The sequence below is a fragment of the Pararge aegeria genome, chromosome 9 (genome assembly GCF_905163445.1).
Source record: "Pararge aegeria chromosome 9, ilParAegt1.1, whole genome shotgun sequence".
Taxonomy (NCBI): Eukaryota; Metazoa; Arthropoda; class Insecta; order Lepidoptera; family Nymphalidae; genus Pararge; species Pararge aegeria.
The window spans coordinates 1240031-1312119 of NC_053188.1; the positions used below are offsets into that span (position 1 = coordinate 1240031).

Consider the following 72089-nt stretch of genomic DNA (forward strand, 5'->3'; position numbering starts at 1 on the left):
AAAATTCCAAATAGAAAATAGTGTGTAATATATAAATAAATAATAAAAAACATTAATTTTGACCGACTTGGATCTTGGATAAATTGTTAGTAAAATACAAAGTTACATTATTAATATTAGTAAACTTAGCCTATAGAAATAGTTCATATTAAACACTTCTGGCATGCCCGATTGGAAAGCACATGTAGCATGCAGCAATGGCACAGATACTGACAATCGAAAATGCCAGCAAGTGCCATCAGAACCCGCGCACCAAGGATGTACACCGTTTTCACATGATCGTGTAGAAACAAGCCATATGCGCTTCGGCAAACATCCCTGAGGCGCTGCGAGGCCGAGGAAGTCCTATCAGTAATACCAAGGGGGACGACAAATTCCACGGAGATGAAGTCGCTGGTAACAGCAAGGAAAGCTTAAATATTTTATTAGGCATTTATGACGTGTAACAAGCGATACAAAAGTATATTTTCTTTTGCTTAACTTATTAGGCTATTGATATATTGTTTCATTTTCTACTAGTTTTATCTTCAACTATAAAAAATGTGCTGCTGTGATAGCGCAGTGAGTAGGAGCTCGACTTTACTTTCGGGGGGCCGAGTTCGAATTCCAGCACACATCTCTAACTTTTCTAAGTTACGTGCGATTTAAAAATATCATTCTTCAACGGTGAATGAAAACATCGTGAGGAAACCTGCATCCCTTAGAATTCTACATAATGTACTCAAAGGTATATGAAGTCCATCAAACCGCACTGGGCCAGCAGCGTGGTGGACAATGGCCTCTTTGTGGGAGGAGACCCGTACCCAGTAAAGGGTGGATATGATGAACAAACTGTGTAGAAAACTTTATTGTTTCTTTAATATTCTGGACATTGTGCGAGTATCTCATGAGTCAGTTTTAAAGTCTACTTAAAAGGGAACTCGCATTTTAAAGCGAGGCAATAAATATATTCGCATAAAAGTAAACTTTATCTCAGTTCCCTTTGAAGTACGGTCCGAGAAAACAAACAGAGCAATAAAGAAGGGCTTTATCGGAGCTTCGAGTCGACACGCGAGCTAATTTACAACACGGCCGCGGGTTTTATCTTCATTAACCCATCGATTCACAATTAAGACGAGGAATAAATCTCCGGTAATGCGCTCTGCGTCCGCGCGCCGGTAGATTCTACTTCAAACAGATGTTATGTATAAATAAAGCCGCACGGAGGCAACCACTCGATATATTCCTGTCCGCGGCAAACTTTACAGATCTATCAGCGGTCGCTACTCGACGACAACTGGATCTACCGAGCACAGAATTATCACCCCTAAAACCCGTACAAATAACTAATCGAAACTGTAAAGTTGAGACAAATAAACAAACTGTAGAAACTACAGGTGTTAATAATGAAGGAACAGGTATAGGTGATAATAGTGTAAAAGTAAGAGTGATATACGTCGTTGTTAATGAGCCAGCAGCGCAAACCTCATCTTATTTCCAGCGTAACGAGTCGATGCTCACATTCGATTATCTGGCCGCGGTATCCGAGGCATTACACTTGATGTACGACCGGCGACTGTGCTGGATTGTCGGCCATCACTTGATTTACTGTAGCCATTTCTTTCTGGCACTTCGTACGGGGATAGTGGATACCCATCTGTCGTTGGTGTGACGAATCGCCGCAATCGGAAAGCGTACAGGGGTCTCTAATGAATTGTCCCAAATAATTGGGATAGTATTTTATATAGGCGTCATTTGTTCCGCGATCGGTACATTTGTTATTCGGCGTTGATTTGTGCGATGTCTTAACCTCCGCGTTGGAACATTTATCTTCCTAATAAGATTAACGAGAGCCTTAAATCGCTGTTCACCTGCGAGAGATTTTGTACCCTGATATCAAGTTTGTGAGACGCGAGAGCGTCAAGTAAAACACGCTTTATATCAAATTAGACCACCGTGGAAACTGGAACAGAAATCTTGTAGCACATTAAGTGTTGGGCGACTTTAATGCTTACTTATTTATTGTTATTCACGGTATATTTGTAACTTAAACACAAACAATATGCTGACAAAATATTATTGCGATTTCTTGTGTTATTTTCTTGCTTGCTATAGGAATTCAAATTAGATGTTTGTACTGTCAAAGTGGCCAATCTAAATCGGGGTAGAGACACCTGGTATCACAGATACCTGTCCTAGAAATAATTATATAGTACAAAAGTAATATCATTAAAGCACTTACTTATAATTTTTTAAAAACAGTAACAGGGCTTATTTATCATTTTTTTGTCTGTATTTGTCATAAAGAAATAATTTACTTTGTTCTGAACTAATTCTCTACAACTATACTATTTTTAAATATACCTGATTAGTTTAAGATCAATCCAAAATCTTAAATCATCTTACGATCTGCAGTCAGAAAATTAGTCTCGATTATACTAATAAAAACTGGCGCGTATACGACCATCCCACGCGCGTCCCACGTTGGCAAAAACGCTGCCGCTTAAAGATTCCAGTTTCCAATAGGTAATTTGGTCATCATCCTAGTAGGTACTCATTACCTACATCAATCCCCAGTTTTTAAAATTTTAACTTCAAACAGATTTAAGGATGTGATAATATTATAATACCAGATATAATTTGGGACGGAATACGTGTTATTTTTAATCTACAAAAGTGTTATTTTTAGAACTATTTTTCTCGGGTCTATTTCAGGAACCGTTTCATCGAGACTGTAGCTTATAATTAAACTAAACTGATATAACTTAGTCAGTTAACAGTTTAGTCATATCATCTAAATAACTGATACACATAATAATTATTAAAAATAAACTGTAAATTTTAGTTACTCATATAAAAAACTGCGCTGTCAGCATCGTACAGGTGGAGAAGTAAAACTTCTTAAAATTCACGCGCCATGATCTTATTCTATCATACTATCTTTGCGTATGCCCTTCACTCACAATGTAAAGCTCTCTTTATATTTCTCTTAACGTTATAAAATCATCTCTATTTTAAATAAATTTCCCTTAACATGCCGCGTCCTTAAAATTAACTCACAGTGGCTTGATACTTTAAATATTGTCAATGAGGGGTTTCAGAAAGATGACATTCTAAAATAATACTGCTTTAAACGATGGTAGTAAGCCCGCAGACTGGATCTCAGCAGTGACGCCACCAGCGGGTTTGTTTACAGAATCGGAATCAGAAATCAACGCGAGCATTCGTGTCCACGCAAAGGAGCCGGGAGCCGATAGCGATGACTTTGATGCATGCCTCCACTCGTGACGGACGTGCACGGTGTAAGGCTGTGTTTACAATGAAACCCTAAGCCTTAGGGATTGTACCTGAACAGCGCTTTACTGCTTTACTGGCAAAGGCGAGAGCCCCGAATTCATGAACCCGAACGTCATCCGGTCATGAATCTTGTCCACGATCACAGGGGCATTCCAACTAAACTCTAGTGCAAAAAGCCACACTCATCCAGACTTCAACCTAAGACGAAGTAGAAGTCCTTATATGAGGCACCCTTTAGTTGACATCCTCCATTCCTATTATAATTTATATTAGAAAAGAGCGACTCTTGCTTGCTGAGTTTCTTGTTGGCTTCTTTCGGCAAGTCAAAGTCAAAGTCATAGTCAAAAATATCTATATTCAAGTGGGCCCGTAGGTGGCACAATTGATGCGCACATTACATGAGAATTACACGGTAGTGGCGATAGCCATATACTTATATTTAAAACTAAAGCTACGAGGGTTCCAAACGCGTCCTGGTCTAAGAAGAAGCCCACAACAAACTTAGCCGGATATTTTTTGTTTTTATCACCATCTCACATTGTCATTTAAAATTATTAGAAGAGCAACCTGGTTAGAACAATCATTCACACCCAAGTTTTTTTTATCGATTTATACTATAATACGACTTTTCTATATGCTTACGTTTAATACAAACTTTCAACTTTTTAAGAGACATTGCTAAGATGTCAATGGGAAGTTTATTGTAGAATTGTATGCAATTTCCTTTAAACGAAATATGAATTTTTTCTAACCTTGTATATTGCCCTGTAAGTTGTTTCCGTTATTTCCTCCCCAACTGGTAGTAGAATATGTACAAATAGACAGACTTAATGTTTCAAGAGTGTGGCCTACTTTAAGTTAATTATCATGGAATTTAATAAATGGTAAACCCTATTTTAAATAATTAACTTCCATTAGATAAGTATTACTTTACTACCCGTATTCTACCCTGCTTACTACTATATCTTTAAGCAGTACCTTTAAACAACCAGTACTACTAGTATTCATAAATGACAACGTAATCCTGACGTTTCTAATAAAAGGATTATAACAAGAACATAAACTATATTAAAATAATTTTGCTTTGATGAACGATGTAATCAGCCTAAAACCAGAAAATATTATAAAAGATGTGAATTATTATGTTTAATAATTTTATTAGACCGTTTATAAGATAAACATTCTGAACATAGCCTTACCAAGTCCGTCTGCCTTCTGTCGGCGCGTCAGTACCAAACTAGTTTTATATCTGAAAATGGCAGTAGCATTTTATGTTTCAAACTTCAAGATGATCGGATAAAGCTGTCAGTGATGAACGAGCGGTTTCGTTTATTACCTCCATCGCTCCGCTATTAATATTTGAAATTAAAATGAGATCAAAGCTCTTGTTGTGTTATACATTCCTAGTACCTAGCAAATACTAATATCAAACATACATTTATATGATTAGATTTATGCGTTTAGTTAATTTGTTACGCAATTAAATTTCAGACTCAGTAGTAAGTTTAGTTTTTTTATGTAACTTACCACTCATATTAAATTTTGCATAGGAATCCTTTGTTAAATCTTAGGTAAGTGACAAGAAGTTTGCGCAAAAAAAGGCCGACTGATTGTATATAAACGCAGACCAAAGACGACGACATTATTATAAAACATCGGTCATATTGTTCATTCGATTTATTTTTGTAGATTCCTAGCATCTTATCTGATGATAATGACTATTATTATAATACTTCCGTAAAGCATGCAAAATATTATTTGTTTTGAATAAAACAAATGACTACACAATGAGACATTGTTCAAAGTTAATAATTTCAATATCCTACTATAGAATATTTGATTTTGGATTCAACATTTCTATACTTCTAAACTAACGTTAAATTAAATTAAAATTGATATAAATAATCGTCTTAGGTACTAGACAAACTAGAATATGGACTTAAATTAGTGATTTCTGCATATTATAGTTAAGGAAAGTACATAAATCTAACATGGGTATTGATGTATTCTTTGATAAATCGATACCGATGGTAACAATAAATTTACCTCTTAAAGAATGTGAACACATTAACTAAATTGTGGTTACTACACAATTTATTTCTTAATGACAAGGTATTGGGTGCAGGCACCTCCACTTTTCTCTCTCACGAAATAGAAAAAAGTAATAAAAAAAAAAAAACACCGAGTTTCAATATGGTGTGTATTGTTATACTAGTCAAGCCCTTTCATTCAATACCCATATAAGGGAGTTCTAAAAAAATAGAGGGAGTTCTAATATAATTCACCATTTTTTGAAAGCGGCTTGGATTTTTAAATTTTCATTACAGTAAAGTATTTTAATATTTGATATCCATACATTTTTTGGAAGTTGTCCATTTTGCTTCGCGGCGGCCATCTTACACCGATTTTAGACTAATTCACCTTTAATAAAAATCGGTTTATCCGTTGGGGAAATACTATGCCACAGACACATACATACACACACAGACACGTCAAACTTATAACACCCCGTCGTTTTTGCATCGGGGGTTACAAAATCTTAGTTAAACTGTAAAATTGTGTGAAATAAAACATAATTTTACACCGCTGACTTACGCGGGAAAAACCCTGGTTTCTTCTCAGTGGAAACAGACAACACCTCGACTTCAAAGTGCTTATAAAGTAGGCCTAGTTGAAATACCTAAATTTTGACTTCGCAAAAGACTTATTAAACATTTAATTTGCATTTTAACGATATTTTCTGTATCATAAAGGGGAAGTAATAGTATTTACACTTCTAGTAACAAAATATAAGGTACCTACAAGTACGTGGCACATAATCCGAAGCGCATTTGTCTGTCAAGAGGGGCGCGTGATCCATCATATCGTCGGGAATTAAATCAGATCTAGTCCGTAGACCCGCCGGTTTTATCGATATTATAAATTATTACATTATGCATTAAGTAATGTGCTTTTCATTCAACCAAAATGGTATGTTAAGGGTATTGTGATCTAAATCAGTATTTGTATTAATGACCGAATTTGGAAGTTCGAGGGCCTTACCTAAGAAACCTAATTATCAGCGTTCGTTACGTAACTCTATCAAACTACAATGGAATAGCCTGCTGATTTATAGCATGTACTTTGTTCGAAATGAGAAGACTTATGAACACATTGATGATTAGTTTTAGTCAATAAATATTGTGATTTAGCAAACTCAATAACTTAACGGCATGGAAATTTTAAGAACAAATTCAGAACCGCTTTTTTTTGGTTAGGATATTAGTTGCAGATTTGGCGCATTTTGGTGTCTTTTTTATCTGCATTTATTTTATCTTATTTAGTTAACCGAACCATGATTGTCAGTAGCATATATGTATCCCTGAATCAAGGGATTAGCAAAGACAATTATTTAAAGTTTCGTAAAAAAATATATTTCATCATCGTCATCATCACTTCAACCGATTGAAGTCCACTGCTGGATATAGGTCTTTTGTTTTGTTCCAAAATCCACGGTCCTGGGCCGCTTGCGTCCAGCGGCTCCCAGCGACTCGTTTAATGTCGTAAATATATGGACTTGTTGGGGGCCGACCAACACTGCGTTTACCTGTGCGGGGTCGCCATTCCAATACCTTGGAACCACAATGTCCATCGGTTCTCCGAGCTATGTGCCCGCCCATTTCCACTTCAGCTTAGCAACTCGTTGAGCTATGTCGTTAACTCTGGTTCTTCTACGGATCTCCTCATTTCTGATTTGATCACGTAGAGATACTCCCAACATTGCTCTTTCCATCGCCCGCTGAGTGATTGAAAAAAAAAAATTTCAGTGAATATTTTTTGAAAGAGATCACTTTTAAAGAATATTTTAATTATTTTATTTTGTATAAAAAATAATGTTCCAAATGGCGAACCTGATAAATTTAAAGTTTAAAGTTCTGACTTACTTTAGATTTTTGCAAGTCTTTGCCATCATGGATTATTTAGGGACAAGTATTTTTTTATTATTACTGTGAAATATCATTGTCAAATATTTGGATTAAGTTCGCTACTTTTACTTTTTGGGATCTTTGATCCAGTGTTTGAACATAATAGTACTACTAACTAACAGGGGTTGGGGAGAGTAGGGATAAGCAAGAATACCCGGTTCGATTCCTGGCAAGGGCAATGCTGGAATACCGATAAAAAGTTGCCATCACAATTGATTTGGTATTTAAGTACGACTCTGCGTAGAAATTCATTAGGGGTAAGTTTTATATAACTGCCGAACCGCAAACAAGTTAGCAACACCAGGGGTTATAATCTCCCTTCTATTGGAATAAAATAAAGTCCCAAAAGAAGCTTCTCTTTGACAATAAATAATTGAATAAATAATCACATTTTATCGATATACATTGATAGAACATCACTAAACACCTCTGCCAAGCTTTGGTAATTAAAACTGATACATGGCGGATGAACCTCGATTATCTTTATTAAAAATTCATGCTTCATTTGCCTTATTAACGAGACAAGATCGTGTATTAAATATGAAATTATGATAGGGCTGTTCGTGGAGAGGTTTTAAAACGGTTCTGAATAGATAGATGTAAGGTTAAATTCTTCTTTTTATTTAAATTTGATTTTTGAATTGGTTTATTTGGATTGGATTTAATTTAGTTTTTTTTTTTTTTTAATTTATTTTTATTTACTTTTGACATGTATTTATTTTAATTCCATTTAATTTTATGTCGTAACTGATCTTAAATTTTATGGGTAAAGCCTGAAATAAATTATTATTATTATTATTATTATTATTATTAAAATCTTTTGCCAAATATACGCGTCCAACCTAAGTCCATCTTAACAAGATGCTTTTTGTGAGAAAGCTCTTCCTGGGAATTACTATCGCCACGCTTATTTCTGCTGCTACGCAGCATTACTATGCTTCAGTGTAAAGGGTGTGGTTGCCGGTGTCATTACAGGCACATGAGGTTTAACACCTACGCCTAAGATTGATGGACACAGTGCTGCACTTTATAGAATGTTGTCCTTGCATGCCCTGCAAACTGCTGCTCTGTTTATAGGCGATGGATGTCCTAACCACCAAGTCTGTCAATGTTATAACTATAAAAAATTGGTGCGTCTTTCGATCGTTTGTGGGGATCCTGTATGATTTTATAACGTTATAAAGCGAAGGATATATTAGATCTACCTTAACTTAAGTTTGAACAATATATTAAAACGCAGTTAATCAATCGTGGTTACCACATTATTGATGAATTGCTTAACGGCAAGGCCACTCCGCTCTCACAAGATAGAAAAATTCTAAAGATTGTTAAACTATAAAATTATTATTTTGCCGGCTCTTTTCAAACAAAATAACTTTTAAACTAGAAATACTAATAAAAATAAATAAATAAAATAAATAAATAAAATAAACTTGAAATAAATTAATCTTTAATTTTGATTGACCACACGGGGGACGCAAACTTGCACGTAGCATAGGCGCAATATGGGTGAATAAGTCAATAAAAACACAATAACAAGCTGTCACGCTCTTGTAAGTCACAAATAATAACGGCAACACATTGTGACAGGTAAATAAATTAAATAAATTGGATGACATAATGCAATTAATACTCCATACAAAAGAGACTTCTGCAGACGTCGCGCCCGCTAACGAGGTGTATGACAAAATGGATGTCTACATTCGCTTATTAACGATCGCATTTAATATCAAAAGCTGTAACATAAATTCGATTTATCACGCCCACGGACATTACGCTCGTAAATCATACTCATTCACAAAATACTTGGACCCGACGTGTGGACGTCAAAATAATGAGCGCTCTCGCTTCCGTTCGCCGTTTCATCATAAAACAGTCTGAAAGCCTTCAAACATAGAGGCTTTTAGATGTTTTATAAGTATAGATGCGTCACCGACACACTGCATTAGCTATATTGAAATATGGTATCTGCCCGAAACTTTTAAGGCGTGCTGGGAACAGTTCTTGTACTGGACCACCCTATGTGTATCAACCTGAGATATCTGTGTTAAGCCTCATGTACCGAAAGACTGAAAGCATTGCAACAGTGCTGCTTAGATGCAAAAAAGCATGGTTGTAATACTTTCCTGGACGATCTCTGTCACAATAAGCTCAACTTCAAATGTATACTATAGTAGCTGTAATTTTTTTTGCTTTCTGACCGCTAAATTTTATAAACAGGTCCATAAATGTAGGATAATTTTGACGGTGTAAAAAATCAATAGCGTTGGTTATGCAACATCGACCTAGTTTGCGACTAGATAATTGATCAACTCCGGAGACTTACACTAATTGACATTGAAATTTCCTCCATCACTCAATGCTCGACCATCGTTGGTGTGGTCACTAAAGCTTGAAATCCACAGAAAAAGCATGGTGCGTTTAATTAAGCTCAATTGAAATTCAAAATTTACCTATTCATGTAGGCGTATCACAGGCACTTATGAATCGTTCACACATATATGTTTACACAATTGTAATGAGATGGTGATAACTTCGTTCGCCAACTTAAACCTAAAGCTACTAGGTATAAGAACGCACCCTGGTCTAAGAAGAGCCCACAACGAACTTAGCCGGGTATTTTTTTTGTTATCACCATCTCAGTAAATTAAAACAGAACACCTGAGGCGATTACTTCTACTTCAATTTTTATTGTCACTGGAACGCTGAAAAAAGGCAGACCAGATCAAATATGTGAACGGACTATTGAATGGTTTTCTCTCGTCATATCGTCCTCGCGTCAGCTTATAATAGAGCATACTGTATATAAATGATGCAAACTTCTCTTCTTTGCGTGAAAAGCCCTTTGTTAACAAGTGAGCTATTAATAACAAGGCTGATAAAGATAATAAAAAGTTGGTCGATGCTCCGTCTATTTATAAAACGTCATAGGCTGTAATTACGTAAACATACGTACTGACGCATGTCTGAAAGGTAATCATAAGCTAAAATTTATCACGAAGTGAATCATTCATGCGTTAAGACAGCTGACAGTGCGGCACATATATTATATTGATCGACAGCCTGACGTTACTTGTCACGGGGATAATGTTGTTGCCGTGATGCTTTCTTAACACTGTTCCAAATTGAACCTTACCACAATATCATTAGACTGAAACCAGCTTGGAACATCTCTTGTGTCAAATAACCTTCTTGATTTACACCCCTATAAATCTAACCAAAAGAATAAAGTTCCACATTCCGTTGCTGTATTTAAGTTCAACTTTATCGCCGGTAGATTAGATTCTAAATTGCTTGAACATCATCCTGTTTGAGGAATTATAGAAATCATGGAGTGCGACAAGTATCACAGAATAGAGACAGTCTAAATTCCACGTTGAGAGTTTGAACGCAAAGTTCAAAATTGGTATGTTTCATGTGAATGAGATAGGACATAAATGAAGTAAGTGGATTTTGGAAGCGCGGTAGCGAGACGTGTCGCGGCGTGTCATCGGAACGCGATGAAGATTTATGATCAGACCTGTGCTATATACAAAGCCACATATGTTCGTGCTTGTGCTTTTAATTTGATCAGCTTTACATTTGAAACGTACCAGTTAAATTGAAGGTACTCTATTAAGCAACGCTTTGACTATTTCAGGTACAAATGCATTAACTGGTATGCAAAAGATACAAGTGTAACGACACGGATTCTAGATCAGAACTGGAAAAAAGATACGGATGATTGCGATACGACGAATCTCTGGATTCAAACAGTCACAAAAGAAGTTTCCCTGGAATGCTTACGATTAGCCAAAGAAAATAAAATACACCTTACAACCTTACTTAAATACTGGCCCACTGCAGAGCACGGGTCTCCTCCCATGAGAATGTGGCCATAGTCCACCACGCTGGCCCGGGGCGGATCGGTGGACTCCACACACCTTTGAGAACATAATGTAAACCTCTCAGGTATGCAGGTTTCTTCAAAATATTTTCCTTTGCCGCTGTAGCAACCGACGTTTCAATTACTTAAAACGCAAATAACTAAGAAAAGTGGGATTAAAACCTGGTTCCCCGAAAACGAAGTTGAGCCCCTATCCAATGCGCTAGCACCGCTTCCATTTGATTTTTTTTTCTATGGATACTTAATGATTTTGAAATACAGTGCAACGATCTAGCTGATGAGCTAACTCGCAAGGGACAGACTAAAAAAAGGGCGACTACAAAAGATCCCGAGGACCCAAGTTCATTCGCTAAGGCAAGCACCGCCATATTATAACACCCTTTTTCACTAGTTTGCAAGTTTTCGACATCACATAGTTATCACTGTGAATCTCCATCAATAAAGTAATACGATCATGGCTCTGAAAGTACTTTTTTTTCTACGATGTCATTTACTTAATCATTGTTTCGGAAACAAAATTTTATGAATTAGACAGACAACAATTTTTAAATCATGTGCTTTGGTTTCGTACCTACATATAATCTTAAAGATTATTGCCAAATCCGATATGATGTGTGCCAGACACTTTATTTTATAAACGAAGAAAGAAAGAACATAATATAAATAGCGCAAAGAATATTTAGTCCACAGATCAGAATCAAACTTTTACTACATTTTTTCGCAATGCCACGACGGTACTTTACTTTTGAGTTCTCGTTTTGTTAAAGACCTGTATTGAACAGGATTACGCTATTATTTTATCAAATACGTATAAAAGAAACTTGTGGTGAAAAGAAGTTAAGATAAAATCTAACCCCAAGCCGAACGAACAATAGCTTTAAAGTTTAAACTGTCAACAAAAAGAATACGAATGTCACGAACGGTTGCTTGATTACGGTCCAGACAAAGAGCACAAAAAGAGTGTGTTAGTGATAGAGAGGACAAATAACGAAATGCATAAGCTGTGTAAATGATGCCATTTGGAAGCTTTTTTCTTTAAGAACACACAAAATATTTGCGCCAATTCTCAAATTTAAAACGTCATGTACTCATGAGTAACAGGGCGTAATTTTAAAACGTTAAGACAGAATGTTTAAAATGATTCTCCTACTGATTTGGAAAGCAGATACTACCGAAGATGGCAAAAAGCTCAGCAAGTACTGTTTTTTAACATCAAAAACTTACAATATAATCATCATTTTATCTGGCGAGAGATGAGTGAAGCCGGTTGCAACTAAGAAATTAGACAATTGTATAGTAACCTCACTGTAATAAATGTGTTTCACATTTTTTACAATATATAAATTTAGTACTATCAAAATAAAAAATAGTGCTGTCCTTATCCAGGGGATATAATGTAAAAAAAGACGGCACTATTTCTAGAATTATTAATTTACTTTATTCCAAAAATTTGTGTACAAAAGAATTCGCACCATTTTCTGCTATCTCAAAATGTAAATAAGGCAACAACAGAAATAATATAATAATTAAATTAGTATTAATACAATGAGCAAATGAAATTGTTCTCAAATTTAAAGTACCCCATTGGTTCAATACCCCTTTTTAACTAGCCTTATGTATTTAAAGCCTTTACACAATACCCACTCTATTTTTAAGTAAATATCTCTGGATTCACACCATGAGTACACCAAAGCCGGTTTTCAATTCAGCCGACCCCCAGGCGTTAATATGTAATGAGACACCGACAGGCTGTACCACAGTTTGCTCTTTGCTTGTATTTTCGCTATTACCCACTGTCTACGGTTCGCCATCATCGTCCTGGTGCTGGTAAATTATTAATTCTACTTCTACTTATGAAGGTGTTTTCCTTGTTTCCACGTTTGAAAGTCTCTCACACTTATGTTTGCTTGGTACTTTTTCTTTTGTCAACATTTGCTATATTAAATATTATAGTTCAAGCTACGGTCATAAGTACTTGCCTGCTTAGTTATTACTATTATATCTAGTATAATAAAGAGAAAAGATTCTTTGTTATTTGTTTGTTTGTTTGTACCCTATAGGATCCGAAAGTTCTGCACTGAATTTGATCACTTCTTTGCCAAAAGAAAGTTAAACTATCACGAAATAGCATTTGCTATAATTTGTTAAAAAAAAAATAGAAACCCTTAAAAAAAGTTGCAATAATGTAACCAAAAGTAGCAAAGTTTTGCATTTATAATTCATTACGTGGCGTGCGCTGAGAAAACTATTGATGATACATATGAATTATGTACTTCATGAATAAATTACTCATTATTGTCTACAAAAAAGTTTCCAAGGGAAAATATCTAACCATCGTAGTTAAGTTGCAATAACAGCTTTTATGTTCTAACATGTTGTTAGGTCGCCGTTAGAAACAAAAGTGTCCTACATTAGTATCGCAATATTCATTCGTATTTAAATAAATATTTTTATCATCAAGGTCATTTATATAGCAGTTAAATGTTTTTTAATTTATTCCAATCGGACATTTAATGTAGAAGTTATCACCAGTTTAGGAATTACATTCTACACCGATGCAAAACTTTTAAATCAAATAGTTCTTTTTAATATTTTTTTTTATAAAACCACTTGCTTTAAGAACGTCAATGATGTCGAGGGCAATAGCTACTCGTAGTTTGTCATACAAGTGTAAAATCTGAGACTCAGATAGATAGATAGATAAAGTCTTTATTGTACAAATTAAAAGCGAAAACAAGAAATAATAAAACAATAAAAATATATATATATATGATGCGCACTGGCGGTCTTATCGCTCAAAGTGATCTCCTCCAGACAACCCTTTATGGTAGAGAATTAGGTTAGGGAAAACGGGATAGTGCAACCGGTGGTACAATTAAGTTAAATACAAATAATTATATTATATCTACATACATAGAATGGTCGATTAGAATATTTACTTATATTTATGCATTGATTATATCACTGTTTTAATTTTAATTCTGTTCGTTCAAATAAAAACGTCTATTCATTTAGAAAATGGTCTGGTGGTATATTTTTTGTCTGAATACTAATCGATCGCGCAAAAGATTGTTGGTCGACAAAAAATGCTGTTATAACATCGATTGCATCAAAACAAGTAAGTACACAAGACTTTATAAATAAAAAGCTTAAAACTATAAGTAAAATAAAGTGATAAATAACTAACAGCTAATACTGTGACGATCATAATAAATACAAAACATAATTTCAAAAAACCGGAGCCAATAAATTACTGTTACAATAACAATAAAAATCTACTTCCAAAACCAACACGGGTAGTTGTATCACGCTACAAAAAACATACTAATCGGACTACCGACTTTCATTATAACAGTCATAGTTCAAAAAGAAAATTGATTTACGACACTGCATTACGCCATTATTTTATGACGCGAGAACGTTCAGAAATAAAATACTAACAAACATACAACCGGCATTCACGACTATTATACCCGTACAAAAATACATTACAACCTCGAAACTCGTATAGCAACTCTAGCTCTTTGGCATAAAGCTTAAAGTCCTTTAAACTTTAGGAACTAAGCCACAGTGTAACATTTGTCAGAGACCGTCATAAAGCGAATAAAATACGGGACACAAAGAATAAATGCTCGTATAAGCGCTGTAATGTCTGTCAACGTAAAATATTGTATCCTGTGAGGTTGGGAGCTACAGTTCAAATTGTGCTGCCTCTATTGCTGCATTAATCTTTGTCGCGTGAAATGGGAGACGTGGAAATTGCAGTCTTTGAATTCGTTCTTTTGAAGGTTGACGTTAATACAAACGTTTGAGAACTACAAGTAACAGAGTTAAATTATTTGAGTTTTTTGCTGTCAGAGCGATTAAATTATTTTAGAATGAAATTTACTGGTTTTTTTACTGTAATTCAAGAACTTTGATGCTGGATGATAAAAGTATTTTTGTGTAACACAGATTAGTTATTGGTGTGACTTTGTCCGGGCGTTGATATTCACTGACCTATGCTGTAATATAAATATACATAATCTGACATACAAAACTGTCAAACTTGTTTAATATTAGTAGTAGTAAAGCTTTTTGTGAAAGAGCTCGTCTGGGGAAGTACTACAGCTATGGTTATACGAGTATCTGCCGCCAAGCCGCATTACTATTTTCCGGTCGAAGGGCATGGATGCCGGTTAAATTTGGACACGTGAGGCTTATCGCCTCCGCCTCAGGATGGTAGACACTGGGGTCTCAGTTTGTAGGTCGAGTTCCTTGCGTGCTCTGTGAAGTTTGCTCTATTATAGGCGATGGTTTCCAACTATTTTTTTTTCCCATTGGGTGGATCATCTGCTTTGTCAATTATAAAAAAAAACCCGTTTTAGGATCTGTATTCAAAAACACAAAACATCAATACAATGGCAGGCATTCCATTAAATATATTATTTTGAATGTGCTTTGTTTTACCTTCAGCGATCGTTCCAAACAGCAATTGTGGCGAAATAGATTTAAAGAAACAATGTGGCATTAAAATAGCATTAAAATTATAATTGGTTGATAGCAAATGTCACGGCACAATAACAGACTGGCGGTTTTAGTTATGCTACTCCCACACTAGTGCTACAAGTAGAAGCAGTCAAGATAGTAAAAGCTTAAAAGCTATAAGAATTTCAAAACTCCTCAATTTTTGGAAAGTGGATTATAATTGAGCAGGGTCGGAAGGCATACGAAATTGTATAATAATAGTCAACTCTTATAAAACGACAAGACGGCCTAAAATTAAAATAATGCTTTAAATTATACAAGGCCTCAACCACTAAAGGTGTTAAAATTAATTAGCAATTAAATTAACTAAACTACATACTTTTATTTGCTCTATTTTACGATGTTTTTTCTTGGATACATTCAAATTCGCTTTAACTTTGTAGATGGGTTGATGTAGCTGATTTAAATATAAGAAGTTGTTTTTCCACGCTAAGCATCGCTATTAATGAATCAAATGTTGATAACATTTTTGGTGCATTGTAGCATCAAACATCAATAAATTGTGCGTTTGATTAAATTTGTTTATATAATTATCATTCAGTAAAAAACATGAGTTATAAAAAATTAAAACATATTTCTAGTGGTAGGTATTTAATACGTTTGTCAATTGGTAATGCTAAATCAAACAAACTAAACTTTGGACTGTATTAGTTTATGCTTTATTAAGTCGCTTATTTGCCACAGGTCACCTCACGACCTTATGAAGCCTTGGTATATCTAATTGCTACAAACAAACATTCAAGGTTTACATGGCAATGCTCTTATTATTTAGTTATGTCGGACCGCGTCATTAGGTTGTCATGTACCTACAAGAAACACAATGCAGCACGTAATAATCACCTTTGTTTGCAAATTGAATAGGCTTAATTGCTTTTTTATTATATCAAAACTTTGTCAACGTACTTGTATAAATACTAACATTATGGTGTACTGAAATTGCGTCTCTTGCATAATTATTCTTCGAGTATAATTTATTTAGCTATTTAACTGTTATATCAGCTACTAGCTGGTGTATTTGGTTTTTTATTTTTTCATGGATCCTGTGGGAATCGTACATTTTCCCGGGATAAAAAATAGCTCATGTGTTCATTCAGCGTATAATTTATCCTCATTTTAGAATTCAGTCAAATTCTTTCAGTAGTTCTTGCGAGAAGAGGAACAAACATCTACCCATCCATCTTTACAAATTTTCTCATTTTTAATATTAGTAGGATGGGATGTTTAAACAAACTGTTATATATTAAATAAGTACCAATGGTATGTTTATTTATTTATTTATGTATATCTTTAGTATACTTACAGCTAGCCAAAACGTATACTAAGTCAGTTACAGATGTACATTACCAAAATATTAGTTCATTTGTCTGAATATAATTTAGGAACTTAGCTAAACTTATATTAAATAATCAATTTGTTGGTGCTGAGCAATCATATTATCAAGAAATGAGAGCGCGCGATATGTTGGAGCATTTCGAGCATAGTGCCTACGTAACAAATCGAGAAATAGTGGTAATCTTTCCCTGCAAGTTCGTACCGTTTTACAAGGCACTCGCACAGCTAACGAGCATTTGCTAAGTGTGTCTGGATTGTCAACCTTATTGTTAAAGTCATCCCGTTCCCGGTCCACTACGGAGGACGGGGCTCCTCTCAAAATGGGAAGGGTTTGGGACGTCACCCCCCACCTTGCTGACCAAGTGCGGAACGTTTTGGAGAACTCTCAGACATGCAGGTTTCCTCAGAATGTTTCCCAGTAAGTGATTTTTTAATTGTTTAAATTAAAACGCACATAACTCCGTAAAGCTAGATGTGCGTGCCAGGGATCGAACTCCGTCCTCCAGAAACGGAGGCCGAAGCACTTCCCACTAAGCTATCACGTTGAAGTAAGTATAAAGTGTTTTTTTTTTATTTTTTCAATTAGTTATTATTTTATTTGTGTATTCTAGTTTATGCTTTAGCATGTAGTTATTTTAAAGTACAATTTTCAACTACGCACTGGCTGTTTTTCTCGTGTTTTCTTAATCGCGCTATTAAACGATAAGATCACCTTTGTATTCTAATGCTGTTTTAGAGCTTTCCAACATGGAAATCTCTAAAACAGCATCTCTTTTTTTTAAATTGTAGTTGTTTGAAACAAAGAGTATAAATAAAAAATATATTATTGAAAGCCAAAAGCACTGACACAGACTTTCTGTCTCATTGGACATTTAGGTTTTAGAGCCAACACGCTGGTATATTGAGAGTTAATATGTGCTATATTAGCGATAATCACCGTGACAGCTTGACGTGCTCTTCTAGGTAGTTCTTAGAAGTTTTGTCGTGAGACTTCGCTGCGGTCCTGATAGGAAGGAAGCTGGGAAGGAAGGATTTGATAAGAAGATCCCCATTTCTAGCGGATCACTACACTACGCCCGGCCCTCTGCAATAAAAAACATTTTAACTTCCTAGTTAAATTTTCTCACAACTCCTAAGTTTACCAACTCCTTCCATTTGATCGGATACAAAAGCGGGCTGTACGACTTGTTGACAATCCGAAATTTACTTGCAGTTTGGAGTCCCTGGGGCACCGAAGATATGTTAGCTCCCTTTGTGTGTTCTATCGACTAATCGATCATCATCTGGATGCCTGGTATTCTTCTACTATTCGAAATACCAGATCATTTCTACCGCGCACTTGTAAAATATGGAACAATCTCCCATCTGATGTGTTTCCTCAAAAATACCATCTAGGGTTATTCAAGGGGCGGATAAAAAAAAATCTTAAAAGCCGGCAACGCATCGGTGGCTCCTCTGGTGATGCAGGCGGCGGGGATCACTTAACATCAGGTGACCAACCTGCTCGTTTGCCCGCTATTAATATATGAAAAAAAAAGTTAACTTGTTCACTTTATGGAAACAGTCAGTACCTACTTTTAAAAAACTAGGTTACAAATAACAAAGCGAATGAATGAAATAATAACAATAAAGTACAGTTGCTTAATGTGTTTGTAACGATTGAGTTTGTCAAAAAATTACAATACAGTTGCAAATTGTATTAAATGCTTTATAATAGCATTTACCTTCAAACATATGTCAGAAGTCGTAAGTAATTTATCTTGTATTGTTTATACCAACAGCCCAAGTTATAAGAGAGTTTTAAGGTGTAATAAATTACTTGCCTATTTCTTAACTGATTAGGTAGGTACGTTTATCAAAGTCAAATTATATTTTAATCAACCAGGCTTGAGCATATGTGTAAACATACTGTTTTCATTTATCCCAGGTGATGATTCTAACTTATTTTCAACTCTGGCTGATATGCTGATGAATATTTTTAAGAATAATATGTAATATACATAAATACTAATAATATACAGACGCCCAGACACTGAAAAACATTCATTTTCAACACACGGGCATTACTATTAATGCCCACCGCGCCAATAAGCCGTCAAAGTCGGTCGTCGCAATTTTCCTTAACATAAAAGTAATATATTTTTTGAGCACAAGTTTTATATCTTTGTCTTCTTAGTTTACAATAAAGAAAATCCAGCAGCGGAATATAGACAGCTGGATATTAAAGCTCTTACGTACCTCTCTATTAATTTTCTTTTAGTTTATTGCTCAGATCTTCGATGTATATACGAGGACCTTTTCTTTTAAATACGACTACAAGAATATGTTCATAAATCAGCAGTGTGTAGACAACATAATACAGCTTCACAGCGAGCCCGGGTGTCCGCTTACGAGTTAACCCAATTGAATATGATGAAAACATCATATTAAATGTGACGCTGCTATTTGGGCAGGACGACCTCTGCTGAGACCGCCAGGTACATTAACAAAGCAGCATAGCTTCAAAATCGCAATATACCTATGCGATTACCGTAGAGTTACAACTCACTGCTACGAGTAGCTGCCCGCACATACGTCAATATTATTTAATATTCTGCATATTGTTCGTGTGCAATATTGAAGGGCGTATTGAAGAATTAAAGTTATGTTAAAAAACAATAACAATATTTGGCAGTAATATTTATTCAAGCAATTAAAATATCGCTTGATTCAACGGTGAATGTAACCTGCAAGTCTGAGAGTTCTCCATAATGTTCTCAAAGGTGTAAGACCGGTGCAATTTAGTGGGCCGGTAATTGGTTGATATGATGATGACGATGAACATTGTCTGTGTGCGGGCAGCCATACGTTTGCTAAATCGCTAATGGCCATATATATGATATTTTTGGTCGATTTTTGGATGGACACTTGCCGATAACCACCTGAGTGGTAGCTACGGCGTAACCGCGGGAGTGGGGCGAGCGCGAAAGCTCGCCCTGAGAAGAGCCCCAGGGCCCGACGACATCGGGGGGAGAGTGGGAGACGTCGACCCGAGGAGCCTCGAGTCGGTTGGAGTTTCGACGTTAATCTGAGTGTTAACACATGCTATGAGCGAATCATCACTTTTCTATGACTTGTACCATCCACCAAGCCTTGTAATTCGTCCCCTATCGATGCCGTGGCAATTGTCACATGTCATTAAGTTTCACCTTATTTCTTTCGCGTTAATTCACATTAATTCACGGCTATTAGCATCGGGCCATTGTTATGGTGGGTAATTTAATTCTAAATAACTGTATTGTCTTCTCCATCTACGCTAATAAGTGGAACGACACCTGATATTATTGTCATACAGTAATTAAGTAATTTTATTTTCATAAAACTGGCTTTTACATATACCCACCTTAATTAGCGTGGTATCAGTTCTCAAAACTGAATTAAAAGAAATTTTTCCTGTATTCTTTATAATCATTAGCTATACTGTATTGTGAGTTAATACTAACTAATCAGTATCATCTTTGGAATGTTTGCTTTTGAACACTCCTGTGCCTAGAACACGTAAAGCCGTGGCTGCCAGATATAGTCACTAAAATTATTAAATTCGTTAAAAATCACCAACCCGAATTAAAGTGGCTTTAAACATTTTGGCTACAAAATTTTTTTTCAGCTAGTAAAATCAATACGAATAAATATTACATTGAGAGGCGAAATCTTCTAAATTATCACTAATTAGGGTTACGAAATATACCTACATCGCTTTGACTTGCAATCCTTTAGTTGATGAACTCAAAATTAATCCTCCATAATATTTTTTTACCTGTCAGTTTGTTTGTGTTTTATTAACAGGTTAAGCATACTGATTAATACAGGTTAAGTATACAGGAAAAAAATGGCGGACAGTGTAGGTAAACGAGGCTCCGTAGGTACTATAACCTAAAAATATATAATATTCATACCTTATTTAAACAGGAAATATATATGGATCAAGCAAGTATTATGAAAATTAAGCTTAATTTGCTATACTCCTCGAAAAGCAAGATAATCTGTATGGTGCCATTTCTATTTTCTTCAATCTATATACTCTACACCGTCTGTTTAAGATCTATGGCAATGTTCTATCTAGGCACGGCGCAACCTCAGGAGATGTTGACTTTACAATTGTTAAAAGCAAGTAGGTAAGCGTATAAAATCATTACATGAGAAGTACATGGTAGTGGCGATAACCATATTCTTAAGCTTAAAACTAAAAATACGAGGGTTCCAAACGCGTCCTGGTCTAAGAAGAAGCCCACAACAAACTTAGCCGGGTATTTTATGCTGTTATCACCATCTTACATTGTCATTTAAAATTATTAGAAGAGCAACCTGGTTCGACCAATAATTCACACCTATGCTTTATGGTCGATACTTTACTACTAAATACTATAACCCTACAAAGCACACCTCAACTAACGTCTATATATCCAGCCAGTCGCTATCGCGATTTAATTCATCATAGCTGTAACAGCAATCGCTGCGATCTTAGACACTTGATTACTTTAACCCAATTACTCACTGTCTTCATCTAACAAGTTACAGAATTTCGATAACAATCGTTTTGTGTTAAACTAGTCTTTTAATCTTTCGAAATATAAATAAGAAGTCACAGAATTAGGAATATACAGAAACCGTGTCATCGTCATCATCATATCTATCCATTACCGACCCACTAAAGGGCACGGGTATCCTCCTAATGAGAAAAGTTAAGGCTGTAGTCCACCACGCTGGCCTAGTGCGGATTGGAGGAAAAATCGTTCACTGTTCACTGGCCTGTAATGTTACATTACATACCGGTAATGATAAGTATGCTATACAAAAGCCTCACTAAAATAATTCCATTAGTTATTCAGAAAACTGGTAACAAACTCAAACACACATCGTGGGTAAAAATGTAATGCAGCTAATCCCAAACACAATTCAACGGGAAATTGTCGTATTATAAGTCCATTGTATACCAACAACGTTCATTCAACAATAGCCAACTTAAATATTCCACAGAGTAACGCTTTTATCATCGGACCCCATCACTCACTGATTCCATCGCTCATTGTAGCCCGATGTATCCTGTCGTGTTAACTCAGTGGTGGCACAAAAGACCGCACACTTCATTTGAGGGTTATAATAAACCTTACACAAGGTTTAAATGACCCTATATTCAACCCTAATACGATCAAAGCGGGCTAAAAAGGTTTTTAAAATATCAAATACCAGCTCCCCGCGACTTTGTCTGCGTTCTATTCGTAATAACAACGTAATATTTTCTCAAACACACTTTCAGAGGTACCCCTTTATGGATAGATTAGTAAATTTTGTATGTAATGTACTCTTAAAATGTTAGTCAAAGAAGTAGCGTGTGTAAATATTGAAAGATTATATATAAGTACTAGCTGTCCCGGCGAACTTCGTACCGCGGATATTTTTTTTTTTTTAACATTTTCCAGTGGACCAAACTGTGAAGCTAAACCATCCTCGAATGCCCTTGAACTCACACAAAAAACTTTATCAAAATCGCTCCAGTCTAGGAGGAGTATAGTGACATACACACGCACACAAGAAATATATATATAAAGATATATATATTTTTATAAAAAGATGGAATACACTAAAAATTATAAATATTTTTTATACAAAGTATACAATTGGGTGGCCTTATCGCTACATAGCGATCTCTTCCAGGCAACCAATGGCGTAAAACACAGCTTAAGTAGAGAAGTAGGTGATGCATATAAAGATACATATATATTTGTATATATACATAGGTAAGCATATATTGATATAAAATAATTGACGGACCAAGCAGATTTCCTTCCAGATGATCAGTGGGGAACCATCGCTTATAAATAAAGTAAAGGTACCCCGCGTTTGCGAGGTGCCACACGTCCAAAGTGCCGCCCGATGTCCATTAGCCTGAGGAGTTGGCGTTTAGCCTCATGTGCCTGTTATGACACCGTCAACCACGCACTTCATACTTCAATCAGTGCTGCTTAACAGCAGAAATAATGGTAGTACTTTCCCTGACGTGTCTGTCATAAAAAGCTCTACTAAATCACAGTTTAAAAAAAATTGGTTGTCTGTAAAGTCGGCTTACTGACGATAGTTGAACGTGACAACGTCGTAAGAAAATACTGATGGAATGGTTGCATTTTTCAAAACAAAATTTTAATTTTATTTGTTTGATAGATATTATCGTTGCTATAAACAATTGACACCACATTCACTTTTCACTGCACTTCATCCTAGCCGAAAACATGTAAATGTATTATTGTATAGAAGCTGTCCACACGGACGCATCGCTCACTCAAGTAGGAGAGAGACAGATGTCGAACGCGGAGGGCGACTGTGCCTCTTTTTCGCTCGTTCCGCGCTCTCGCTTGCACTTCAAGCCTTGAATGGAACGCCTCAGAGCGAGGTAACGCCGCATATGTCATGTTTTTTCGTGCGTGCAGCCGGCTCCATCGAATTATAAGACGTTGTCACGTCAAAAACTAACAATATTAACTTAGAAGCTTAAAAAAATGTTTCTAACATACTAACAATCTAGGGATGGAAATGACTGTAATAAATGAGTTATGTTAGTGGCCCATCCATTCTTGAGATAAGCTGGAACAAAAATACAATATGTTTTTTTTTTTATTATATAAGTAACGAAGGTATATACTTTTATGATACCTACGCAATGTTAACATCACAAACCGAAACATCAAAATTTATTTATTGGTACACATTATTACTATAAGTGTGGATTCAATATTGTTCCTAAAACGCAGGTAGAAATCAATCTGCATATGAAGAGGAACACAATTTGATATTAGTTCACTGAAGGGTGGAATAACCCCCTAATTCGATCTCGGGTCTCTCATGCCCCATGCATTATGTATAGCGTTGATATGTTAATTCGCCTCACCTTGTGTTTATGCTAATCGTAATTGGTTATTTCGTTGCACGGATTACATTGACGTATATCATCAATCTTTGTGTGTTCAGCTGTCAAAGTGTTAAGCGGCAGTCGTGAGAGACTACTGGGGCATTGAAAGGACAAACGGTGGCATTTAACTTTATTTGGACTACAGCGGGGCTAGCACAGGCTGGACACAAAAATTATATCCCCGATTATATCCCGTGACAAGGAATATAATTAGCGTGTCCACCTGCTAATCCACGGGAACATGGAATAGGAGAAGTTTACCCCCGTTTACTATTACACATATACTAGCTGACCCCAGCGCCATCTGTCGGGCTGATATGTGAAGCTAAACCATGCCACCCAAACGCATACCGAAAAATTAATTCAAATCGGTCCAGCCGTCTAGGAGATGTTGAGTGACATACACACGCACACAAGAAATAATTATATAAAGACTAGCTGTTGCCCGCGACTTCGTCTGCGTTGGATTTTGTCTTTTGATGTGGCATTCAATTTAGTAGTAGTTCTAAAAAAAATTAAAGGATTCAGTATCGCTAAGCCTTAAATGAGAGGTTTGCTGCTGTTCGCTGAGGAGTTCTTTCCTCTATCTCCAACCACAGTTTAGGCAAAATTAAACACATATTATAACCTCTATAGTACAAAAATGATGGTTGAAATCGGTCATAATATGTCGAAGTTATGGTGTAAAATCGTTAAACGCTTTCATACCATCTCCCAAAGGAACCGAGCTTAATTTCGGGATAAAAAGTATCCTATATTACTTCTAACACTTCCAAGAATATGTGTATAAAGTTTCATGAGGATCGGTTTACTAGTTTTTGCGTTAAAGCGTAACAAACAAACTTACATTGACATTCATAATATTAGTAGGGATAGGGATTATTTGGATATTATTTACACGTGTGCGCCAATGCTCTGAGAGTTGATAAAGCTGTAGGAGAAGATACATTTTTATCCTTTCTCCGGGGATATAATTGTCTCCTGCCCATGCTAGCCTTGCAGAAGCGGTGATAGCCCATTGCTAAGGATGCCGGCTCCTTTAAAATGCCAGCACACTCCTCTAACTTTTTTAAGACAAGACAAACGGGACAGTAATATGGTCATAGACTATCTCAATTAATAATCTCATGATTCAGAAGTTGGGTAGGGCCCGTTCAAAGTTTTTAAAGTAAAACTTCTTTAGGCGCGACAAGGGAGTAACTCAGATTTTATTTCTGACGGAAGTAACGCTTACTTCAGACGTCTGTGCAGTTTCCGCTATTTAAATATAATAATTTGGATTGGTCGTAAGTATATGTCATATGCACCACGCTTCTTGACTTATACGCTAGCTAGTGGCAAATATCATAATCTATTACGATTATTTATTTCCAATATTTTCCAACGGATCAATTGTGAATAGCAACAGCTTATATCTCTAAATATACTTGTTTATTTAATAAATTTTCTGACGATTGCGAAATTCTATAATATTCAATGATATACAAGGTTAGATTGACATGTGCTGATCTAACCTTCAGTTTTCTATTCTCAATTATTCTATTTAACAGATGAAATTATTTATACAATGTGAAAGTGATATTAATGGATTTTAAATAGCATATACAATTAAATAGTGAATATTAAAAGAAATGACAGAGTCCCAGGAACATTTTACTCTTTCATCAATAAATAATAATAAAAGTTTTTCTTCAATCGCGCGTAATAGTTACACGCACACACTTTTTTTTAATGGACATAGATAGTAGGCATTGAAGCATCAAAAACCACTCCACTTTAGTAGTCTTCCTCGAACAGGTGGTTAGTAACTTCATTCCATTTAGCAGTTGGCAGTAATTATTTTACCCCTAATATTCTAAGCAAAGTCGGCGAGCTAGCACCATTCCGTGGATGTTATATGAGACATGAATGCAAAAATTACTGAATGGGTTCAGTATGCTCTTAAATCTATGGTAGTCGGTTCCCACTAGAGGTCCCACCACCACCACTAATTAATCAAGGGAGAAGTTAAAACTGTGTTGTATGTTGTGGTCTAAAGCCATAGAAGGATAAGGCACTGGGGATATAATATTTTTGACGAGAAAATTTTCGGTAGAGTCACTACACAGTACACAGACATACTTGACATTTCAAAAGTGCTTATATTAGGCCTACTTGAAATAAATGAATTTTGTATTTTGACAAGTACTCGTAACTATGTTTTAAATTTTACCTTTTGCTTTGAAAAAGTAATTTTATAATAATGAAATCGACTTCATAAGAAAACTTTTCAAAATGTTAACTCAATGTTATCAAATAATATTGTTATATAATATACCTACTCGTAAATAAGAAGAAGAAGAAACACTTTATTGCCGTACAGGAAAAGAAACATTAAGGATAAGCAACAAAAATGTAACGAAAAGAAGGTAGACTTTTGGTTTAGCCTACTTTTTTACAGCATAACACGTGTTTTTTAAGTCGATTAAAAGCTTACTTGAAAACTGAAGAGAAGTTAAAATAATTTTACTTATTTATTTTAAACTTTTAATGGAAAAAAATTTCATTATACTCATGTCAGTTGACTTGTATGTACAAACCAACACATCAGCACTAACTTGAGCACTAACTGATGCTGAGTTTAGCCGGCTTCTTCTATGGTTTAAGTCATATTTCAAATGCAAAATATAAATTTTATTCTGATTAGATCAACACTATAAGTATCTATATTATCAAGAAATGCAACTATGCATAATTATTGAAAAATTTCACCTCGATCAGAAACAAGAATGTAATCAAATAAATTAGGCATATCTTTTACAAAAAAGACGTAACTTTCTTTTTAATAAATAATATTATGATAATCAAAATAAGTAAGAGCTTTGTAAAATTAACAATTACAAAAATATACGCAAATTAAGCAAGGAATAAAAGTAAAAGTGGAACTCTTTCGGCAAACCTCGGTTGCTCAAATAAAGTTCTGTTGTGTCAAACTAGATGGCGTTAGCAGTATCAACTTCACAGCACGGCAATTCTTTACGAAACAATGAATTCCAAACTATGTCAAAGTCGGGACAGGTTATCTAACCGCTAACCAGTTAATTTTATAGCCTTTATGATTGATTGCCATAAAATGGAGCCGGCAATAAAATCTTGTATCAATCAAAACATGCGCCATAGTGTTTATAAATATTATTATTTTAATGCATCATATTAATAACGAGGTGATGTTATTCACGATAACTTTAATTAAAAAATAATATATTATAAACCTTATCAGAGGTGTAAAAATTTATTACCGAGTTAATGTAGACTGGTAGAGTAGGTAGGTATATAGAGTAGGCAAACAAGAAATAAATAAAGAAACTTCTAATTGTAAATGAAAGAATAGTAATTAATAAAGCCAATGATAATATTTTTATATGGTATTTTTTTCGGTTTGTCTACTATGAAAGTAAAATTTATAGTAATTAAATAAAACATTACTCTCTCTTTTTCATGAATATTTCTAATAATTAAATTACTTAGATATTTTTTCACTAAGATATTATCTACCTACGGAAATTCATGACTCGTAAAATTATTTCTTGTATTGATTGTCGAAAAAAAGAAAATCTAGACACTTATAATGCAAGTAACAGTTACAGTTAACTTCTATTTATCGTAAAACAATCTAAATTCCTCTCGTGTTAAGCAAAGTCAGCCTCTATTACAAGCTACTCTATCACCTGTCCCTCAGTCTTTTCGTGCGACCAATTATGCTTTTGACAGTTGAATTTTCGACATGACATGGGCCTAATCAAAATAGCATTTATTAAAAAAAACACCACATTAACTGAGCTGACAGCTCACGGCTTTGTTATTAATGATGTTGAGCGTTTCTTGCGTGTTCCTCTTGTGTACTTCATCTTTTTTATGGTACCTATTCAATGAAGAAAAATTGTTTTGTTAGTGGTTTTTCTGCGCACGTTAGGTGGGCGGTAGCCAAGCCTGTGTTCGCGTGATTGCAGTCTTGTTTTATCACGCTACGTTCCTGTTGATTGACGGCACTAATGTGTGCGTTAGGAGTACATTAATCAATCATTCAGCCCGGCTTATTGCCTCGCAGTGTGTTGGAAAGCGGTCTCGAGTTAATGGTGTATAATTTATTAAGTGTTATTCTTATCAGTCTCTTCTAATGTATTTATTATGCATGTTTAAAATTATTAATATGTCGAAACCTTTATAATGCATAAATTAGGTATATACATCTAAATCTAACTGAATAATGTTGCCAATTCTGTTGTACACAACACTCTGAGCTTAGCTAAATTCACAAGTACATAAATAGTTGAATCCCTTTCAATATGTTCTTTGGGGAAAAGGGTAGCACTCTTTTAGACTTCTGTATTTAGTTAAGTTTATAGATATGTGTACATCAAAATCGGTAATATTCTATCACTTTTCTAACATTTTTTTTTTCATTCAAATAGGCTTAGATTAAAATTTGACTTTAAAGTGATATTTCGTTTTAAGTTATTACATGCAAAAATCTATAGGAGATAAAAAATTAAAAACTGTATAATTTTCATAAAGATATTGTATTTGAAATTGTTTCATTTAATTTTAAACATAGATTACTATTTACACACATCATTTGGCTGTACATAGTCTTTATATATCCCTTCTGCATCCGCGCTTAAACAAACTTCCGACGGCAAATCAACTTATATTATTTTTACCTATTTAAGATTGCACTATTCACTAAATTTGTCATGGCGCGTGACGCCTTACAACATCAATTAGTCTATTGATATCACAGAAGAAAATTGGACAATACAAACATTAATTATGTCAGTCATTAATCCTCACTACACTAGTTTATTGATGCACTGCAGCTGCTCCGAGCCTCTGACCGTACATAGCATAAGGCGAGTAAAAAGGTCCCAAGGCTGGATTAAATGCTCCGTAGGGAGATGAGCCTAGACTTGCAGGCAGAGCTTTGGAATACGGGTGGTATCGACTCGCTGATAGCGGGCTCAACGGTGCCGTCGGGTACGCGCCACGAAGCCCAGCCGTCGTGAATAAAGGATTCAAGGGATTCAATAGCGAAGGTTGGGAAGAAGTTGAGACGGGAGTTGATCCGTCGGTCGTGTGGCTTCTTAAATGTTGCAAAAGCTCCTCAGAATTTCCAAATCGTTTTCCGCAATAGGACTCGCCAACAATCCAATTACAAATGTATGGGCGGCTCATTTGCGCATAAGGTAGGCTTCCGGCGGCACCTTGTTGTGACAAAGCCATTGCCATTGCTAAGTTATATTTTTGATGTTCACACTGCGTGCACCCGGCAGGACATGCGCCATTACTCATGAGAAGGTGATGATTGTTAACAGAGAATTGACAGCCGGTGCAGTAGGGGTCTTTGCAAACTGGAATTAAAGTTTCTCCGCCAGATGGTGTTTTAACTCTGGCGTAGCCGAGATATGCGTTTCCCCCTGGAAACCCAGCAGCCGCTGCCAGCATTGCAGCGTGATGGGCACTAAGTGGGGATCCAGCATAAGGAGGCCGAAAGGCTGGATTCCCATGCTGTTCCATTCCAGGTGGGCAACATAATCCAGCAAGTGGGTTGAATCCAGGTAGGCCGGGTAAATTTTTGAAAGCTCCAAGGTGGTCCTTTCCATGTCCTAATACTTCCAAACCAGATCGAATTATCGGGCTTGTTCCAGACGATCCAGCGGGTGAAGATTTTTGTTCACTGTAAGGACTGTTTTTGCCATTTTCTGTTGTAGGCGGTGTTGATTTACGCCCTGGAGTGCTTTTCCCGGATTTTTTATCATCAGAACTATCGGTACTAGCTTTTGAAGAGGGCCGGGTTTCTTCAGGTTTCTTAGTAACAACATTAGCTTCGTACGGTTTAAAAGCCAAATGTTTGCTTTCAGGTGAAGAACGCGGTTTATCCGGTTTAGTGGCACTAGGAGACGAACGACTGATAGAATCACTGTTAACACTGTTCACTGATTTCTTTTTGTCGAGCGGCGGCAGCAGCGGTTTATTCAAAGTGTCAGCACCAATCTGACTGCAAGTTTGCGCTAAAAGCGCGAGCGGACTTTTCTTTGAGTCCAACTGTAACAAAGAAAGAACATAAATTAATATCACTATTTTCAAACATTTTTATATTTTTTAGGTGAAATAAAGTCAAATGTTTTTTTTTTTGTATAAAAATAATACTTACAGATGATGGAAGTGGTGTTAAATAATCTGGCTGCAGATATTGATTCGGGTTAGTAGTCATCATTGCCCCGTCTTCAAGAACGACCATTTGGAGTTAAACTTTCACGATCACTTTTACACTTTACGTAAAGTCACTGTTAGCTCTGCGTACACAACTACTCTGTGGCACGGTCGCGCGGAATTTTGGAAACGAATGCGTGCGTCCGTGGCGGCGGTCGAGGTGACTGTGAGAGACGAGACCCCACCAGCGCTCGACGTGCCGGGGCCCCCGCACGCCCCGCGCGAGAGGGATAGCGATATCTCAATTCTTTGTTAGAGAAGCAGCGCTATATCTCTCCGCTGCAGCACACAGTCATAAAAAATAAAGCGGAAACGACACATAGCTGCATTGCGGTAGGGGAAAAAGGAAAGGCGGCATGGCGGGCAGCCGGGTGCGGATTGAGACGTGCGATGGCGTTGGTGGCTCGCCACCCATGACGGCGTCGCTTTGAGCAGCCGCGACTCTACCTGCCCGCTCCGCTACACTCTGTAGCTTTTTTGTTCCGCGCCACTTTTATTACGCTTTCGACAACGCTCCTCTCGCCGGCGCTTTGCTGCTGACACATTTGAAACTACTTACTCTTTTACAGTCGCCTTTGTTCTGGGATGCGCTCGGTTCAAAGGGGAAAATTGAACGTTACTATGGCGTTTCCCCGTAGCCGTTTGATGTGTGATGCGAGTTTTACGAGCTACAGTACGGCTACCATCCGATATTTCACTTCATCGACAGCACAAAGTCCATAACGTTAACGTTAATCCGACACTAAAACCTGTCAAACACGGCTTTATTCAAACGGGCCCCGCGTCGCGATCAAATTAAATATGTCAATTTGGGAACCCATATCAACAGCTGCGAGCGACGTCGGGCCCTTTAGAAATATTGCTTATTGTGTCCAAACAAAGATACTAAGTATAACGTATGGGCGGACGACAGAGGTCGTAAATAACCCGGCGGGTTGTAATATATTTGACAGTGCGCGGACATGCGAAACAAAAAACATGTTTATTGCGATACGGGGCCTTGCGGGCCCGGAGTTCTTCTATAAATTAGGTAGGTAGGTAGGTACTACGTGGGCATTTTAGTGTTTGTTTAGGAGCATAGGCGCCGCGCTGTTTATAGTTGGTCCAGTTTGCGACTAAATCACGGCATACGTGCCTCGACTTCGACGTTATCACTTGTTGGCTGCGCAATTGAAATGTTTTGCCAAAGGAGAATTTAGTTAGGCGACGCTCATGGTTTTATTTAAACGCCGCATGCCGTTTATCATAAAAATATCTTTTAATGTCGCTAATTTTTCGAATTGCTTGTTTTATTTCCGTTTAGGTACATGTCTAACTTTTTTCAGCGAGCAAGAAGAAGCTGACGTTTGGTTTATTTATATGTTTATCATCTAATGGAGAGAAAATAGGTGGTTGAAAATAATTAACTGGCTTCGAACAATATTGAAGACCTCCCTGTGGTGAGCACTGTGTTCTTAAAACTTAAGGTCCCGGGTTCGAACTCCGGCAGGAGGATTTGGGAATTCACTCTGCTCTGGACTGGTCTGATGGAACGCTTCGATCGCGATGAGATTTAGCGTTCAGGTACGTTGCCCCTTAAGAACATATCAGAAGCCCACCCTTACCTCTACAACAGGTTAGTCAACTACCACCACTAAGTAAGCTTGTCATTGACTAACTTGTAGAACGTCACCTTAGCCAAGCTCCGCATGCCCTGTGATATCGGCAGATCAGAATAACGTTGTCACTCTCCTCGTCCCGAGGCTATCTTACGAGGAGAGGGAATATAACTAAGAAAGGTCAGCAGCATCCTCTGTGCTACTACTACCAGCTGCTGCACTCACCAAGACGTGCGTAGTGATAAGCATATAAGTATAGAGTACTTGGCCATACGGCTAGCATGGGCAGGAGACAACAATCTCCCCGGGGAAAGGATAAAAATGTATCTTCTCCCACAGTTTTATCAACTAGCAAAGCATTGCCGCACAAATGGAAATAATATCCAGATAAAACATGTGATATAATAAACGGGGATAAATTTCTTCAGTTCCATGTTCCCGTTCTATAGCAGGTGGACATATTCATTACATTTTTTGTCTCATGCCTGTGCTAGGCCTGATGTTAGGAAAGGCCTTAAGTCCAGCAGTGAACTGTTTTAGGCTGTTGATTTGGACATTTGGACTAACGACTCTACTTTGGAAACCCTGAGCGTTAAAACCTGGCCTTTTCATATGCCAACCAATTATTTCGTGAATACTTCAGTCGCAGTTTGAAAAGGCCATCCATGCTCGTTGATATTAACGTTGGGTAAAAACCGAATTAACTCTATTGTCCAGTCTACAGTGCTTATAGCGGGAAGTATCTACCTATCTAAGCTAATTAGCAATAGATACCTGTATTGAGTTAAAGACAGTATAGTTTGATTTAAATCTCAGCATTTCACGTTTAATCTTTTTACCAATAATATCACAGGTCTCCTCTCGGAATGAGAAGTAGTTCACCACGCTGGCAAAGTGCGCTAGACTCCAAACCACTTTGATAAACAGATATAACGAACGAAAATACTAAAAGGAAATACATATATGAAAACAAATATATTGAATTGGATGTATAGATCTTATTGAGTAGTTTCTTTAAGTAATAAAGGTGCAATTGCCTTTATAACCTATCTCTTTAAATTATCGTGATATGTTAAAGATTAAAATGAATATAATTTAAAACTTAATTTGAAATTCTATGAGTATTAAGAATTAATTTAATATCCCACTTCTGAGTAATTTAATAATAGGTTAGTAGAAAGCATGAAAGGTTTTAGACTTACCTTCCCTACCTTTTAATTATTTTTTAAGCTCAATTCGCCTGTTAAGGTGATTATCTCTTTTTAATACTATTACGTAGGTATCACTTAGCTTTTGGGGGTTTATGTACATTCATTTCATTTAACACCTTTTTAGAATCGTCATAATAGAAAGTTAAGTACTTAACACCTTTTTAATCCCCCCTACGTTTAATACTTTTAATGCCTACGAAGAACATAAAGCTTAATTTGCTAAGTCAGCGAAAAGTAGGAGAATCTGTACGTCGTAATTTATAGTATATTCAATCTTTATACTTTCTGAATAGTACGCAAGTTTTTCTCGAACACCAGAACATTCTCATGAGATGTTGGCTTTGTAATGAACGATTGCTGACTAATAATTTTTCACCTACTATATATATATATATATATATATATATTAAATGTATGTATGTCTATAATCAAAACCCGCTTTTATACCTTACTCCATTAAATAGGGTAGAAATTAAATCCGGATGGGTCTACTTAGCCAAACAACTGAGATGAAAGCAAGATTTTGTAACAAAATTAACCACAACCCAATAATTTCGCGCTTGAGTTACCCTAATAGGCTTACGGAATGGATACAGAACCAATTATACGGCGATAGTTTAATTTATTCGCGCGTAAACCGCCTCTAATGGTAAAAAATTAAGCAAAAAATTTTTACAAGAAGTGCCGAAAGCGACCGCTTTACTTATTTAAAGCAATAATACCATAAGGATGAGAATAAGTTTATTTGCAAGAAACAGTAGAATAGAATCACCATTATCAACGCCTTATCAGCCCACTTCCCAGGTAATAGCTCCGTATAAACCATGCTTAGTGGTGGCTTTAATTTCTGGGGGTCGGTTTCGAATCCCAGCACGCACCTCTAACTTTTCTGAGCTATGTGCGTTTTAAGCAATTCATATATCAATTGCTTTAACGGTGAAGGAAAACATCGTGAGAGAACCTGCATGTCTGAGAGTTTTTAATAATGTTGTCAAAGTCACGTGGGGTAACGTCAATCAGTACTGTGCCGGCGATGACTACGGCCTGGTCAACCCATTACAGGGCCCAGGTCTTCTGACAGAAAGAGAAGAGTTTAGGCCATAATCCACCGCAGACGAAGTGCAGATTGGTAGACTTAGAACGGCCCTAAGAAAGTTATATAAAACTATCACGCATGCAGGTAACCGCACGATGTTATTCATCATTGTGGTATTTAAATTGCTTACATTATAAACGCACGTAACTCCAAAGGCTAGAGATGCCATGAATCGTCTCCCCGAAACTGAGGCGGAAGCATTTACCACTAGGCTATCACCGAGAAAGAAAATTGAATAGATTATCTTTATATAACTCATTTCATAATAAAAATAATCCACAATTTATTGCCATTAAAATATAGCGTGCAGAAACGAAAACGTTATGTACCTACCTACCGCGAATAAATTACCCACACAAAAATATGATAATTGAATAGAAAAGATTTATAAGAAGTAGTTAATCACAGCGGTATTACCCGAGTTATTTTTTTTTTTCAAGTTTGTTAATTTTTTTGACAAATTAAGACAACATTGGTTATACGGTTTAAAGAATAGGCAGAGAGTCACTTTGTTATTAGCTTTGTTGCAAGATTACGAAGACCTCTCTTAGCTGGACACTACTGCGAGTGTCCTGTGACGTTTTTATATTTCAGCTATATCATCACAATTCCCAGCTAGGGTTAGGAAATTAAAATAATTACTCTGGACCGGTGTGATGGGCTTTGCTTGCTTTGCTTTGACTCTGGAACCAACATAGGAAACTATCGACAATTGAAACAATTTAAACTCGATTATCAATTGAATCAACTGCCAGATAAGCCTTTAATATGTGTTTTTAATAACAAATAGAACAAACACCCGGCTAAGTAAGTTTGGAATCATCAAAATGTTAAAGAGCTTTAACTTTAGTGTACCTAGTTATCACCATCATTCAACTACCATGTACAAATGTATGTACACATTAAAAGCACCCTCTATGGACCTTTAAACTACTCTGTCTATGACTCTGACATTAAAACCGTAAAAACTTAAGTATCCACGGATAGTATAATCTGAAACAGCATCAGTACAGTACCTATAGGTAGGTAAAATTTATCGGTACGAATCCAGCTCATTTCTTCTAACATGCGCCGCCATTGATCTGCGGATGCGGCGAGATCAAAGCCACCGCCGCCGCCACCAAATTACTGTTTACACTCCAGCCCTGACAGCCAACAGAGAACACACTGCTCCGTGGATGGCAGCAGCAAAAACTGTGTTATGTCACTGCCTTGTTGGGATAGAGCTTTGTGTTATGGCGCAAAACTTGAATTTTAAAATGATCTTCAATCATTCAATTCGATTTTGCTTCAACAGCACGGGTTTACTTCGACTTACTTTAATAAATAAATAAAATAAATATACTACGACAATACACATATCGCCATCTAGCCCCAAAATAAGCGTAACTTGTGTTATAGGTACTAAGATAGCGGGTGAATATTTTTCATGAATAATATATCTAATACACATAAATACTTGTAATATACAGATAAACACCCAGACACTGAAAAACATTCATGTTCATCACACAAACATTTTTTTCCAGTTGTGGGGGTGGAACCCACGGCCTTAAACACAGAAAGAATGGTCGCTGCCCATTGCGCCAACCGACTGTCTAAACTCTAGAAGAATGACCGTTGAAAGTTGAGTATCATTCTAAATTGTAATGTTCACACCATTAAATTGCAGATTATATCTTTCTCCTTCCTTGAGTTAGTTTAGAACCTAGCATAATAATTAATCAGTAAGTACATAGTATAAGTAAAAAATAAATACTTAGATCAACCAATCACCAGCCCACTACAGCGCACGTGTTACCTCTCAGAAGGGTTTAGGCCGTAGTCCACCACGCTAGACGAGCAGTGATATTTGATTGACACATACGAGTAGGCCAGAAAAGTTAGCGGTGCGTGTCGGGGTTGCGAACTCAGAGAAAAACCGAACAAACTCGCACATAGCCACGGCCAACAGCTAGTTCTTGAATCTACAGCACGGATAAAACACAGACATTAACATACATTCAACATTATTGAATTTGACGAGGAATTTAAGGTAGCAGAATATCGTAGAGGAAATGCCATAATAGTTATTATAAAGGAAACGGTGCAAGATAAAGATAATGTTACCTATTGAGACAATTGCACTAATTGCGAGTCTGTCAAAAATCTTTTACCTTCTGATACTACCTTATTTTTTTTTTTTTTTATTTGGGAGAAGAAGGGTCACCTTACTTAATAAATATCAACTCATGCCAGCCAATACATTTCATTAACTAATTAATTGATTAATTGATTAATTATTTATCGTTTAGTATTTAAAGTTAAGCTTGCTTATAACATTATTTGAATGATAGTGTAAACAAATATTTCAAAACAATCAGCAGACAAATCTGTGCCTGTTATACCTACGATTGAAATGTTGGCACTAGTACCTAATTGTATTTGTGAACTCAACATCTTCTGAGGATACTCCGGTTTCGATGCAAAACATCCGTATTTTTTTCTACATCCTACAGTTTTTACTGATTGTCAAAAATTATAGTAAGTTAAGAAAACGAAAAACAAGAAAATATTAATTTATGTAATTTTTCAATAGATAAAACCATGGTTCAAAGCTCGTTCCTATATAACATATCCTTTTGTTGCCTGAACTTATAAAATTCAAATGGACCTCCCACGTCCGAGTAATTTAGAAAAACCTAGCTTACAGCACCATAATATAGTAATTTATTCAGTACTATGGTCGCCATAAAATACTCTTTACGCTCATCCCCTAATTGTAATATTTATTGCTCTGTAAATCTTATCGGACATAAGATAAAAGCGAAACAAAATCCGTGCTCGTCAACGTTATCAGAACAATATAGTTTGAGCCTTTTTTCTATTGTCAGACGGCGAACCCGAATTATCTTTTGGGAAAATAAAGGTTAGGTTAGGGCAACAAAGGGCAAAGGACTTGGTTTTATTACGCCATAACAATTTTACAAAATAAATGTAGGTACGTAAAGTAATATAAACAATCAAAAAGTATATAGGTATCGACCTTTAAGCTCAAAGATATGAGATTAAAAAGAACAACTCTATTTACTAAAGGAACACCAACAGCTTGCTCACAATACATGTTAAAAGAAAATCACAAGTATTTTGCTTCTTATCAGTGTGTCTAGCCACTTAAAGATGTGCGCAGCATTTACTACAAACTATAATAAAAATACAAAAAAATAAGTAAAACAAAAGTAATATTACAATAAGAAAAACTAAAAATAAAAAAAAAAAACTTCAATCCTGGTATATTCTTTCATATTATGTATTTTTAAGAAATTATAGATTTCCAGTAACCAGGGGCCAGTTGTAAACAAAGACTTAGTGTCTCTTTGAACCTTGTCTTCCCACCTAATCTAGGCCTACGACCCACTCCACCAACCAAGACCTAAATGTCCATTGGTCTTTCGAAATATATGCCCAAATGCCACTTCAGCTTTGCGGCTCTGACTATGAAGCAACTCTGCTTGTTTACGGAACTTCAACCTAAAGCACGCCAGGAGTAAAAGGCTTGACGAAATTATCTCAGGGTGGCTCTAGAAGTCTTCCTCGGAGTCCTTGGAGTGGGGGCGCGGAGTAACTAATCAGGGCTAAGGGTGGCATGGGGTTCCCCGGGCCTATAACAAAGCCAACAAGAGGGATATGCCGTGGTGGTTTTTAATTTAGGTATACCCCTTTAGAGGGGGGAGACCAATAAAGCTTTTCCACTAAAAAAAAACGTGGCTCGTGGGAACGATACTATATACAAATAGATATACTGCGAGCTTAGCCTTCGCTGTCAAGTGACTCAGAGCTTTCTTATCAGCCCCATAGTTAGCAACAACTCTGAACCAATAGAGAAGTCAAAATATTCCCGATACCGGGTAATAAACCGTGTCTTGTTATGCCGCATTATGACTTAATTTCGTTTTGACAAGCCGCCCCGGGTGAAAAAAATACTGTACCGCGTAAAAACCGGGGCGCAGCACTAGCAATAAATAACAGGTGAGGCGAAATAAATATTCCCGGTGTTGTATCAGTATTTATGGCGGCAATAAACGCGCCGGGCTTTTGTGAAACGCCGCCGCTGTAAATAATTTCACCGTGTACCATTCGCCTTGTAACACTTGTCCGTGTGGCCACTGGACCAGCGTCCGTCGGAGGCAAAGCTGACTGAGAAAAACCTACATTTTCTATTATTTTTACTCTTTATTTGAACACCACATAATATATAAGGATGGCTATACAAATAGCGGCCTTATAGCTTAGCCATATCTGGCAGCTAACCTTAGAATTAAGAAAAAGAGGAGAACAAACTCCAGGTGGTACAAACCATATCTACAAAATACCAACATTTGTAAATTCATATTATATTCAAATATGCAATTTGCGGAGTTATATGTGGTTTTTTAAGTTTGCTAAATGAAGACATCGTGAATGCACATCCTGAGATTTCAATTTAAATGATTTACATATATATCTATAAATATTATTTATGTTATGTAATAATATGGACTTAGTACAGATGTTATTTTATGATTGTATTAAGTATGTTATGCAAATTGCGCCGCTACCCTTTACATTGTTAAATTACTTTCAAAGGTAGGAATTTCTCTCTTTCTTCTTATTTTGTTTGGCTTATTGCTTAATAAAACTTAATCTCTATCAAATGCTACTGCTTGTGTTCAATAAAGTTTACAAAAACAAACAAATAAAGTCATTGTATAAATAATATAAAACTTCTACTTTACAGCCGGTTGGCGCAGTAGGCAGCGACCCTGCTTTCTGCGTCTTGGGTCGTGGGTTCGATTCCCACGAATGGAAAAATAAATGTTTTTCAGTGGCTGGGTTTTTATCTTCATATTATAAGCATTTTATGAATATAATACTCATAGTATTATATTCATAAAAATATTCATCAGCTATCTTAGTAACCTACCCATAACTCAAGCTACGCTTACTTTGGGGCTAGAAGGCGATGTGTGTATCGTCGTATTTATTTATTTATTCTATATATAAAATGAATAATAAATAAATAAATAGAATAATAAAAATTGAAATTCTTCCCACTAAATCTATCTGTCGGTAGAGAATAAAGAAGAGCAAAAAGTGCATATGTAACTCATAATTACTTATAAAACGCCCTCCCTACACCCAGTCGGTAAAACTCAAAAGTAAAGGAAACAATACGTAATGACTGCTATAATGAGTGACAATAATTGTGCCATCCACTGCTTCACTTTGTTAGATGGCTGCAGAGTGAGGTGGCGCCTTGAATGAGCATTGTCTTTGAAACTCCATGAGAATGAAGTATTGTGTTATGAATTGCTTTCAAGTTTACCGGTCACGGTAGGTGGTATTTTTGTTTTTGGTTACAACAAGATTTTATGTTTTGTTTCTACAGTAATTATTTACGACCCATTTTAAAGAAGAGAAGGTTTTTAAATCGATGTGTTGGTATTTTAAAGTTTAAAATTTAGATGGTCTATTATACGCTAGCACTAAGTACTGTAACTGTTTTGCTTATTTCGTTGCGTTGTACTAAAATTATCTATACTATATTATTAACTTACTTTATTTGTATACCACAACATTAACAAATTACTTATTTAACTCTTTATTTGTACACCCCTATGAAGTTAGGAAATAAAAGAACAATAGAAATACAAAGACTGAAGTAGACATACAAGAGGCGGCCTTATCGCTTAATAGCGATCTCTGCAAAGCAACCTTAGAAATTAGGAAAAAAGAAGAGAGGAATAGACTGCTTGTGGTACAAATTTATGAAATACAAACCGATCCGTCTATCCGTCTCGTCGGTCTATCACAGGCATTAGAAAAAGAGCGCCATTGGAACTCTCGCAGCCTTTAGTTTTAAATTAACCATTTAGTTATAACCGTTCTCTCACTATAATGCGATAGATATTTTATATCTTTAAACGAGTAATTCTTATATATAATTGGAATCACGGAATTGGCTCCAACGATTTATCGATAAATCGATCTATCTAGGATTCATTAATATTGGAATCTCGGGCAAAAACTGCAAAAAATATCCTTTTTGAGAGATTATGATGCGTGCGATGCGTGAACGATAAACGTTACGCCAAACGTGTAAGTATATCGGAATTGTCGGAATGGTAAAGTTGTATAAAACAGTCCGCGCCAACATACAAATATTTTTTTAAGTCTGTTTATTCGCGGACGCAGTTACGCGGGTCCGTTAGTTTTATTAAACACGTATCAAAATTGACAACCGAGTTATTAGATCCATTATTAAATCTGATCCCAGTCTCTAAGTTTTCTAATTTAAGTGCATTTTGAAGCAATTCAAAGATCACTTGCTTCAACGGCGAAGGAAAACATCGTGAGGAATCCCTCATGCCTGAGAGTTTCCCATAATGTTCCCAAAGACTCTCGAGTCCACCAATTTGTACAGCGTTGGTGGACCACTGCTAAAATCCTTCTTATTGTGGAACCCCTAAAATAAATAAAGATGGCTGATGAATATTTTTATGAATAATATACATAAAAACTTATAATATACAGATAAACACCCAGACACTGAAAAAACAATTATGTTCATCACACAAAAAAATTCCAGTTTTGGGAATCGAAACCACGACCTTGGACTCAGAAAGCAGGGTCGCTGCCCACTGCGCCAGTCGGCCTTCCTGTAGTGGGCCGCTAATTGGTTGATATGATGATGATGGCATCAGAAACAACTTGACATGTAGTTCTAAATCAGTATGTACAGTTTTCTTACTGTGTCATTTTCATGAAATAAATTTCTTAGCATGTTCTATATTAACTAAACTTATTTTATTGTGGCGTAGTGATATATGTACGCATACACAAATCCATGCTTTGAATTGTATTTGGAATCTCGATTTCGTTATTAAAATCCTGGATTTCTAAATCTTATAAAAATGGAACACTACCAGAATGGGTTGGGCCTACTTGTATAATAAATATAACTGTGATGGTCCGATTTCCTTTCTTTCACGCAGCAACAAAATAATTGATTGACATGATTTACCATATTAAGGAGTACACTTTTTCAATCATTATATGATTTTCAAGATCGCTGAACAGGTTTTGGCTATCTACATAATAACGTACAACTTTAGATGATTTTGATTATAAAGTTTTCTGATAACAAAAAAAAAGGTGCTAGCTATTTTCGAGCTCTTGCGCGATACAGGTCTCTGATTGATTCCATATATATATTAAAGTATTCCATATGTATTTATTTTTTTCGCTAAAGCTGCTTGCGTATTTTTTTATTCGTAAACAAACAGTTATAGTTAACAGTACTAACAATAACGAAGAACAGTCGACCCTTTTTGTTCTATATGACCTATAAGACTACTTACACGAGTCAATTGGTGCCTAATGTAGGTACAAGTTTTTAATATTTTCATTTAGTTAAGAAGAAATGGAGTGTATTTCAAACAAGCATTTCTTATTACAATAAAACCAGGAGCATGTGAACATAAAGTAGCAATATAAACACAAAAACAAACACATAGCAACTGTGCATGGTAAATAAGCATTTTACACATTCCCAGAAACACACATATATTTTGCTGTTCTCTGAATTTCAACCGATCTTATTAATAGGGTATAGTGACTATTTTTAGAAAACCCTCTTTTAAGAGCGTTAGGTTAGGTTTGTTTGGGGGTGACGATATTCATAATAAACATTGATGCGAGGCTCATGGTTCACACATGTTTACAAAAAAGGTAAATTTATCTTAATTCTGGAAACCCTTTTAACTTAATGTTTTATTGCAGTCTATTTTAAGGGGTGGCTTAGAGTTTTATTAACTTTATTTGATTAATATTGATCGTACCTGTACCTATTCGTACGAAAACAAACTATTTAAAAATCCGTCCTACTCTATAAATAATTATGCTTATAATAACTTGTAAGGAAAAATAAGTATAGTTATTTACTGCCTAGTTATCAATATCATCATATCAACCCATCAGCGGCACACTAAAAGACACGAGTCTCTTCTCACAATGAGGGGTTAACCCGAAGTCCACCACACTGGCGCAGCGCGGATAGGTGGACCCCACACACCTTTGAGAAACTTACTACACCGTTAAGGCATGTAAAACACACGTAACTTAACCCTACCCTCTGGGCTATCAGCGCTCCATCATCATCATGACATAAATATAACAAAAATAACACCTTTTTGTAAAGGTTGGTAATATACCCACTTTACTAAATACAAATAAATATAAATGAGAACAAACTAATAATACGACGATGTGCCAACATTATATTTGATTTTAATATCCTGAGTGCAACACTGCAACATGTCACATATTCGACAAGACTCGTTAATAATATTCAAACTACATTAATAATATGTATGAGTTAATGTGTTGTCTGTTCAAGTAAACCAAAACATTTTTCGATTCAATAGACAGTAATCCATATCATAACAATGTGCATAATCCTACTGCATTCCCAAATCACGCGATTGAATACACACATCGATTTAAACGCAATGGCCAAATCGATAAAGATCTTGTTCATCGATGTACATCCTTGCATTCATTCATACATTTTCTAGCTCACCGAATTCCACACATCGTTATTGTAGCGTAAAACAGGCTTACCCTTAACCGAAACCTTTTATTCCAAGCCATATTATATTACCCGTCGCATACGCATACAGTATAAATAAATGGTGGCCCACCATAAAGATGGCGATAAACAAAATTCAGTCTTGCGTCTTCCCCTTTTTTATTGGCAGGGGGCAATTCAAGAGGATGTTTTCTGCCATATTTACCAACATATTTCTGCTCATCGCCGACACAAAAACTATTTTCTTTTAACCCGTCCTGCACGAGTTTAATGGCTATTTTCGTTTAGCTTTGCACTTGATAGGCGGTAAACGTAATATGGTATCTATGTAATTTATATTCCACTGATGGGTTACTGCGAGTTTACGAAATTGTTAAAGTCAGATAATAGGGTGATATTTACATTGGGGTACGTTTATTTGGGGGCCGAGTGTGATCTGACAGACGTTATGACTGACTAATCATAATGAATGGGGGATCTGAAATAGCTGCAGTTTTAGAACCTTATCTGTGAAATATTGGTGTAATAAAACTGCGCGATACTACCAATATATTAACGTTTATAAATTGAAAGAAACAATTGCTATTAAGTCTTTAGTTTGATCACATTTTAAAACTGAATAGCTGATATTAATAATTTTTACTTTTAGATTTTAATAATAGATTCTGATGTGGGGATTTGGCAAAGTATCCTGGCTGCACCATATTCAAAGGTAGCCAGAATGATATAAGTTAAGATAAGAGAGGAAGGAATTCTTAATTTTCGGAAAAAAAAATAATAGCTTCACGGATGCATATTGAAAACTGACTAAAACTCACAAAACATACAGCGTGACATTGAAATTTTATTATATTTTAAAATGCTTTTTAAGTTTATATTTTTATAATAATAAATACTCATACAACCTCCAGGAGTTAATAATTAATCCCTTATACAAATGAAAGAAACAGAGGATGTAACGTTTACAACCCGGAAGAAGGCCATTAGTGCATACGAAACCAAATTCCTTGTTTGCTTCTCATAAAACCAACGTTATCTCCCCAAAACAGGCGTAAGAGAATTACGTGAACAAATACCCTAATACCAGCGGTGGACAAACAAACTAATCACATCTATTAAATATTCTTATCTAAATAAGAGAAATCAAATTTACTCAGTGACAACAGTTAAATAATTCTCAAATATTTTCTGTACCGTGTCAACAGGTTACAATTTATTACTCTGAGAATCCATTACTGGTGACAAGGCCGGCGGTGATGGCAAACGATGCAGATGTGATGCCATTTATTACGCATCTTCCACTGATCCTCTGGTTAGTGAGAGTGATGACATTGATAAAACTCAACCATCAATCAGTGCCAAATTAATTGAGAGTGACGAGGAAATAAATAGTGTTTGATTAGGAAATGAAATAGTGCGATGCAGTGAGAGCAATGTCAGATGTTTGAAAGATGTTTTGGCAGACAGATATACGATGGATCAACATATCACCAAGGCCTGGCAAATAGTCGTATAATTTGTAATGCTGTTTTGTGGTGTCGGCTTATTATTTTACTGTTGTGATTTTCGGATAAGGCATGTGGAATTTGCCGGGTCCACATTGTTATAGCACAGAGTTTTAACCGACTGTATCATTCAATTATAGACGACTAAAAAATATGAGATTCCATGTTTTATATAGACCCAGCTATTTACACATTTTAATGTTTTCGTCGGTATGACGTCAATGGTAGTTTATTTTATTTGTTAAGTGCTATCCAACAATAATTTTATTGAATTACATAGTAAACATTAACATAAAAAATTCTTTGCTTAACTAAAACTTTGCAAACAAAAATATAAAATGTATACAAAAATAACATCCCTGTTCAAGCGGAACAAGTCAAAGTGAAATTACTTGGGCTCTCGAAGCCGTGTACATGAAAAATTCATTCCAAACAAAACAAGAGGGAGACGTAGAATAATAATTTGAATAAATATCAAAGAGAGTCCCGTACGGATGACGTGACAAAAAGTGAAGCCAGCCACGCGTGTTTATGTGTTGTGATGGTATAATTTGCCAAGTAGATTCGGCGAGGGCGTAATACGAGATGACGTCTCCGTATACGCAAAAATGTTATTAAGTTTTTAAGGACATGCGGAGTATAGGCATATATGTATGACGTGTCTGTCTTTTTCGTTCAAATTATTTCCTTCCCAACGGAGATTATCTCTCAAACAGCGCAAGACGAGGTAATTCCCGTCTAAGACGCAACGGATTACCCATTGTTTTCCTTTACTCTACAGCCTGAGCTCGATTGCTATTCTATTCACATGCGCCCTTCACGGAAAGATTAGAGTTACAAGTATACTTATTTTATGGGCCACACATCCCCTCTTCGCAGAAGGCCTTAGGTCTGCACAAAAGGGTGCTAAGTGTTCTCGCAAACACAAAAATAATAACAAAATCCCCGTGTATTTTGACAACATAATACTCGATGGACACAAAAGCCATCACGTCACGAGCAATCGGTTTCGCTTCCCCGCCGCCCTTTGAGAAGGGTATTCGGACAGGTTTCGCAAATAATTTATTAAAAAGTTTTTTGTCCCACCGCGGCAGTTGGCTCACTGTTTGCTACCGTTTGACGGGCTCCGCGATTGTAGATTTCTTGCAGATTATAATTGACAGGATCTTTGTTGCTTGTGACAATGGTATTAAGTATAAATTGAGTCCTTTGTGTCGGACGGGAGATTAGCGGAAGCGGTTAGAGGGTATATTATTCCACGGGTAAATAATTCTCCAACTTGAAATTAGAAACTGAATGGAAGTGACGGCTGTAGAAATAAGAATGTGGGATTCTCGTTAAACTTAATCCACAATCATACTTTCGACGCTTAACTGAGATTAGATGTATAATGCAGTTAAGAACTCGTTTCATGTTGTCTTCAGCCAAGGCTTTACCTTGTCCTTACTAGGAATTAGGAGGAGATTCTGTATCTAGATAGTAATACTTGTATGGTTCTAAGATTAATGCAAAGCTGTTGAGTTTTTTTGAATACTGATAAGTAGATATTTTTTACGAAGATTATAACAACATGATACAATAGATATTTTTAGCGAAGTTTTATTGTTTAGTTCAACGATAATCTGTCAAAGTCTCTTAAAAATTAACGATAGGACCCATGAATTTGTTAAAATATTTCTTAGAGGCTCGGAGTTATTTTTTTGTCAAATTAATGTCAAGTTAGCAATATCACCTGATTATTCAAAGATAAAATAATTCAAAGATAGATTTTAAACATCTCATACAAAAAAGTTTATTAGCGACACGGTTTACTCCTAACACCACATCCACAGTAAAAGAAAAATTAGACATCTCCTATACATAATTATAACTAAAATTAAGCTTAACCTAACTTTGATTATGAAGTTAAATTTTTTATATTTAGCAGTGTAGTTCATAAATTTGTAACATATTTTAAGATATATGTTTTAAAAGTAGTTGAATTAATATATAGGTAATTTATAGTTTCATTGACTCTAACAAATGTAATTATAACATATCTTAATTTGGAACTATTTGTAAACGTCACTGGTAAACTTGGTTAAAGCCTGTAATAAGCTGCCGAATGGAACAGTGGGCAGCGACCCTGCTTTCTGAGTCCAAGGCAGTGGATTCGTCTCCCACAACTGGAAAATGTTTCTTCTATGAACATGAATGTTTTTAAGTGTGTTTATCTGAATATAATAAGTATTTTTGTATATTATATTCATAAAAATATTCATCTTCTATCTTAGTACCACTACGCTTACTCCACTTATTACTTAGCTTATTAAATAAATAAAATAAATTATTTATTTTATAAGCTTAACATTCACTACAGCTCACAAAGTAAACAATTGGACAAGATTAAATTAATGCATTTGAATGAGGTTGGTTTTCCAAAATAAATAATTTAACAACTACATAAATAGAATTTTTAAAACTACCTTGGTATTAAGTACCAATACAACTAAGATATTCTGTATGTGTATTGTAGGTAATCTTATCCAATGCTAAATGGGCATTGTGATTCTAAAGAAGCCTCCAATGCAATACCTTAAAACAACATTACTGACAACTTCTTTGAACGCTGCTGACATTGGTATTGATGTCGACATTATTTATTGCACGACTTGGACTTAAACACGGGGTAAGTACCTAGAGATGTCCGGCTTTTGGTATGGTATCAAATATCGATAAAGTATTAAATCAAGTTATTGGTACACAAGCGTTGTCATAAATTTAAGCTATATCTGATATTCTGACGAAAAGTTTGAATAAATTAAGATAAGAATACAAATAAATAAGGATTAAATATGATTAATTAATTATTTACACGCAATTCATTTTTATTAAATCTATTACATTATTATTATAATGTACCCATAATTCAGTCATAGTAGCCAATGCACGTACGGCTAAGATTTACAATAATTTACCGGAAGAGCTGACTGATAAAAATCTTAGTACGTATAAGCTGAAACACAAATAAAAACAATATCTTATTGAAAAATGTTATTATTCCGTAAATGAGTACTTTGCTGGTACTTAAGGCCTAAATTAAATTAATTGTAATTATATAGCTCGGACATAAAATTGACATTGTAATTTAATTAATTTATAAAATTGACGTAATCTAACTATGAATGTTTTTAATTATTTTTAAGTTCAGATTTGCATGCCTTTAAATGGGCTAAAACATTGATCTCTATAAATTTTGTAACATTTATTATTACATATGTTTTTTGCAAATAAATGATTATGATATTATGATAATATTATGATATTATGTACTATTTATTAGTCATTACCTCACAATAATGTTAACTAAATGCAACGTTAACTATAATAGTTCTGAACGATGCATAAGTTCCTGTGATAGTCCTTAATGAAGATTTTTTAAATTTGAATTTACTGAGAAAATAAGTATCTACCTATACAAAAAAAATATGAAAGCGAAACAATCTATGGTAGCCACTTGTCAATACATATCTTTGAGTTTTAATTTAACATCGACATATAATCCTTCTTCCATCCTTATCACAGATTAGCTATTCACAACTTGCCATTTCCCCTGAATCATGCTACCAGTGACGATGAAATCAATCTATAAGAAATGCCCACCCAAGCTGTCGGAGGCAACGCTTCGCAGAAAAACCGTCAAGCATAAATAAGCCCCCATTATCAAGATTCCGTAGCTTCCACACATCATCGGAATGAAGAATCATTTGATCGGCATCCTTCTAGAAATCTTGTGCAATGCAATAAATTCTCAGTTAATTAAACAAGCCATCGTTTTATGTCTAATTTATTCAATTATCAAGAATATACGGTAATTGTTAATAGCTCCTTGTTAAAGTTGGCGTTTTTATTTCTTCGAATTCTTAATAAAACAATTGTACATTGAAATGCCATCACAAGACGTGTTTCTTTAACTAGCAGATGTCCGTGACAGCGTTTATTAATTTTTAGATTGTTATTATTTACTTATCTATTGTATATCTCCCTTTTATATCATCATCATATGAACCCATTACAGAGCCACTACAGGGTCGGGTACGGGTCTCCTCCCACGGGGGAAAAGGTCAACCACGCTGGCCCAGTGCGGATCGGTGGACTCCACGTAACATTAAGAATATTATGGAGAACTCTCAGGTATACAGGTTTCCTCACGATTTTTTCCTTCCCCATTGGAGCTTTACCAAGTTTTATTTTAATTACCTAAAACGTACATAACTTGGAAAAGATAGAAGTGCGTACAGAGATTCGAACTCGGGCCCCCGAAAGTGTAGCCCGAGTCTTAAACCAATAGGTCCTAACAGACTTGACGTTCCTAAAGTGTTTATAAATAAAATGCTACCAACTTATAATCAATTTAGAATTTGAATATATGAAAACAAATTAACGTAGGTGTATAACATGTGACTCGCAAAAATATAAAAAAAAACATAAGAACGGTTTATTTCTCTTTATTAATAAATGGGTGGCTTACAAAAAATATAATAATGTCTTTAACCATAAAAAAAATATTTCCGATCTTATGTTTTATTCAGACTTCGGATTTTTTTTTAATTACCGGCTTTTTTTAGGCTATATGAAGTTTACATGGTTTTTAAGTCCTTACAAAAAACTGCTTGGTTTAACCAGAACTTCATATCGAAGAGCATTTATTGTTTTGTTTTGAATGTGAAGTAAGTAAATAAATAAATTACAGAAATCTGAATATATCTAACTGAAGATTCAAAACTCTTTCTGTTGCTTTTTAAAATAAAATATATTATGACCAGTACAGTAAGTGCTGTGCAGTGTACATGTATGATATATGATTTTGTTTTAAGTTGAAATCACACAGAAAACGATTATTTGTATAGGTTTAACTTAACGGCCATACCCCCTGATAGGTGAGCTTGCATCATCAATTACCATCAGGTAAGATTGCATTCACGGGCTTACGTGAATGTAAAATAAAAAATCTATATATTGAAATTTCAGGAATCTGTGATACATAAATGAACAAAGTAAGGATCCACTTAACAAACAAAATACGAGAATATGGGACTTGAATTAGTACATTGTACGAACAAGATACTGCTATCGAAGAAATAATCATTAAATCCTCTAAATATAGTCCGATGATTTCTGTGAAAGTTGCAATTTTTTTCCACAGAACCCGAGCCTTGGTACGGAATATAAATTCGCGGTGCACCTACATGCATACCAATGGCAGGCCGCGTGACATGCACAATGTATGGTGGCGTTGAATGCAGGCAAAAAGCTGGTGGCAAGTCGCGGGTACGTGATGACGGATGACGTCTCGTTTCCGACTAGCTCCGACGCTGAATGGACGAACAAGTTTTCGCCTTAATCTCTTAAGGCGAAAACTTTGATTCGATATACATTTATTTGTACTGTTTAACTAAAATCCTTGTCTGTCGTAGTTTTATAATCACTATTTCTCAATATATAACGCCTATTTTCTCTCTTATAAGTTACACGAGTGTGATCAGAATTGACACATATAATATTTTCTTTGAGACCAGATAAATTTCAAAGCATACGTCATGGAAACTTACTTATTATTATAGTTTTACAACGTGTCTAAATTAATAAAAAGAAAACTATAAGAAAGTCTGAAACAGTGGAAGAAAGAAGTTATAAATGTAAAAGATAACCGTATGGTCAATAGTCAAATATTTCTTTATTCAAATACATGGCACATAGATGGCACTTTTGATGCGTACATTACATGTAAAATATGAAATAGAAGTAAGTTGATGGTGATAACTAAATTCGTCAACTTAAAACTAAAGATACGAGAGTTCCAAACGCGCCCTGGTCTGAGATGAAGCCTCAACAAACTCAGACGCTTGTTTTTCTTTTGCTATCACCATCTCACATAGTCATTTAAAACTATTAAAAATTATTAATATATGTCCAAATGTAATGTTTTATTGGTTTCAGGTTACATTATTGGCTCAAATGAGTATATAAAATAAAGGTAGTATAATAATAGGACAAATACCCGTTTTCACTAAACCATCGCTTAAATCGAATGCCTAATATTTTAGGCGATGTCTACAGATAAAAACGTTTCACCAACTTTTAAATGATAACTATTGATCTTCTGAACCATGAATCCTCTGATTAGGCGTTACTTATTTAGGCAATGCCTTGTTCTTCGTTATTTCCCTTGTCCAATACAAAGATAAGAATAAAATCCTACGATTTCTTCTATATTCCATTATTGCAGAAGTATTTTGGTTATATTGTAATAATATTTTGTGGATGATTTCTTAATGACAAATTGGCTTGGATGTAAACGCCTCGCATGTGATAAATGACCATGCGAAGCGGATGATTTGATAGTTAGAAAGAATAACTGCTAAGTTATGGTAAAGAACAAGACCGGCTTACTCTTGGTATTTTCAATCGTCTGAAACTATGGTAGAGCCTCTACAAATCTTGACGCTTCAAACAAACAGTAAGAAATACCTTCTTGAGATAAAAGTGTTTGTATTTACTATCAACTTTACACAGCAGTTATCATTGTAAAATCAATTCACTAAAATTAAATGAATAAATACACCAGATTCTTCTTACAATACTGCGGTTTCCATAAGCCATGTTATAATACTGTTCTAAATAACTATAAATATAAATATACTACGACAATAAGTACAGTGTACACGCAGTAAGTGTAGCTTGTGTTTTGGATGTTAAGATGACTGTTGAATATTAATTTAATGAATTATTTACATAAATATTTATAATATACAGATAAAAATCCAGACCCTGCAAAACATTCATTTTCATAACACAAACATTTTCCAGTTGTGGAAGTCGAACTAACAGCCTTGCGCTCAGAAAGCAGGGTAGCTTCCCACTGCGCCAATCAGCTGTCTATACTAAACTATAGTTCTATTTTGTAACAATAATAATGATCCAAATAATCATTGAATGTTATGAGAAGTCAAGCTTCATCCATAATCAAAGTTGAACCCTTTTTAGATAGCAGCAGACCATTATTTAGTTGCGTTATGATAATTATTGGCCTTTGAGGTCCGAGTAAGACAAGTTATTGTCTCCCATCAACAAAGGGCATTCATCGGGGGCCGTTTAAGGGCAGACAAAGGTCCGATCCGGGGATAAACATCGGATCCCGGTCGTCAAATGTCGGGGAATGCATCTGGTGTTGGAACACATTAGGTGGTTTCTTGGAAGGAAAATATTAACACTGATTGTTTTTATAACTTCTCTGTTGATTTGTAGTGCAGACCTTTCTCACCTGATATCATTTAGTTAGTTAGTTTAAAAGTTAATCATTTAGTTTATTAAGGTAGAAATGCATGAACATAGAAATGGTATAGTAATTAAATGCAACCGTATATCTTATAGACATTACGTTAATGAATGACCTACTGATGGGTAAATGGGATACTCTAAATATGATTCATCATCCCCTGTCTCAGAGGAACTGTGCCGAATTTCGGGTTAAATAGTATCCTATGACCTACCTCGTAGTATGAACTGAAATCGTCCAAAGATTCATTTAAATTCATTCATAGTTTCAGCATCAAGCGTCCATGATACAGACAGACTAACAAACAGACAAAAAAAATATAGTTTTTGCTTCAGTATCGGTTGTAGAGTGTCCACAAAACATTTTTTTTAAATATCGCCAATGTACAGAATGCGACCCGTTACAGTTTTATTATAAGTACAACTCTGGCATATATTATCAATTTTACGAACAGTCCTTTTCTGGACTAAAGGCTTCTCACAGCGGGTGGCCTTAGTGGATAGAAGCAGGCGTTACTTTGCGAAAATCGATGATATATGCTGAGAAGATGCTCCGGAGCATAATCAGGAGATTGTGACAGTTGACTTTCGGGGAGAGAGACTTTTCGGAGAATCGTGTGTCGAGGGTATGTTGCCGAAGATCTGTTTGGCGTGGAGTATAAGGATTGAAAAAATTACAAATTACACCACACAGATTCTCCTGCTTTTCGCGGATTATAGCAAATTAAGCTTAATTTTCATAATATAGCGGGTGGGTTTGCCAATATTAACCACGCTGAGCAGATGGGTTACTGATGCCATTAGAAGTAGCATAAAGGATGCTGCTGCCCTTTCTCCTTTACATTATCCTATTGTACGACACCCTCACGAAGAGAGAGGTGGTTTTAACTGTATTGTTAATGCCATCTCTACATAGTGTATCAACAATAGTTATTAAAAGTTTATTTTTAATTCACTTGTTGATTTCCAAAAACCGCCTCATGTGGCCGCCAGCTCGCGGCGATTGACGTTGATGGACAGCCGATCGACGCAGACATGGTAATGACGCCGCTTACCATATAATAAGTCGACGTGTATTAACAATCGCTGCAACTGAGCGATTTGAAATTCACATCCAGTGACATCTCGGCCTGGAATACTCCACTGTGACGTTAAAAGATGGATTTAACGACGTATTGCTCGGAAAGGAGATTCTGGTGTTTATTTTTATTTATGTCGCTTTTCTTTAGTAGATTTCATCTGACGGATATTATAGTCATCACCATGGTCATCATTACCGTTCCTATAGCCCATCACACGACCATGGGCATCTGTTAGAATGAGGTGGGTCTATACCGAATTCCTCCACGCCGTCGGCCAAGTGCGGAATAGTAGACTTCATACATCTTTGAGAATATTATGAAGAAAGAGCTCTCAGTCATGAATGTTTCTTTACGATGTTTTTTCTAACCACAATTTAATTTCATAAGCTCATGAAACTTAAAAAGTTACAGTTTGAAGTTTGCATTTTTATCTATTGAAAAATACATATTTTGGTAAAATATTTTACAGCGTTTTTTCACTTTAAAGAACTTCATAGATTCAATAATGGTGTATGTACCTTATGTACGTTGAAATTTTGGAATAAGGAAGGAAGGAAAGAATTGGAGCCAATATTGTAACTGATGGTTGAAAATACCTGACGGAAAAACAAATACCTCTTTATTTTGGGTTGGTGGAAAAGCTTTTTGGCTACCTCCAAAGCAGGAGGATCCGTTTTCGAACGTGCTAACCAAGAGATGGTGTCCAGGCAAAAATTTATCACATATTCTTATCAAACGACGTTCTTATTTTTAAATTAAATTCTTGTTCAATTAACTTCAAAGCCACTCTGTTTTTATGATTATGATACTAATCTCCCTTTCGTTTGTATCTTAATTGTTTTTTTTTATGAACTGTTACACGTATAGTTTAATTAAAATGAACAATGTGTTGCATACCTATGCATAATTAAAAGGTAGCTTAGCGCTATCCGAGTCATGTACGAGTTGGGCCTGTGTGAAGAGAGTTCCGTACTACCATTCCATATTCCATTGCCATTCCATTCAAATATTTATTAAAAGATTTAGTACCTATGTAATAAAACTAAATAAAATTTAAAACGCACAACCATAAATTTAAATGCACGAACCAGCGAAGGGATAAGTTCCTAAGATGTTGGCAGCATTGCTCCTTTAAATGGCCAAACTAATTATTTGACCAAGGTTACTGCCAGCCACTATTACATTCGGTATTATTTTCCAGCAAACTATGAGAGAGACCTTAAAGTTGATGCGTCACTTGAAGCATTTACTAACGCTTCTGCTAATTTTTATTTTAGAAATATCTAAATCGCAAATCATTTATGTTTATCACTGATAACATTGAATGATTTTCAATATAATTGAGATGTTTGCCAACTTTAAAACAAAAATTAGGAGAGTCCTTTACATAAGAAACTTTAATTAAAAATTGCTGAAATGCGTGATGTTAAGAATGTGTGGGAGCAGGCCGCTCAGCTTTCATCTCCAACGAGATAGAAAATTGATTGGTACATTTCTACATGATATTGAAACAAACCAAATACTGAGCTTGTTGCTTCTCCTCGGTAGAATCTGATTTCAAGATCAGGTGTAGAGTGACTACAAGCAGAGATTTTTGTAACTCCTTATAAAGTAGAAACTTTAAATAATAGCATTTTGATTCTTTCATGTAATTGTACGTAAAATAAACAGTCGTGTCTTTGTGACTGCATATCAATTTCGGACAAGACATAATCGTTCCCTATTATAAATCGCAGTGTCTCTTTACCATATTTAAATTTATCAATCCCAAAAACCTTCAAGCAGTTCTCATCTTTTGATATAGTAGTTTTAAGGTTCATTTCACTTTAAAAATAAAAGTGCACAGGAAACTTTTGGATTTGCATTCGTGAGCTAGACGACTGTTGACAGATATCAATGCTCTATCAACATTGTTCGTATTTATTGAAGTATCGAATTCTAATAATATGTCCGACAAAATATAGCATTAACATTTCATGCTGCCTACTGTAGAAGTTATTTTAGTGTTTTAAGAGAAAATTACCATACAATACTAATAAGTTTGTTAATTATTTTGCTTGTTACGGATGTTCACTCAACCTCCGAACCAATCTTTAGTTTTAAAATTATAAAAGGAGCGTTTGTTACTCTATGCCTAGTTACTTTCGCTGCTCGACTGATCTTAGCAAAATTTTGCATACCGAGCTTACGTTCTAATTACGTCCTACGTACGTACGTCCTAGATATATAGGAATTTTTTTTCCCAGCTAAAAACTAAAACCAACGCAGCAATTTCTCTTGCGTATAATACATATACGTTAGTTTCAGCTTTGAAATCGTCTCTAAATCTTGCACAGGGAACTAGTTTTTACTCCGTGGAAATGGTTCTTATATGCTTTTTCAAAAAAATTAAAATTATTATTTGACCTTTTCCAAGAAAAGCTTTCCTGAACTTTGCTTTTCTCACTTAGGAAAGTGTCCAAAATTTTGGAAACTTCAGTTACTTTAAAAAATAAAAAAGAGATTTGTATATTCGTATTTAAAAAAATATACAAATATAATAAAATCAAATAGCCTTTTTAACAATGGCAAAATTCAAAATTAACGAGCATTACAATCAAAAATTAACGACCTAACATCGTTCATAAAATAATAAAAAAATGATATATATATAGTTATACAAGACATAAATATTTAGAATACTTACAAGTTTGCTAAAACCCTTCTTATCTCAAGTACAAATGAATCAAATCAATTTCTACAGACCGTTATATCCAGTCGTAAATCAACTACTCATTAATTTCAACATTAAATTATTTAATTCAATTCACATTCAAATCAAGATCGTGATAGAATCAAATCAGTCGACTGGTGAATAAGGTGTTAAAATAGAAATCAATGTAAATCCGCAGCGTAACAAATGAGCGACAAAAGTAATTTCAAAGTATTGCGCAACAGCTGTACGGCTGATCAAATTCAATCGGTTTGTATTGATATGCATACCCAAAGATATACCTACCGTAAGGATAATTCAAATAAACGTTGATTCGAAATTGCCACCCGCTGGTTACCGTACCGACAAAGACGTGCCGCCACGGGATTTAGCGTTCCAGCACGATGTTGCGTAGAAACCAATTAGAGGTATGGCTTTAATATAACTGCCGTACCCTCTAACAGGCTAGCCCGTTACCATCTTAGACTGCATCATCAATAACCACCACACCACAATATGAGATGTCAGTCAAGGGCTAAGTGGAATAAAAAAAAGTAACGTGGTTGTTTTTAACATTTATGTGGCTTATATCTAAGAAGCAACAAAGTAAAGTCAGTCTTCCCTGACAGTGACGTGAAATAACTTATAATTGAGAAGAAACGAGCTAATGTGAAACCTCGTGACCTGTACCATTCGGGACTATGATTGATATAATCCACTTAGTATAGCTATGTTATTAATAAAGTTTAAATAATGTTGTTAGTTAATATTAAAATAAATTTATAGTACCTGCCTACCTAATATCAATTCTAAACTTTAACCGATGACCTACATAATTATATTGAGGGAATTTTATTTATATGGAATATCTTGATCGATGAAGTGAGTAGGTGGGTGTTAATTAATTTCCTTAGATGTTACCTTTTGTCCAAGGCACGGTGGTGTACGGTAAAATTCGTAAGAATTTATGATTACACCATAATAGTTTTAAGTCTAGTTGTGAATTTTGGTTAATAAATTTATTTATTATTATTATTATTATTATTCCTCGAACCCTAGCAGATATAACAATTGGTTCAGAAGACAAATTTTACCGATAAGAAACTCTGCAGTTCCTCTTATAACTATTACGCTTCAACACATCACATCACTGTTACGTATGAAATGAAACAGGAGCTGGCTGCTTTCAAGCAACCTACTTAATAATAAAATTAATGGTTATTACACTATAGATGAATTTCTTTAGGCACAAGGTTGATTGGAATCAGGACGCTACACGATGCTGATGCTGAAAAGGACCTACTGCTGATTTTATTTCACCGGTCTCTACTCGATAGAATCTGCCTTATAAACCGATGGCAGGGTCACTACAAATACAGAGACTTGACGTTTTAAATTGCTTATAAACAAGAGCTGCAGTTAAGTGAATTTTTAATTTTTGAATCTTACTAATATTATAAATGAGAACGTTTGTATGGATCAACGAATGTTTGTTACCCTTTCACGCAAAAACTACTGAACCAATTTGACTGAATTTGAGAATGGAGAGATTTTATACCCTGGATTAACACAGAGGCTATTTTTAATCCCGGGAAAATGTACGGCTCCCGCAGGATTCATGAAAAACCAAAAAATCGACTAAAAAGCCGCGGGCAACAGATAGTTTTAAATAATAAGTTAATTTATTCATAATCTATGGTGAAATTATGATATTCACATATATGCACCCTGAAAGATAACACTCCTATTTTTGGGCAGTCGTGTTTAATAACGCTGGTTGAAATCTTTGGTTTGCATACATCAATGACAGTTTATTATTTATTTTCCATTGTGAGTGTTACAATGGACGGTAGTCAATAAGATCATGTCGGCTATGAGCCGGAGCTGATGGGAGATTAGATGTGGCGTGTCAGATGTCAAATCCGACTGAGATTTACGAGTGAGCTCCACTCACGCCGGCCCATTATATGGGGTAGCTTTTTTGTGACCCTGATGGGAACGTGTACGATTACAAATGTATTAATAACTTTTCGGTCCAAATGATTTGTTGTTGAAATAGTATGAATAAGATCCTATATTATGTCAAATATTACAAAGCTGCGACTGTTACGTAATGACTTTTAAAGTAGGCATAGACTAAAGTTGTATACAAGATTAGGTCTACGACAATGGAAATAAAAATGTTAATAATTTTATTTATAAAAAATACAACTATGGGTTTTGGTGATTTATAATATGTTACTTAGAATTATTGATGTCAGCTACAGTATTTTTAACTCCACCGTCTGATGATGACGTCCACGTAAAACATTTTTCAAAACCAATTAACTCAAAACAAAAAAGCATTTAAAAACCTCCGATTTTAGATGCCCATATTGAGGGAGTTCTGAAAAAATTACCTTGTTGTGAAGGCGGCCATTTAAGATTTAAAATTAGTAATACATAGTTATTTTACTTGTCAAGCCCATTCATTTGATACCAATAATGAGGGAGTTGTGAAAAAGTATCGCCGGCCATCTTTGGCCGATTTTCATCAAACATAGCTATAAACACTTCCGACTAATAAAACTTTTAATTAAAAAAACCAAAAAGGCTTCATCCGTTCGGTAAATACGATGCCACAGACAGACACATACAAACGCACATCAAACTAACAACACCCCGTCGTTCTTGAGTCGGCCTTTAAACATTATCGAAACACTACAATATCGGGTACATACCAAAAACTACAAAAAACCAAGTCATTTTAAAGTCAAAGTCAAAGACAAAGACTCATGTTTCTTTATCCCATAAAAATACGTAAATTCCATAAAAAATATGTACATAGTAGTAAGATGATGTTAATTTGACAGTTGTAACTTTTTTTTAACACAATTATTGTTAAAATTTCACCAGCCTCGGCCAATAAAATTCCACAGCTGGGCACAGGATTTCTCTCTCCTCTACGCTGCTTTAATGCAGGTGGGCGGGCTTACAATTGCTTTAAGGCTTTAGATGGCTTAAGGTGTTTTCCGAAGTTCAAGTTTCGAACTCCAAACTGGAACTGGATTATAAAACCCGCGACTCGCGATCGGCACTTGAAGACACCATCAACTACTCGTGTAACAGGTTTCAAGTCTCAACACTATAACAATTAGTCAAACGAATCATTCAAAGTGTTTTATGCAAATGAATCCCTAAAAATCCCAACCTTTTCCAAACGAGATAATGATGTACATTAACAGCTCACCAAACAGCGAATAGCAAAAATAAAGAACTAATTGAAACAGGAAACAAAAAAACGTGTTTAAGTTTTGAAACCGTCTTTTCGAAACCCTCTATTATCTAATCCCTCGCATGTTTACGGAGCGGTCAAATTTCATATCTAGGCGGCTCCTTTGAAAGCTCTTAGTTCTCTTTAGGGTTGCCAATCGTAGTTTTTTATTCATGTTCTATATTTTATTTTATATTTTTATAACAATAAAGTTATCGCCGTCAAATACGAATGGATTGAATGTTTACCGGCTAGTTGGCCTCACTTAATTTATTTAGTTTTTGGATAAAGGACTTGACCCCTTAAGGGACAACAATAACATGCAAAAGCAGGACGAAATAAATTTAAATACCTGTCATTAAAACTGACTTGGGAAACGTTTAATTAAAACAAATGTATTCCATTTGTTTCGTAGCTAGCACGTATGTGGGATATGCAGGACTCGTACAACCTTTAGACAGCCAGCTCTGTGCTAGCGAGGACGTGTTTCCTAAGTTGTAACCCACCTGGGACGCCTTTAGGTTGACGTTACTCCAATGTCGACGACATTACAACTTTTAGCGAGCTTCACACTTACCAGCATACGATTACGATAAAAAGATCAAAAACTTCCAACTTATGTATCTCTTCTTTGGCATCATCATTATTATCTTTATCAGCTACTAGATGTCCCGGCGAACTTCGTCCCGCGGATATTTTTTTTTTTTTATGAATTTTAAATTTTAATACTTATTATCCTATTCCGGTCTAAGAGGAATCCAAAAAATCAAATATCATAAAAATTGGTCCCGGCGTTCTTGAGTTATAAATGGTGTAACTAACACAACTTTCTTTTATATATATAGATTATCAGTCCACTACATTGCATTGCAAGTCTCCTCGTAGAATGTGAAGGGTTTAGGCTGTTTTCCAAGCTTGTCAAGACCGGGTTGGAAGACTTCACCCGTTTGAGAACATTAAGGATGGTTTCCTTTACCGCTTTAGCAATTGTTATCAAATTGCTTAATCGCATTTTAAGCACTCGACATACATTTTTATACATTCAAGCATATTTAACTACGAAAGGTTAAAGTTGGGTGCAGGAGATTTAACTTGATCCCACTGAAAGGGAGACTGGCGTTCAAACCACTAGGCTACCACTCTCTCCATTATACTTGGCTGTTGCTTGGCTGCAGTGGCAACCCTACTTCTCTTGTATTATTTTCATTATGTTCGGAAAGCTCGGAATCCGTGTTATTGTTATTCTATCTTTGAGGTGTGGCAGGCGTTTTTTGTTTGCTCTCGGCCGTAATTTATTTGGGACCTTCTTGTTTTCCCGGCGTTACGTATTATCCTCTCCGGCTGTCAAGTCGCGCCGCCTGTGATGAATAAAATGGTACACGCCTACCAACATCTCCGGAGATTTGTTGTGTTTTTTAATTGTTGGATGTTTTGACATTGTCACTTTTATGAGCTTTTATTTAACTAGCTTTGTTCGTATATCCATCTTTCTGGTAGAAAATTTGGTGTCCTCTGAGCACTTTTTGATTGAAATTAGGACTGTGTGTATACTATAGAGGTTGTCTGATGATGTCGTTGTCTAATGAGTTTTTATAGTTAAATGCTTGTACTTTAATGATAAATTTTAATTTATTAACTAAGAATGATCAGGGTTTAATAACGGACATGGGTTATTTTTAATAAAACCTATTTTATTTTAAATAAAATTGACCTACAAGCTATTGCTGCTGTTGAAAATCTTACATGAAACGTATTTTTCCGGGCTACAAAGTATTTAAAATCTGCCTCCAGTATGCGAGCTGTTTCTACATAAAACTTTGTCCATATTAGTTGTGCTGTATTGCCTCTTTGCTGGTAACTCAGGCTGAAATAATAAAAAAAACTTTCCTTCAGATGTGTGTTAAGATTGTTTTATTGCTGAAGCAATCTCTTAATGAACATTTAATAAAATAATTAATGTGGCTAGAGGGCGGGACTAAGAACTACATTCATGATTAATATTATATAGGGGCATGGAGACATAAAACAAGAATACCGTGCCTTTATCTTACTTTGGATGCTCCTTAATCGTTCACGCCAAGAGTATTTTGCATAAATAAATGAAGATATTATTTGTAACCTAAATTAACACAGCTCCCTTCATTTCATCTCAGAAAAATCAAAAGTTTCTGCAGAGATTAGTACAGCCAAATTACTTGCAGACCAAGTTGAGTGAAATGCAGTAATCACGAGAATTCATAGAATAAACTGTTTTAAATCTAAAGTACATTCAAAAAAAATTTAATTAAGAATTGGAACATAATAAAATCGAAAATGAAAAAGCTATACCTACCTTAAAACCAACTGAGTTAACTTTACGAAGTGTAATTTAAATGGAAACAAGTAAACCTACATAAAGTACTATCGACATAAAATAGAAATCTCGATTCCCAACCATGAAGTACTGACCGCAACTAGAAACATTAATTTGACTGATTTATGTTTTCCGTTAGGTACATACGCTTAATCACTGATTGATTATACAGCTGTGGCGACCACAGCTTTATAAGGAATAAACGTCACTTCGAAAGCTATTTATGTTAATAATTTAATGATTTGTACATGAAAATTACCAATGTTAATCAAGTTGTCTTTTTAGTAGTGATCGTTTATAACTTCATAAATACTTAGAATGCTCGACGATTTTTCAAAGTTGATTCTTTTTAATTATCCATTTATAATATAAATGTTGAATTTATTTTCATCGACAGAATTTTTATATTAATAATCTGTGGGTAAAAACAAAGATTCGGTTTTGGATAGATTACGCGTAGGCTTGGTCGTAAATTTAAGTAATTTTTTTTCTTACTTGTCTTATTACGTATACAACTTTTTCATTTTCTTTCGGTGTAAAGTGTGTTTTAAAAATATAAAACACAAATTCCTAAAAAGATCTCCTGTGAACTAAAAAGTAATGAAAACTAGCTTATTTTATATATTGTACATCACTTTCAATAACTTAGTATCAAAATCATAACGAGTGACTGTCTTTTTTGTTCATTTGCCCTTCTCCAAGCCCAAATAAACAACCAATCGACTTGATTTTTGGCATCAAGATAATTAAATTGGCCGACAGAAATATAAGCTATTTTTCTCTAGTCTAGTCTAGTCTAGGAAAAAAACATTATTTAACACAACTTATTTCTCAAGGGTGGTTTATAGTCATATTCGTATTTATGCTCGATAAAGTACCCTTCATTCAAGCATTGTATTATCTACAACATTTATTTGTACATGTTTACTTATTAAAATAAAAGAAATCCGTAGTTGTTATCATTTGATCTCATAACGATATTCAAAAATTTCAGACAGAGTTCCAATTACAAATTAATCCTATCAATGCACAAATGTAAAGTTACAAATATAAGAATAGTTTTGTGTACAGATTTTGTATACCTTAGGTAACATATTTAAATTATATATTTTTTTTTCTTTTCAATCCTGCGCTTCAGTATGTTGATAAACTACTTAATCCCTGCATTAATAGTATTATATCAGAGAATATAACTTTTTTAAATCCCCATTATGTAAAAATTCTAGAGCAGCTCTATGTATTTCTTATTCTTTAATGTCTGACTCGGCGGCTACCGGTTTTTAGCTTCTGATTGACGGCTGTCGGCTTCGCTTACAGCCCTGCCAACTTACATTTGCCTTTTATATGACCCTTATTACCTTTATTCATGGTTGATTTCCTCTTGATTGCGTTATAAATATGTAACTTGATGTCGGTACTCGTTGCGGCGCCGGCCGACATGGCTAGAACTTGAGTATCATCCACTTATTCATTACGGGTTTCTATTCAGTTTTAATCATAATCGGGACTTTAAAGGCATGCATTCGGGACCACTTCTGGTGTCTATAAAGATTAATTATCGCTGGTAAGCGTGTAACTCTAGGTTGTAATGAGATATAATGTTTATTCCGAAGCGTCGGGAGCAGGCGTTGATTTAATTTTTAATTAATTTCGTAAAACCACTCGAGAAGTATAGCTTGATATATTTTGTTTTATTTAGTTTCAAAGGCATTATGGATGTGGAAAGATGATTATCTGTCATATTAACTATCAATTGCTGGATAGACTGACCCGGGAATTGGTGGGCAAATGACATTAATCACAAGCTACATAAACCCTTTAATTTGGTACACAGGTAGACTCGAAATATTCATATTAAAAAATAATTATTCATAACGCAAAAAGAGAATTAGTAAGGTGGTATTGCCTTGGAATTGAATGTTCAGATCAATTATTATACAATCAAAAAAACATACGGAAATTCCAAAGAGCAATCAATGGAATTTCTTGATTGTAAATATTAACTTGACTGTATATACTAAAAAATTGCTGCAATTTTAGGATTCTTGACTCTTCTTGACGTTCGCAAATGCATAAAGAATCAAAGGCCATAAAGGTTTTCCAGAAAGATGGAGTAAACTAAAATCTAAATTGATATAAAAATCAATTTCCAATAAGAAACTGGTCCTACAATAAATAAACATCTTAATTATAATAGAAAATACAAATATGGATGAACACTTTGAAATTGTTTACTCAAGTATGACCGAACACAAAGCGTAGTCAGTAGTGCTTCTAATCTAAGGAACACAGCTCACAGAAATCTCGAATAAATCATCTCCCGGAGCGTTTGATAAACAAAAGAGATTGCTCAAGCGCCTCAAGGTTTTGACTGGTGGAATTTATTAACAAAATTATTCAAAGACAATGAGAAATATTTAGAAGCGCCAAAGACAAATGATCCACGCCATTGTATAGATAAACACGCGGTGAGATTGGGGGGAGTGGAAAAATGAGCGGCCATATTTTATTTTGTAGCTGGAAGCTGTGTAACGAGTGGTTATTTATTGACAAATGAGTAACCATTAAACATTATCGCTGGGGATGAATTAGTATAGTTTAATCACTTTAACTAACGGGTTATTAGTGTAACACTTTATATTTAGAAAGCGATGTTTCTTTAAATTTTAGAAATAACTAGCTTCTTGATATCTTTGGCTTTATCCGCGTTGATATTTAGGTTTTCCATAGGACCGCGATTATATGAAAGTAATATAAAAATGACTATGGGCTTAAAAGTGGCATGTATTGACTCCAGTGCGCTAATCACGAACAAAATGTCATCCGAATGAGAATCGTCACACTGGAAAAGGGTGATTTTATGAAAGTCATTAAAACATAGATGTTTAATAATTTCTAATCACAAATGTTATTATAATAATCGGGACTGTCGGCTTAACTTGCTCTGCCAAGTGCTCCACAGGGGGTAAAAGGTTTTAAGTCCTCAATAGACCCTAAGAGACTCTGGGCCTCGCATTCTTTAGACTAGTTATGTTTTATAAACATGGCCAACCAAAGGCAAAAGCAATTTTTAAAACACAACTGGTAGCTAAGGTTGAGCGCTATAGACTAATAGGGCTACCTTTGATTTATCGTAATTTGGCAATCAAAGCGTACGTATAGAACAGTTTAAATATAATTATTAATTTACTATGTTTGGTAAAATGAAGCAGACTAATTAATATCATGTATTCAATAAACTCATAAACTACGTTACTGAATTTAAAAACTCTTTCTCCTATAGGCTATATTTTATTTTAAATACAAATTCAACTTCACTCGTTAAGCTTTTAACAACCTTTTAAAGCCGTGATCTTCAGTGGGAGGTGCGATACATGGTAGGGACCATTTCAAATGTTTTACCAGATTTTTTTCGCGTCTAGTAGGAGGTTTCCACCATGGCTATTTATAAACCTACCGACAGTAGTGTACGATGTCGTATAGATCGATTTAGGTACAACTGCCATACCCCTAACAGGTTAGCTCGCTTCCATCTTGGACTGCATCATCTTCCCACCAGGTGAGATTGCAGTCAGATCGCAGTCAAGGGCTCACTTGTACTGCAGATAACTAAGGAAAAAGTCTTCGATTCCATATGCTACATTATTTATTTACTTTATTGGACATACAAAAAAAAATGGTTCCCAAAAGGCGGACTTAATGCTAAAGCATTTTCTACCAGCCAACCTTCTGACGTGTGAGAAAAACTTTAAGAATTACTGGCCAAAAACTACATTACAATTTTCCAAGAGCATAAACGTAATAAAATAGCACTGTCGGAGTGAACAAAAGTCGTGTACAAGTCGAAACGTTAAAAAAGAAACACCAGCTGAAACAGACGAGCCTAATTATTCATCATTAGTTCTGATCAGGGCCGATACGTGAACGGGGAACATTTATCATTCAAGTCGTAACATTCTCTTGTACACTAATGGTTAATAGCTACATTTGTCTATAACTCTACGCAAATTAATCAATGACTTTTATAAAATGACTCCTAAAAAGGGCAAGGTTCTCAATGGAGAATTTTTATTTTAAACCGAATTCTAAGAAATGCGACGGTTCTTATTACAGTCCATTTTTTACAGTTAAGAACAATTAAAAAAAACACAAAAAAGAGGGAGAATTCAAAAAGCGTCCTTAACGCTTAGTAGCAAACACCGCAACCTTAGAATTAGATATTAAAAAACACACGAATAACTACTTTCTATTACATTGAATGGACTACAAATTAAATAAAAGGGTACATACGACTCAGCGAGCGATGGAGTATCTCTACGGGATCAGTAGAAGAACTAGAGTTACCGTCATAGCTCAACGAGTCGCGAAGCTGAAGTGGCAATGGGTGGGACACATAACTCGGAGAACCGATGGACGTTGGTGTTCCGTGGTGTTAGAGTGGCGACCCTACACCGGTAAGCGCAGCGTTGGTCGACCCCCAACCAGGTGGACAGACGACATCATACGAGTCGCGGGGAGCCATTTGATACAAGCGGCCCAGAATCGTGGAGTTTGGAACGTTTTACAAAAGACCTATGTCAAGCACTGGACGTCAATCGATTGATAGTTTTTACCTTCACAATAATGAAAAGTCTATTGGTCTATTAATTGCTATGATTTTTTATTTTATTTGAGGAATCAAAAATAAAATGGCTCAGAGTCATAAATTATAGTAATCAAATTACTCACAAGTTATACACTCGTTAATTAAAAGTAATCCAAATTCATTAATGTTTATAAAAATACGTTTAATTAAACTTAATATATTATTTCCTACGAAAAAGATAATTATCGTCACATAAATTTGTTTTAAATTTATTGCAATGGCCATGTAAACATGATATGGCTTTAGTTAGCATTAAAGTATGATTTGAATAATAATGCAAATTAATCTTAATTTATGTCAAGAGAATACATAACGATATTCCACAATAATATCATGATGATTGGCTATTAATAAACGCATAGTAATAATATTAAAGAACACTTTATAACGAGGGGAAAAAAAGACAAAAATGCGGTCGTAAATAAGCATTTGCAAGTCGATGCTGTCAACTTATCTCCTAAACGACGCGAGACATAACTAGTTTTACGATTAACAGCGTGGAAGCAAAAAAGGCCCGCGAGCTCGTTATATGGTGCCCACATCAAAAACTGTCCAATTAATTGACAGCTCATATGGCTGACATCGTCGGCCGTTTTGAATGTGAAATAAAATTAATTATACAATCAATCAGGCGACATGTCAGGGTCGCAAAGGTGTTTTTTTTCGCGCGGCCAAATGCCAATCAACTTATAAAATGCTCATCCAAGCGGGACCGTTCCTTGCTACGGTTTATGGGCTATTTATATTGAAAAGCACTTCGGGATTACAGACTTTGTCTTCTTGTGTTTAAAGTATATAATAAATGGAAGTTGTTTCAATGATATAAGACGTGGCTGTTAATGTTGGTAGTTTAACATTCCGATTTGCTACACTTTGGTCGAGTCAAATAAAGACGCGTTCAAGGTGAGAACGGCTGACTCGAAGAGCGTGTTTCATAAGGAGAAATTTTTATGTCCGTCTGTCATTTCACGCACATTTAACATTAATTCGCACTTTATCTTATGTTTATGTTCCTCGGCCGGGTTAATGCCACGTATGTTCAGATATAATCGTTTTTTGTTATAAAAAACTCTCATCGAGCCATATTAATATAGTATCAATTTTTATTAATGTTTCTCCATCAGGCGAGCCGCAATGAATATTTTTGCCGTTAAATAAGATTTGGACATATAACTGTATCTCCTTAAGTTTATAGAGTTCGGTATACCGGTTTAAGTTACGCATTGGAACAGCGAGGAGGTTAATTGATATATTAGTATTTCGTCTCGAACTGAGACCTCGCATTGTGAGGGTATATATCTTATATCCTGTAAAAAATCTGACCAAATATTTATTATCACTTCTTATAATTCAACATACATTTAAGGTAAAGACGTTTTTAAGATAGAACCTAAGACAAAAGCTAAAACTAAAATAGGTAATTTAACGACACCCAAATCATTAATTGTACGCTACGCGTATACAACCCGTTCTTACCGCTCACTCAAACTTACTTCATTCCATTCTTTTCCTACCTACTCTAAATCTGGTCTAGCCAATAGCAGAGCTCGCGTTATGAGTGTACTGGTTGTACACGTATGCCCATTGGCCCCGGCCGATAGTGAGTTGGCAACGAACTACCGACGCGAACGCCGTTACTCCGAGCAAAGAAAGGCATTATTGTTCTAATATAACCAATATCGAACAACCAAGTTAATTCGACACGGTGAAGTTTGGTGAAGTGTGTGAGACGAGTATACCCAACATCAGCAACAGAAGGGAAACGTTGTATCCAGACGGCATTGCGTCTCGTCCCTTCAAATCAGCAGCGAACTAGCCAACGGAAACCCGGTCTGGATCGCCTCGGTACAACCGGTAAGTAACTGCCCTTTGTCTAGACCAGTTTATCATCAAAACCAGAATCTGTCCGTTATATCGGTGGAACATCAGCCTAACGATAGTGTTCCAAACCCAGTGTCATCACCGGATCTCAACGACAAGATCCGTGTGGTCACATTTATTGGTGCCGAAAACCAGGGAAATTTAATGGACACATTAGCTTGAGTCCTATGTTATACTTATTTCGAATAATATAGCTGGTATTTTCAGAAAAGGTATCATAGTGGTAGCTGTAACTTTATGTTGGTCTTTTATTTAATGTTAAATTTGTAAAAACTGTCTAATATCGGGGTCTTATATTACTTAAGCAAAAAAAAGGTTATATATTTCATAATTTACTAACCTAGTACTTGATACGAGACAATAATTAGTAAAACATTTCGGCCATTTTGTACAACGCTCCTTATTGGCTAATTAGATATCATCCGAGTTCATTCATAATAGTTCGGTCACAGATTCATTAAAATTGAACAATTTATCAAGTTCGTATAATCAATCGTTAACATTCGATTCCAGCATACTTCACTTGTATTTACTCCGTATACGCAATCTGCCAACTTATTAGTTCTCTACCGTCGTTTTGGTTGTTTTGTTTACAATTTAAAAAACGTTTTCTAGCTATTGATATGTGCATAGTCACATTCGTAAAACATTACAACAACAGACTACTTGTACATTACAATTACTAATCGGTATTGAATGTATACTATCGTGATCTGTGACAATTTATGTAAATACTTATCCGGTCAGCCTCTCACGCGTGTTACTATAGATCATAGGTACCTATACTTTAGGCAATCTCGCAAGTCTTTATCGGTGCATAGATTTAGGTATACCTACTTATTATCGGCTATAGTAACTCCTATTCGTATTACGAGTTATTACAGATGTTGTGTAAAATAAACTAACTCTTCACCGCGTTTTATACAAAAATCGACTGTAATAACTCTGTATTCCGTCTTATATGACTAATATAAGAACCAAATATTCGTTGTTGTTGGTAAATATACTTACGTACCTTAACTATAGGCTACACCGCAATAATTAAGCATTGATCTTAATACGATGTTGTATCTCAAGTAATATTATAAGTAGGCTGGTCCGTCAACTTATAACGTATGATTTATAGCGACTTGCTTGTTAGTTGTTTACCGACACCTACCTCTGTAGATACTGTTATAAGTTACGTACAGGTTGCTACTATTAGACTTGATATTACATTAAATCGAAAGAATGTCGTTCAGTACAAAGCGTAAAACTCGGAAACTTAGCTCGACGAAAATTAAGACTAAACCTCCCGGAATAGACAGTTATACTGTTAACGACTTACCTTCTTTACGTCGTAAGCGCACCATAGCTTTAAACCGTATGACTAAGGCATTGGAAATCGGATTATTGGCGAAAAGTGACGACAGTCAAATAGATTTATTTCTTTCCTATTGTGATCAAGTATAGAAAATTGCTAATGACTTTGAGCAGGCGCACTTTTCAATCCTTGAACTTTTGGGAACATACAATGATGACAGTGAGGGTGATGATGATGAAGTACGTATTCGTGTTGATGATATATATTTTAAAATTATGTCCATGCGTCGTACCTTTACAAGGGAAGAATTAAATTCATCTAATATATCGGATAATACTCGTAGTAAATCGTCACTATCGCACGTTAAATTACCTAAAATTCAATTACCTATATTTTCAGGTGATATTAAAAAGTGGCCTGAATTTTTTGATACCTTCAACGCGCTCATACATGATTGCCACTCACTGACCGAAGTTGAGAAATTTCACTACTTGATTTCCTCCTTAAGCGGCGATCCGTTAGCGCTTATTCGCGTGTATCCAGTTACAGGTAACTTTTATTTAGATGCGTATGCAGCGTTGGTCGCTCGCTACCAAGACAAGCGGGAGTTAGCCTTTACTTGCTGGAAGGATTTCTTAAACATCAATTTTAAAAGTCAAAATGCAACTGAGTTCCGTCGCACCTTAGACAGTATCGACGAAAATTTAAGCATTCTCAAGAAACTGAAACTTTCTGTAGATCACTGGGATTTTATTCTCGTATACCATGTTTTATCGAAGCTAGATACGAAATTGCGTCGCGAATTTGAGGAGAAAAGTGTCAAGTCAGAATTTCCTACATATTCACAATTAAAAGATTTTTTACATTCAAAATGTGAAGCACTTATACGAGATCACCATTTTAGTGAGCCTTCCAAAAGTTCGTACTCAGTGCAGGCAATTTCTAAACCTACGACTCACAGCATTAGACGAGCTAACTTTACGCATACGTTGCTAGCTGATAGTTCCAGTACACCGCTAACCACAACGGAATCAAACGATCAATACAACAAAGTTTCGATTAAATGCCAATTTTGTGGTGACGTTCATTCGATTTTGCACTGCAAATCGTTTCTATCCAAATCCATAGCTGAACGCATATCTATAGCAAACGAAAAGAGATGGTGCTATAATTGTCTTAAGGGTTCCCACCAGTTGCGAAACTGCGTCAGCGTGTTTCGATGCATCAAATGCAAAGCAAAGCATCATACACTGATTTGTGACGTCGACAAGGAAGTTGATTCTAAGTGTACGAATGCAAACTCTAAATCCGTTTCGCTATTTGCTAAGAACTCTGGAACTATTACCAACAGTAAGTGTTCTGTTAATACAACCGTTCTGTTGGCTACTGCTGTTATCCAGCTACAGGATATTGACGGCGAGTATCATTCTTTCCGTGCTCTTTTTGACACAGGAAGTCAAAACAACTTTATAACATGCAACGCAGCTCAATGTTTAAAGTTAAAACCAATCCCATGCGATTCAAACGTTCAAGGTTTGGGAGGTGCCGCTGCTGAAATCAACGGCATAATCCATTGTCCTATTGGCACAAATAATCGCAGTGTCTTCGATGTGGACATGTATGTCATGTCAAAAATTTGTGGCGATCAGCCTGTTGCGAAACTCCAAACTCATGGCTTTTCTCACATTGCCGAGCTGCATCTAGCAGATCCGGGATTTGATATCCCTGGGCCTATTGATGTGCTTCTTGGTGCAGACGTTTTCGCTGATTCACTTCTCGGAGAACGCATAAAGGGTGACGCGCGTCAACCTCTAGCGATTAATTCGTTATTTGGTTGGCTTTTATTGGGAAGAACGCCGCTCATCACTTCAAGTTTACTTCGCGTCACGACTAATTCAGACGAGTTGGCATCTATCGTTCAAAAGTTCTGGGAACTCGACTTAATTCCTAATGCGTCGCCTCTTACACCTCAAGAAGTTGCGTGCGAAAGGGCTTACATTGCTGAACATTATCGAGACTCTTCGGGTAGGTATGGTGTACATCTACCATTTAAGGACAATGTGGAACCCAGTTTCGTAGGATCACGCGATGTTGCGGTGAGGAGATTTAAAGCCATCGAGCGGCGTTTGACACGTGACCCTCTCTTGTATCAGCAATATACTGAATTCATGGAAGATTATCTTCGTTCAGGACATATGTCGTTGGTGGCTGTCAAGGATCTTAACCTTGGAAGGTACTATATACCCCACCATTGTGTGATAAAGCCAGACAGCGCGACGACCAAGTTACGCGTAGTCTTTGACGCGTCCGCTCAAGACGTCAATCATAAATCATTAAACTCAACTTTACTAACGGGACCTAAGCTTCAATCTAACATTTCGGAGGTGCTCCTTCGTTTTCGTTTGCATGCGGTTGTCTTTTTGGCTGATATTCGTCAAATGTATAGACAAATCTGGGTCTCTGAACACCATAGGGATTATCAGAGAATTATATGGAGATCGAAATCGGATCAAATCTTACAGGAATATCGATTAAACACTGTTACTTATGGTGTTGCATCTGCGCCATATCTTGCGTGTAGGACCATCAAACAATTAGCAGAAGACGAGGGCTCTCGGTTTCCTTTAGCTAAAAATATCTTATGCACAGATATATACGTGGACGATGTTGTTACTGGTTGTGATACTCTAGATAACGCGCTAGAGGCTAAGTCACAGCTTATCACACTCTTTTCCTTAGGCCATTTCAAACTAAGGAAGTGGGCTAGTAATGTTCCCGGATTATTGTCAGATTTTTCTCGTGAAGAGTGTCTTCTTGACCCTAAATCGTTTTCAGATGAACCACCTTCTACGCTAAAGGTACTAGGCCTTAAATGGGACCCCGTAACTGATACGTTTCAATTCGAGGTAGCATCATCGAATTGTTTGTGTACCAAGCGAACTATTCTGAGTGAGCTTGCACGAATTTTCGATCCCTTGGGATTCATTTCACCTCTTACTATTAAGGCTAAGTGTCTGATCCAGAAACTTTGGATTCTCGGAATCTCTTGGGATGCAGAGCCACCTGAGGATATAATATATTCATGGAAAATCTTCTGTGACCAGCTTTCAGTTCTTCAAGAATTACAGCTCCCTCGTCGCCTCACTGTCGATAATGCCATCGCGTATGAGCTGCACGGATTCTGTGACAGTTCTGAATTAGCATACGGGGCTATTATTTATCTGCGCGCTTTATGCAAGGATGGATCTGTTCAAATCCGGTTGGTATGTGCCAAGGCTCGCGTGACCCCAATCAAGAAGATTTCGTTGCCTCGCTTGGAACTGTGTTCAGCAGTTCTCCTAACAGATTTAACTAAATTCGTCTTAAA

At 35.7% G+C, this 72089-nt stretch overlaps 2 protein-coding genes across 2 annotated transcripts in view; one reads left to right on the top strand and one right to left on the bottom strand.

Moving 5' to 3' along the window:
• Positions 1–28491: 28491 nt before the first annotated feature.
• LOC120626587 (zinc finger protein Noc) lies at positions 28492–30446 on the bottom strand. The gene is made up of 2 exons (XM_039894140.1): positions 30120–30446; positions 28492–30010 (listed from the first exon to the last, which is right to left on the bottom strand). Exons 1-2 carry the CDS (start codon positions 30204–30206, stop codon positions 28769–28771), a joined length of 1329 nt encoding a protein of 442 aa, XP_039750074.1. The 5' UTR covers positions 30207–30446; the 3' UTR covers positions 28492–28768.
• A 38203-nt stretch (positions 30447–68649) lies between these two features.
• LOC120626425 overlaps positions 68650–72089 on the top strand; it is a 6014-nt gene continuing 2574 nt past the window's right edge. The window contains exons 1-2 of the mRNA XM_039893950.1: positions 68650–68782; positions 69122–72089. The exon at positions 69122–72089 is cut by the window's right edge and continues 361 nt beyond it. Coding sequence (XP_039749884.1) covers positions 68650–68782; positions 69122–72089 — 3101 coding nt within the window. The remainder of the gene's footprint in view (positions 68783–69121) is intronic.

Excerpts from the sequence above, each read along its gene's own strand:
- LOC120626587 (XM_039894140.1), bottom strand. The coding sequence starts at position 30,206 with ATGGTCGTTCTTGAAGACGGGGCAATGATGACTACTAACCCGAATCAA. Across the intron at positions 30,011-30,119 it reads TAACACCACTTCCATCATCT|TTGGACTCAAAGAAAAGTCC; the intron begins GTAAGTATTATT and ends TCTTTGTTACAG.